This window comes from Prunus mume, linkage group LG7 (assembly GCF_029339155.1).
Source record: "Prunus mume cultivar Tortuosa linkage group LG7, ASM2933915v1, whole genome shotgun sequence".
Taxonomy (NCBI): Eukaryota; Viridiplantae; Streptophyta; class Magnoliopsida; order Rosales; family Rosaceae; genus Prunus; species Prunus mume.
The window spans coordinates 18096543-18166978 of record NC_142704.1 but is presented as its reverse complement, the minus strand read 5'-3'; the positions used below and the strand labels follow the sequence as shown (position 1 = coordinate 18166978).

At 36.8% G+C, this 70436-nt stretch overlaps 7 protein-coding genes, 1 long non-coding RNA gene and 2 other non-coding genes across 12 annotated transcripts; 3 read left to right on the top strand and 7 right to left on the bottom strand.

Annotated features, from left to right (window-relative positions):
- Positions 1–379: 379 nt before the first annotated feature.
- On the bottom strand, positions 380–8041 carry LOC103337149 (chaperone protein dnaJ 13-like). Its single transcript, XM_089055945.1, is given in 14 exon segments — positions 380–679; positions 790–897; positions 1366–1424; positions 1427–1595; positions 1866–1943; positions 2862–2942; positions 3289–3342; positions 4417–4501; positions 4983–5071; positions 5386–5472; positions 5914–6028; positions 6116–6313; positions 6820–7133; positions 7619–8041. Coding segments are annotated over 14 exon segments (1638 nt in total). The 5' UTR covers positions 7763–8041; the 3' UTR covers positions 380–622.
- A 5946-nt stretch (positions 8042–13987) lies between these two features.
- LOC103337148 (chaperone protein dnaJ 13) lies at positions 13988–22757 on the bottom strand. The gene is given in 14 exon segments (XM_008240300.3): positions 13988–14309; positions 14420–14527; positions 14825–15055; positions 15335–15412; positions 15764–15844; positions 16195–16248; positions 19295–19379; positions 19870–19958; positions 20265–20309; positions 20311–20352; positions 20770–20884; positions 20970–21167; positions 21660–21946; positions 22451–22757. Coding segments are annotated over 14 exon segments (1614 nt in total). The 5' UTR covers positions 22595–22757; the 3' UTR covers positions 13988–14252.
- A 15685-nt stretch (positions 22758–38442) lies between these two features.
- On the top strand, positions 38443–42397 carry PGSIP7 (Nucleotide-diphospho-sugar transferases superfamily protein). The gene is made up of 5 exons (XM_008240304.3): positions 38443–38874; positions 40296–40554; positions 40980–41181; positions 41271–41418; positions 41569–42397. Exons 1-5 carry the CDS (start codon positions 38585–38587, stop codon positions 42071–42073), a joined length of 1404 nt encoding a protein of 467 aa, XP_008238526.2. The 5' UTR covers positions 38443–38584; the 3' UTR covers positions 42074–42397.
- Positions 42398–42945: 548 nt separating this feature from the next.
- Positions 42946–44936, bottom strand: LOC103337152 (uncharacterized). The gene is made up of 3 exons (XR_514484.3): positions 43462–44936; positions 43285–43364; positions 42946–43199 (listed from the first exon to the last, which is right to left on the bottom strand). It is a non-coding gene; the product is annotated as an uncharacterized LOC103337152 (long non-coding RNA).
- LOC148915643 (small nucleolar RNA Z159/U59) lies at positions 44084–44167 on the bottom strand. The gene has a single exon (XR_016122413.1). It is a non-coding gene; the product is annotated as a small nucleolar RNA Z159/U59 (small nucleolar RNA).
- LOC148915642 (small nucleolar RNA Z159/U59) lies at positions 44430–44515 on the bottom strand. The gene has a single exon (XR_016122414.1). It is a non-coding gene; the product is annotated as a small nucleolar RNA Z159/U59 (small nucleolar RNA).
- A 2985-nt stretch (positions 44937–47921) lies between the features above and the next one.
- PME5 (Pectin lyase-like superfamily protein) lies at positions 47922–51215 on the top strand. Its single transcript, XM_008240305.2, has 5 exons — positions 47922–48415; positions 48587–48776; positions 48924–49130; positions 49535–49779; positions 50789–51215. Exons 1-5 carry the CDS (start codon positions 48078–48080, stop codon positions 50946–50948), a joined length of 1140 nt encoding a protein of 379 aa, XP_008238527.2. The 5' UTR covers positions 47922–48077; the 3' UTR covers positions 50949–51215.
- A 196-nt stretch (positions 51216–51411) lies between these two features.
- On the bottom strand, positions 51412–55796 carry LOC103337154 (peroxisome biogenesis protein 19-2-like). 2 transcript variants are annotated; one of them, XM_008240307.3, is made up of 5 exons: positions 55605–55796; positions 55462–55513; positions 54699–54975; positions 52165–52481; positions 51412–51567 (listed from the first exon to the last, which is right to left on the bottom strand). In XM_008240307.3, the coding sequence occupies exons 1-5, from the start codon at positions 55642–55644 to the stop codon at positions 51525–51527; spliced, it is 729 nt and encodes a 242-aa protein (XP_008238529.1). In that variant the 5' UTR covers positions 55645–55796; the 3' UTR covers positions 51412–51524. The 2 variants fall into 2 exon arrangements, with proteins under 2 accessions (XP_008238529.1, XP_008238528.1); XM_008240306.3 differs by having other exon boundaries at positions 54699–54978; positions 55605–55795.
- Positions 55797–57086: 1290 nt separating this feature from the next.
- LOC103337155 (uncharacterized) lies at positions 57087–60398 on the bottom strand. Its single transcript, XM_008240308.3, has 2 exons — positions 60021–60398; positions 57087–58553 (listed from the first exon to the last, which is right to left on the bottom strand). Exons 1-2 carry the CDS (start codon positions 60396–60398, stop codon positions 57615–57617), a joined length of 1317 nt encoding a protein of 438 aa, XP_008238530.2. The 3' UTR covers positions 57087–57614.
- Positions 60399–60532: 134 nt separating this feature from the next.
- LOC103337156 (N-acetylglucosaminylphosphatidylinositol de-N-acetylase family protein) lies at positions 60533–65612 on the top strand. Of its 2 annotated transcripts, XM_089041703.1 has the most exons (12): positions 60533–60672; positions 61141–61269; positions 61360–61420; positions 61494–61544; positions 61871–61941; positions 62779–62843; positions 63112–63156; positions 63233–63313; positions 63531–63598; positions 64605–64653; positions 64982–65142; positions 65326–65612. In XM_089041703.1, the coding sequence occupies exons 2-12, from the start codon at positions 61152–61154 to the stop codon at positions 65390–65392; spliced, it is 837 nt and encodes a 278-aa protein (XP_088897829.1). In that variant the 5' UTR covers positions 60533–60672; positions 61141–61151; the 3' UTR covers positions 65393–65612. The 2 variants fall into 2 exon arrangements, with proteins under 2 accessions (XP_088897829.1, XP_008238531.2); XM_008240309.3 differs by lacking the exon at positions 61494–61544.
- Positions 65613–70436: the final 4824 nt, after the last annotated feature.

Below are 70436 nucleotides of genomic sequence, written 5' to 3'. Positions count from 1 at the left end.
CCAGTAAACTAATTGGTTAAGACTTGAAATGAGTCGTGTCAGGCGCTTGGGTTTTTCTTTGTACATTTCTTTGCGGTAATAAATATGTTTCTTCTCGGGGAAAAAAAATGTTAAGCATGTATTTTTGGACGTAAGCACCAAGCAACACTAGAAACATCAGATGATGATTTTAACTAAGAAAATATGGTGAAACAAAAACAGTTCTATAGGAAGTAGCAGATTCAACTTGAGTTCAACATCTGATTGATCCATTGAGTACACTGGGAATTAGAAACACCGATGAAAATCGTTTTTCATAGTAGCTTTTCTGGGCAACCTAAAAAATAAAAATAAAAATAAAAGGAGAAATATGACATCACACGAAAATGGTGTGACACTGTTTCTGGTATAAAAATATGGCCTTTATTTCAATTTTTGTCAAAAAGAATAATACACAGGGAAACTTACTTTCAGGTTTCTAATTAAATACAATATTCAAGGAAAAAGATAAAAAGGATCGGTTTTAATGGGAGAAAAAGGTGGAAATCTAATACGATACCTTTTCATTTTGTCTCAAGGCTTGTAAAATCATTCAAAACTGTGATAGGTAAGCAAATGAGATTCAAACATGGTGAAATGAAAATCAAATTCTGTGCTCTTCCTGAGGTATTAGCAACTTGTCATAATCGTCAACGGTAACCTAGTATAAAAGTTTCAGATTAGCTAGACAACAACAATACTTCAGGATACTTGTGTTCTAAACAGCAGAAGATTCTGACCGGAAAACAAAAGAAAAGGGAACTGTAGTACCTCATATCTCCCATCACCGTAAGTGTATTCCACATACAACTGTTTAGGCTCTCCAGGACATGGATCACAGAAGCCCATAATGCCGGACTTCTTTACACCTTCATGAAGCTGCATGATTAAATTAAGCAACCAGAAGTCTTAGAAAAACTATGCATTTTTAGGGAACAATTGTTTCTAAACTTGAAATTTATTCTGGTTACAGTATGCTGCAAGACTGGCATGTCAAAGCAGTTGCAGTTTGGTTACTCAACAATGAATTTTAATTGTCTTCATGAGCTAGAACCTTACCCTCCCTTCCCCCTTAGGTTGAGAGAGAGCAGAGCGGCGAAAAACAAAGTCCATTACTTTAAGGTTTGTAAAATTCATTTTCACAGTTTGTTTTACTACTTGGTACATGTTAAAGCGTGCATTTCTTCTTTTTTCGGTTATAATAGTAAAGCATGCATTCTTGTAAATGCAAAATTATTCATTCTATTTTAGCCAGACTTATTGCTAGGCCAACAATAAGTAAGCACTTGATACTTAAGAGTCTCAAGATACTAAAAGCAGTAACATAATATTTATAAAAGAACAAACCTTCAGTTGCCCAGAATCACTGACAAGGAAATTTAGAGGCAATTTAACATCAATGACGGTGAATCATTCGATTCTACCAGTTCATCTCTTTTCTTCAAAGCTTTGAGACTCCCATACCATGCTTTTGTGATTACCAGGCCCCCGATTTCTAGCTGCCTATTTTGTTTCCTATTCGCTACATTCTGTAGTAACTTCTGAGCTTTGTCTGCTGCTGCTCTTGCCTCTAGAACCTGCAGATACAAGGTTTATAAATTCTTCCAAATTTTCACACAAGACAAAATGGAAAACAATAAAATAAAAAAACAGAAAGATATCATGTGCACAGACTGCATTGTATTAATTCAGGGAAAAATAATTGTAGAACACACTGAAACCCGCAATCATCCAACTTAAAACAAGGTGCAACAGGTATCTTCAGCATCTCACCAAGAATTACAATACAGCACAAAACTTGGTCCCATTAAATTGCACAGATATTTTGCACTTATGGATAGCCATACCGGTGTAGAAGTTTTCTCCATATTCTCTAAAGCCTTTTGCTTTTCCCTCTTAAGGTAATAAGGTTTCAAAACGAATTTCTGCAAGTATTCAAAAAGGACACATAATCAATAGACAATATATTGATTAAAAAAATGTGGGTTAATAAGATCAAATTGGAACTTCCAAGTATCAATACATTTCCCAATACCAAGATTTTCACACAATATAAAATGCCAAGTGAGTACATCGGAACTCTGCAGATAAACTAATATAAGTAAGCGACTAATGATGGACCATGGAAAACGACGTCAAATAATCAATAGATGGTGGAACAACGCATCTGCTCCATAACTAAACACTTGGCCACCTACTGGATGTACAAAATCCCTTTTCCTCGTTTGACATGGGATCCAGAGAGAATATATATATATATATATATATATATTAAGCATAGAAGATGCAAATCTCTGGTGAATTAAGTACACTGATAAGGTAGATTGCATCTTCAAGACACTAGCCCACGTACATCATTTCATAATTTGCTTCATGAATTTTACAAATGGGACCCACTTTAACAAGACAAAAATAGGTCAACAACATCAGCCACAAGTCTTTTCAATAACAGGAAGTACCATCGTTAATTCATGGCTATATTCTTTGCCTAAAATTCACATGACTACTTCCGTGTTGCAAGCACAAGACCAAATAGAAATACGTTCATTTTATGCATGCTCACTGATCAAAATATATCTCACAATCTAACAATTTACGAACAGAAGGGGAGCAAGAAACCACTTCCTGCTATACATTTTGATATTTCAAACTAAAGACAGTTTTCAACTAATATATATTAAATTTAGAAAGGCCTAATATAAAGGAGAAGAAAAAATGTATAAAAAAAAATTAATGAGAAAATTAGCAGTAAAAAATCTAGGCTTTGTTTGCAAAAGCAAAAGGTAAAGAAGAATAACATACTCAAAACAGAATGGCCGAAGTTAGGGAATATTTATAATAACCTTGAGTACGAAGTAAAGTGATGTTGGAATTATGACTGCTGCAGCTGCAAATACAGGATCCAAATCCCCGGAAAGCAAAATCTGCATGTAAAGCCATCAGCAACAGATCAAAGCTTGTGAGGCCTAAACCTAGGTGATACTAACAATATAGAGTTATATTTCGTTTTATTTCCAAAAAGATATTAAAAGAGAAATGTACACATGATGAGAAAGATTTCCAAAAATACATAACAGATATCAAAATGTAACCTCAGTTTTGTATTTTATAATCCCAATGGATCCTCAAACTCTACATAAGCCGCATTTCTAATCCCCAAGAACAACAATAAAAAGGCACACAAGCACATAAAACACCGTTGCTTAAATGTCAAATACAGATCAAATTCGTACTCATATAAAATACATACAGAGTAAAGACAATTCTTACAGGAATAACTAACTTTTGGCCCCCACGACGCAATTTGAATTTCCAAGAGATACCCTGTTATAGAATGGTAGTGTATAAGATATCAGTCACACTTTAAAAATATAAAGAAGTCAACCAAGTACTAACTGAACAAGTGAATTGCAGTGTAAAGTAGATTGAAAGTGTTTGATGAACTAAGGAAACTGACCAATGGTCGAACTTTGTTTCAATGTGAAAACAAAAGGTCACTATTCAGCAGGCAGTTCAAGGGTATTAAAAACCTGTTGAAACCGAATGAATGACCGAGCACATGTCAGCTGTCTAAATTTTCCTACATATAATGCACTGTGTTTTCTTTTTCCCTAATTCTCCTGTCCTTCTCTCTCCAATTCACCGGAACTTTAAACATGTTCTTTGATGCTTGTTCCCCCACTATCTATCCTTGACTGCCCCAAACATCCCAAGTTCTTTCCCTTGTTGGCTCCTTTTTCTTTTGATTTCTTCCTATATCTCTATTATGTCTTACTTTTATCTGGAAAATGGTGAAAATACCTGTGATTAATTTGCAAAAGACCCCTTGTTCTTCAAGTCCCATTAAAATGTTAACCAATAATTAAGAAACCAATCAACTGCACTGTCCAACCCCCTATTTTCATGTCAATTTATCGTGCTCGTTTGGTTGATTTCAAAGTCGACTTTCTGAACACAATAGATATGTTATGTTGCTCCAGTATGAAAATATTCCAATAACTGATCAATCCAGACGGATGAAAACCTCTCTTCCTGGCTGTATGGTTGGTTTGCTAACTTTTCCAAAAATTGTGGAAGATCTATTTTTCTATAAGCAGGAAATTCTCGGAAATCACTTCCAGGAACATATCCAGATATTTTTCCTAAACCATAAATGGAAATTTCTAGCCTTATTAATGTACCTTGTAGAATTTTATGTGTATAAGAATAGAAAGAAAGGTTTCTAAAAACTCAAAATATCAAGTTTAATTGGTTGTCTTCATTATTTCCTCTACAAACTATTCCCAGAAAACTCAAACAATTACCAAACATATTGAAAATTAAGAAAAGCAAAAAAAAAAAAAAAGTTACGTGGAAAATATTTTCCATGAAATAAATGCAGCCTAATGTCTGAATCACCTGAATCCCTATTGAATACAACATGCGAACGCTGCTTAAATTAGATAACTTTCTCCCAACGCCAACTTCAAGCTCAAGGGCATTGCTGCATCAATAATGTCTACAGTCAGAAAGCAATTGCAAAATGCATACATATGAGCACATATATTACCTAAATTGGTGTCCATATTTGGTTGACTACTGTGTCCTGCTTATATATCAATTAAGGTATCATAGGCATTACAGAAAAATGTTTAACATAGCATAATTGGACTAAAATCATAGACATTACATGGAGGAATCTTGTTCTGTTTGATTGAGTCCAGCAAGTGGTACTATAGAACTTCCTAACCAGAACAATATTTTTCTTTGTAGGTGATAAAAGTAAAAGAGAAGCTACAATAGGTATCATTGGTAACTAAAATCAAAGACATCACAGGTGAAAAGGTTTAAATGTTGGAACGAAATTAAGAAAAACTAACTTTGAGAGGATAAGTACCGATCAAGATAAATAGCATTTGCTGATAATATACTATCACCCCTAAAAAAATGTATAATTATCTATCCATTTAGATCTTAGAGCATACCTTCCAACTTTCCCCGCAATACAGCCATGAGACTTTGATGAAAACCGATGCTTATAATGAGCTGATGCCGCAAAAGAATCTATCCCACACTGTAGAAGTTGAAAATAAATGAAGTTAAAGTGAATTATGTACAACTTCAGTTTGATTTCATAAAAAGGCATTAAATTATGTACAACTAACAGTCACTGAGACGTTAGAAGCTTATAATAAATGACACAAAGTAAAAATGTCTTGCACTTACACAGAGCAATTGAATTTATAACAACTAACAGAATACTAATTATAAAATTAGAACAAGGCAGGCAAGGGTGCATAGCTATAATTATAAATTTGTAGACCGCCCTACAACTGATATGTCTCCATGGTATTCTACTCTAAAACTATGCCCCAAATATAGATGTACCTTCAGCTGTCCTGCAGCAGACAATTTCTCGTTTTTCTTTCGCCAGCCTACTGAAAGAGCTGAGTCTGAGCCTAAAGCAAGCTGGATCTGTTAAGGAGAAGGTGAACCCCCCGGGGCCAATGAAAGGTTAAAAATCTTAGCCATAAGAAGTTCATACAGATATACTAAACGGACATGTACTCTATTTTTTGCTTTTAAGAAGTTACATTTGACTAGATCAACTTATATTTTTAATCCTAACAAGCTTCACAACTTATTTGACTTTTCTTTCATCTTTTCCCTCTGCAAAAGCAGGTCCCAATATGTAAGATCTGGTGTGTCCCATGTTACTGATAGAACAAATTTGCATTACAAATACAGTGATTGTGACGCAGCTGACGCATTCATGAATTCAAGCATATTCCAGCTCTTCCATAATTTTTCATGCATATTATGATCCAGCTGATGTTACAAAATACGATGAAAACCTCAACAATACCCAAAAAGAATGAAATAAAATGAGTAAACTGGAACAAGAAATGCACATACATTTCCACTTGTAGATTCAGATAGTCGTCTCACCCAGGTATTGGAGAGATTCAGCGAACCATCTCTCAAAGACATTGAAAGTCCCATTGTTGCAGTTAAATGGGATGACAAGTTACTGGACAAAAGAGACAATGAATATGCAAAGAGGAATCAGAACGTACTGAAAATTCAAACTGACCCGAATGGAATGAGATAAACTCACCGAGATGTCTGCACCCCAATAAGTGGCCATAAACCAGCTGAACCTATGAATTCTATGGAAGAAACTGAAGAAATCTGATGCCCAAAGCCAATAGTAGCATCTCCATAGCCAGAGTCCCCATTAACTTCCAAATTTCCACCAATTGAAAGGATATTGTGCTTTGATATGTGAGACTGGACTGAACTTGTCATAGCCATCCTGACATTCTTTTAATAGCAAATCAGTGTCCAGATAAAACAATAGGAACTACAATGTAGAAAACTTAACCAAAGCATAAAACTATCATGCCTTTACGATATCAAGGACTAATGTGATTATGATAGGATTCTAGGAAGGTAACTGTATTGGAAGGAAAATGATATCTTAATAAGATGAGAAATGAAATTGCAAGCCTACAAAAAATGGTCAAGATATACAAGATGCAACTACAGACATAGTAATGGCAGGTGTTAAATGATTACTTTAAAGGAGCTAAAACCATCACCTGTTCATGTGATTGTGTATGAAATTTGCACAAAAAGAAAGGGGCAGACACTCAAAATTGAGCAATGTTACTATTACCTATGTCGTCATTGTAAAATGGCACACTTTGTTTCTAAATTTACACGTAAAAATTCTCCCAGGCGTCAAAAATAATAATTTGATTCAAGATGATCAATTACATGGAGGACAAAAAGATAATAAATAAACAAACTGAGCTGTACCCTCTCATGATGCCATGACCATGCAAAAGGTCCGGCAAAGACATATTGGCCCACATTGTACCAGAAGGTCGGAAATGTGCTGAGACCTCTTGTTCCTTCAGTTTCCGTAACCTCTCAAGTTCTTCCTTCAGTTTCCGTAACCTCTCAAGTTCTTCCTTTAACTCTTCAGCTTTATTCAGTTTTTTCCCAAGTTCCAAACCAGAAGTCAACCCTTCCATACCATAAATGTCATATATCTTCCTTTTATTCTCATCCAACAGTATCTCATAAGCACAGGATACCCGCTGAAAGTTTTCTGTAGCAGTATCTTTCATCTGAAAACAAATATTGAATGATAGTACTACTCAATTACCACCTTTCATGAAATTAAATTCAACAGCCAAACAAATCTAACATTATTGTTGCCCATGCCAAAGACACTTCCATGAAGTTCAAAATTCATAAGCAAATCTGCGCTGTATTTGATTACAGTACATTACTATAACAGACAAAACCCAGTAGGGTAGGTTTCAAGTTTTAACCTTAACCAATGAACACCAATGCCTTTGAGAGCACAAGACCCATCAAGTTTACAATCAAACAGCAAACTTTAAGAATCGTTCTAAGCTGACCCAATAGAACCAATGCAGCATTTCAATAACCAAAATCAATGCCACCAAAAAAAAACATATATTGGTACAACGGAGAAATTGGGTATCGACCCAATAATGGAAAGATTCAGACTTTTAACATTTTAAAAATTAAAATTTGGAAAAAAAAAACATAAAGGAATGGAATTGAGTTGCGGGTGAGAGTGTACATGAGGAGCTTGGCATTTATCAGGATGATAGATTTGGGCCCATTGCCTGTAAGCTTTTTTGATTTCTTCATCGGAGGCATCCGGTGAAATGTGAAGCAGTGCGTACAGCTCTCTATCGGGGGGTCCTTCTTCCTCTGCCTTCATCTTTTAACTCTCTCTCTCTCTCTCTCTCTCTCTCTCTCTCTCTCTCTCTCTCTCTGTAGTAGGTTAAGGGACGTGCTGAAAGTGGCAGTTTTTATTTAACCATGGCATTTGAATTTAGGGGTTTAGGGGTTTTTTGGCCAAAGCCTGGGTCTTCTTTGTTTGTTCCTTGATCTTATCAAACAGTACACTGTGCACGAGGGGCGCTGTTTCTGCGCTTTCCTTGACGCGTACGTAAATTTTCTTTCAGAATAAAAAAAGCTTATGAAAATTCTTCTCTTTCTGGGCAACCTTTCCCAAACATATAAAGTGAAATTTATATGATTTTTTCTATTTAAACCCCAAACTTCTCTTAGTTCACTCCAATACTTAAATCATTAAGCTGTAAATTTTATTATTGTGTAAAAAAATAAAAAAAGTCATCCAACTTAATACTTAACCCTAATATATTTATACACACACCCCACAACTCTTCAAATTAAGTTTTAAAAAAATACAAACTCTTCTACATCCTATGCCAGATTAATTTTCTCTTTTAAAGACGTAGAACATTGACGAGCCTACCTCTTTGAAATTTGCGCTGAAGCTGATGGAAAGACTTGTTGATTGTTTCGCTATAATGATCTTATTCTCTTCCCTTCGTTGATTGCTTTTTTTTTTTTTTTTGGTACTCTTGGTTGTTGATTGCTTGATTGTTTTGATTTTTGATTTAAAATTTATACCTGATGTTTTGGTAAAACTGTTCTCTTTCTCTAGAAAGTATGGGGTAACTTGAATTTTTGTACAACGCTTGTGCACCTCATTCTTAGATACCTGCAGTTCCAAAGATAAACTCTTTAGCAGTAAGCACTGTTGGAAAAACTGCAAATCTTTGGAAATGCTTTTAGAAAAACTTCAAAGAAATTGGGAGGCACACCGTAGTTGGAGTTCTTAGAGGAGTCATGCTGTCTTCTGATGTCTTGGAAGAACTAGCACCAACTCTTGAATTTTCAATCTTCCTAATGACTGTTGATTGACGACCACTCTTCGACCCCCTTTTCCTCTTCCTTTTCTACTTGTTCATTGACAACCACTTAGAGGTTGGAACCAATGCACTGCAAAACTCAAGGAAGAATAGGAAGCAACAACAATTTATATCAGTTTGAAACTTGAAGGGGTTTAAATAGAAAATCTCTTTTATTTCTTTTTTTTTTCAGTTTGGGGTGTATTTAAGGGTAGTTTGAGAAGATAGTGGGGTTTACTTAGAAATTGTGAAAATTTAAATTAAAAGTTGGGGTGAACTTAGAACATGGGGTGAACTAAGAGAAGTGTAGGGTTTAAATAGAAAACCTCATTTATATTTATTGTTTACAAGGCTAGTATTGTAATTGAAAAACAAAGAACATTAAAATAAAATAAAATAAAATAGGAGAAACCCGGGAGAACACCAGAAAAACTGTACATATATCTTTGGGAAGTGGGAAAATCATATATAATCGATTCATTACATCGAGCATGTGATTATGTAATTAAGTATATAATAAGATATCTTCTTAAGTTGTAATTATATGTGTTTACACCATAATCAACCGAACATATCCAGCCTCAAAACAACTAGCACCAAGGCAGACACGTGTCACCACTACTACGACTTGCGCAAAGTCCCACATCGGAAATCTACACAAACCTTCCACTTTCACCTCCCTATAAATAGGGAATAGTATCCATATGAAAAGGGGACTTCTTCTCTCCACTTAGAGGAGGATCCGGGTCTCAAAGCTAGACCCTAGGGTCTGGGACTCTCTTCTAGATCCCTGACCTAGGCATCTCACTTGTCATCTTTATATTCGGGTCCAACCCAATGTACAAATGTAATCATACATTATTATAATGAGAACACACTTCTCCGTGGACGTAGCCCATTCATTAAGGGTGAACCACGTATATCTTGTATTCTTTATATTTATCGCTTGCCCAAGTCTTTACATACATGCTTAAGGTCCTCACCTTCATCCATCATCCATCACACATCATCACTAAGTTGGACTCAATCTTGGCCCAACCATTTTGAGCATCAACAGTTTGGCGCCGTCTGTGGGAATTGATACAAAAGGCTTATGTCATTCTCCCTTCCTCAGTGCCCTTCGGCACCCATACAATCTTCATCATATAACATGCGATGCCTTCGACCATCAATCTGGCGCGAGCGATGCCTTAGGCACCCGACCATCAACCGGCCGCTGCTCATGCCTAGCCACAATGCCTTGTCACAATGCGAGCTTTGTGTTGCCTCCGGCACCATCATGTCTAGCCACATCGCTGCGACATGCAAACTTTGTGTTGCCTTCGAACCTTCGTGCCCAGCCACATCGCTGCGTGACACGCAAGTGTGTTATCTTGACACCTCGTGCCTAGCCACATTGCCTTGCGACATGCGAGCTTTGTGTTGCCTTCGGCACCCCTCGTGCCTAGCCACATCGCTGCGACATGCAAACTTTGTGTTACCTTCAGCACCTTCGTGCCCAGCCACATCGTCTTACGACGTGCAAGCTTTATGCCTTGGCACCTGCCTAGCCACATATTGTGTCGCCTCGGCGACCGGCAAACCTCTCGATATGAGCAATGCCCACGCACGTCCTCACCGCAAGATAAGATTTCTCTTCTTACATATAAATATTGCATACGAGCATGTAATATTTAAGTAATTCATTGCACAATCCTATTCAACAACATGGTTCATGAATATTGCATATGAATCAAGGCTGTCCGGGCCACTTTGAAGATGCTCCAATTTGGCAAGTGCCAAATATTCCAAGTCACCGACAGCATCACTTTGCAGGGCTAAGGAGGCCAACCACCATTTCAATCCAATGAGAAGCCCACATGACAACTAGCTGAAAGCTTGGAGCAATTTAGATGGCCGAGCCAAACGGCACCCAGCCACTAAACTTATCAAAACACCTGTGGTAACCAAATTAAATCAAAACCCTAGGTCAAATAATTCATTCCATTTGGGGATTATTTGACCTAATTGGGAATTAATCAACCTAATTGGGAGTTACTCAATTTAATTGGGGGTTACCCAATTAAATTGAAGACTACCTAATTGGGTTGAGAATTGATTCCTAATTCCTACCCCGATTCTCAATTAAATGAGGAGTTACCTAATTGAAATAGGATTTGATTTGATACCTACCACAATTAGGGATTTGATTTACCCTAATAAATCAAATCCCTAATTAATCAAATCAATTCCATAAAGGGGAGGAATAATTCCCTTCCATCTACGGAATTATTCCTCTGAAACCCTAGCCTCCAAGACCATTATAAAAGTATAGCCACACACAAAGGTGGAGGTACATCTAAATTCCTACTGAAACTCTGCAGAAATCATTTCTCACAAACCCTAGCCACCACTTTCTTTCTCTCCCTTAAACAAGGCTCCGGCCACCACACACGGCTCCGGCCACCCGGTTTTCCTTGAAATACTTTACCTAACTTAGGCATCGGAGGGCCTTTGGCCAACACCCCCCGGGTGTGGTCCTTTTACTCCGATCTGTTTTGCAGGGAGAAAGAGAAGCGGAGAAGACGAAGGAATCTTTGTGAATATTCTCGTGGGGAAAATCATTCCCTCCAACACCCAATGGAAGCGACTTCAAATTCAACGGCATTCAAGGGCGCACCCAAGGACACTTGGAAAATTTCTCAGGGCACCCAAAGACTTGCCAAGTCCCAGCCACAATGGCCCGGCCCCAAGGCTTGACTCAAGGCCAAGCTCTAAAGGCCCAGCTCAAGTGTCAAGGCCAAACTCCTTGCGAGCGGTGCTAACACCGTAAGGATGCTCACAGGCCCAGCAGCCTCCCTTGGAAGATTTGGCCTAGCCTCCCTTCAACGCAGCTCACCTTGCGCTAGTACTTCAAAGTCGCAGACACCTTGCAAACCCCTAGGATCTGCCCGAAACAAAAAGGGCCTAGCCCCTTGCCTCCGACACTCCTCCAAACTCAAGGCATGCTTGAGGACTAGCTTTCAAAAATCTTAGCTCACCCCAGGCCTCAAGCTATCCAAAAAAAAAAACGAAGGAGGAAGTTGAAGGGACCTTGCCGAACGGCAAGGCCCATGGAAATGCAACATGGGTGGCCTCACAATTCAATTTTGCCCAGCCTCAAATCACCAAGCCTTGCCAAATTGGCCCAACCTCAAATTGCCCGGTCCCAAGTCACAAAACAACCAAACCTCACGGAGCCCAGCTCCAAATCCTAGCTAACCCCTAGCCAAAACGGGACCAGCTCAATATTGGCCAAACCCTTTGGACACCTACCGAAGGTCCAGCTCTAGGCTCTCACTTCTTGCCAAAAAATCCAAGGTGGCCCAACTCCTCTACGAGCACAGTGAAACAAAACCAAAAATTTTGATCAAGGCACCCGACCTCCCGAGCCCAGCTCCACGAAATTTCATCTGCCCGGCTCAAGGTCACAACAAAACCATCAATACATATTCAGGGTCCTTGCGAAGCGGCAAGGACCACGAAACTCAAATGGGAGGCTCATCAACAAAACCAAACTTGCTAAGCCCAATGCACAGCTAAGCCCCAAAATTGCCTTGGCTACCTTCTTGAATAAAAAAACAAATAATTAAAATGCATGACTCCATGGCCTTGGTTCACCACTCTAAGACAGAAGAGTCTCGGACATGCAAAGACTCAGTCAGACTTAGGTCAGCCCCAAAACTTTTCCCAACTTACCCTTGCGAGCGGCAAGTCATCTTGACCCTTTTTGGACCCCCTCTCTTCACCTCCACTTCCTTGCCCACCATTTCCAAAGCTCATCTACGGTTCAGCCCAAGGCAGGACCTAGGTCCTCATAAACCCACACCCAGTCTTTTTGAACTGCGAAGGTCTAACTCCCAAAAAAAAAAAAAGTAAAGGGTGGGGTTGAGAATGTCTTGGCCTCCTTGCGAAACCCACCAAGGGCCTAGCCCTTGCAAATCGTTAAGCACTTGGGTCCCTTGCCAACACCCAGCTCAAGGGAATTTTGCAAATCTCTATTAAGGCCCAGCCTTTTATCTAAGGTCTTTGTCAGAACCTAAGTATACTTCAATGGCCCACTCCTTGCTCTTCAAAATTTTGCTCCCAAGGCCCCCTTGCCAAAACTTCAAGGCCACGGCCTCAAAGCTCAGCCCCACAGGCTCATCTGGCCTCCTTGCCAAAGTCCAGTACCCGGCTACCACATGGTCCAAGGCTCACACGGCTTTTATTATACCTTTCAAGTGTTAACGCAACTTCTAACTTGCCAACTTGGGGACTAGGGACTGCCCTACGGCTCCCACTTGAACTGGAATGCTCGGTCACGATTGCAAAAACCTAACAAGTTCTCAACCCAGTTACTTCTTGACCGCGAACTTGGGGACTCTGTTTACACCATAATCAACCGAACATATCCAGCCTCAAAACAACTAGCACCAAAGCGGACACGTGTCACCACTACTACGACTTGCGCAAAGTCCCACATCGGAAATCTACACAAACCTTCCACTTTCACCTCCCTATAAATAGGGAATAGTATCCATATGAAAAGGGGACTTCTTCTCTCCACTTAGAGGAGGATCCGGGTCTCAAAGCTAGACCCTAGGGTCTGCAGGACTCTCTTCTAGATCCCTGACCTAGGCATCTCACTTGTCATCTTTATATTCGGGTCCAACCCAATGTACAAATGTAATCATACATTATTATAATGAGAACACACTTCTCCGTGGACGTAGCCCATTCATTAAGGGTGAACCACGTATATCTTGTATTCTTTATATTTATCGCTTGCCCAAGTCTTTACATACATGCTTAAGGTCCTCACCTTCATCCATCATCCATCACACATCATCACTAAGTTGGACTCAATCTTGGCCCAACCATTTTGAGCATCAACAATATGTTTTGAGATAAAACTTCACACTTATCACTAGGTGATTAAATTAAGGACAATAGGAAAGCACGTCGTGAGAGGATGATACACACTCGGATACGTGTATTATTCAATGTAGAGCATAAACATGGTAAGGCTGAGACAATTTAATCATGTTTACCAGCTCTTAGACAACATCTTCAAATTAATTACAATTAGACCATCCTAATTAACTCTTGAGTGCTTTGATATCCATTGGGTATCAGGTAAGTAGAGATATCGATGAAAATTGGTTTTATAATAGCTCTTCGGGGGGAACTTAAAGAAAAGAAACAAATTGGACATCACAAGAAAATGGTATAACACTGTTTCTAGTATTAACACTAAAAAAAGGCGGCCTTTATTTCTATTCTTATCAAGGTTTAATACTAGAGGAAACAAAATTCGATGAAAAAGATAAAAAGGCGCGGTTGTAATGAAAAAAAAGAGGTGGAAATCCAATTAAGATGCCTTTCCATTGGGGACAAAATTTAGGTTTCAGAGGCTTGTAAATACATTCAAAACTGTGATAGGTAAAGGTAAGCGAATGTAGCCTAGATTTAGACATAATGAAATGGAAATCAAATTCTGTGCTCTTCCTGAGGTATTACCAACTTGTCATAATCGTCAACGGTAACCTGGTACAAAAGTTTCGAATTAGCCATACCGCAACAGTACTTCAGGATACTTGTGTTTTAAACAGTAGAGGATTCTGAGCTAAAAACAAAAGCAAAGGGAATCGTAGTACCTCATATCTCCCGTCACCATAAGTGTATTCCACGTACAACTGTTTAGGCTCTCCAGGACATGGATCACAGAAACCCATAATACCAGACTTCTTTACGCCTTCATGAAGCTGCCAGATTAAATTGAGCACCCATAAGTCTTAGGAAAACTAAGGAACAATTGTTTCTAGAGTTGAAACTAATTCTAATTACAGTAGGCTGCAAGAATGAGTTCTAATTCTCTTCATGAGCTAGAACCTGACCCTTGCATTTCTTTTTTCGGTTAAAATAGTAAAGCATGCATTCTTTTAAATGCAATATTATCCTAATTTAGCCAAACTTACTGCTTGTGAAATGCGTTCCTAGAATGAAGATCAAACAAGCACTCAAGAGTTAAACAGTAACATAATTTTATAAAAAGAACAAACCTGCAGTTGTCCAGAATCGCTGACAAGGAAATTTAGAGGCAATTTAACATCAATGACCGGTGAATCATTTGATTCTACTGGTTCATCTCTTTTCTTCAAAGCTTTGAGATTCCCATACAATGCTTTTGTGATTACCAGACCCCCTATTTCTAGCTGCTTATTTGTTTTCCTATTCGCTACATTCTGTAGTAACTTCTGAGCTTTGTCTGCTGCTGCTCTTGCCTCCAGAACCTGCAGATACAAAGTTTACAGATTCTTCCAAATATTCACACAAGGGAAAATGGAAAACAAAAAGTAAAACATTACAAATAAAAAATAGAAACATATCATGTGTAGACTGAATTGTATTAATTCAGGGAAGAATAATTATACAACACAATGAAGCCTGCAAATCCAACTGAAAACCAGGTGCAACATGTATCTCTCAGCATCTCACCAAGAATTGCAACAAAGCACAAAACTTGGTGCCCTAAAATTGCACAGATATTTTGCACTTATGGGTAGCCATACCTGTGCAGAAGTTTTTTCCTTATTCTCTAAAGCCTTCTGCTTTTCCCTCTTAAGGTAATAAGGTTTCAAAACAAATTTCTGCAAGCAAACAAAAAATACACATAATCAATAGACAATATATAGAACATGCAATTCTCTGGTCAACTGAGCATAGATGATAAATTGCATCTTCAAGACCCTTGCCCACATATTATTTCGTAAATCGCTTCATGAACTTTACAAATGGGACCAACTTTAACAGTCCAACAATAGCTCAACAACACCGGCACATGTAAAAAATAATGAGGAAATCCTGCCAGTTAAAAACCTAGGCTGTGTTTGCATAAGGTAAAGAAGAATAACATACGTGCTCTCTTGTTCTCTTCTTCCTTTACCGAAAAAAAGAAGAATAACGTACTCAAGGGCCAAAGTTAGTATATCTGTACTAACCTTGAGTACGAAGTAAACTGATGTTGGAATTATGAATGCTCCAGCTGCAAACACAGGATCCAAATGCCTAGAAAGCAAAATCTGCATGTAAAGCCATCAGCAACAGATCAAAACTTGTGAGGCCTAAACCCAGGTGATACTAACAATATAGAGTTGTGTTTCATTTTCTTTCCGAAAAGATATAAAAAGAGCAATCCACACATAACAAGAAGAAAAATTTCCAAAAATACACGTCAGATATCAAAATGCAACCTTGGGTTTTGTATTTTTAATCCAATGGCTCCTTAAACTCTACACAAGGAGCATTTCATATCCTCAAGTGCAAAAATAAAGAGGCACACATGCACATAAAAAACCTTTGATCAAATGTCAAATACAGATCAAATTTGCATTCACATCTAAAATACACACAGGCTAAAATTAATGCTTACAGGAATGATTAACTTTTGGCCCCCACGGTGCAATTCGAATTTCCAAAATATACCCTGTCATAGAAAGGTAGTGTGTAAGATTGCAGTCACACTTTGAACATATAAACAAGTTAACCAGGAACTAACTGAAAAAGTGAATTACTGTGTAAAAATAAATTTAAAGTGTCTGAACGAACTATAAACAATAGCCATTAACAAACAAAATTTAATCTTTGCAGATCATGCACGAAAAAATCCAACAAATTTTTTATAGTTTTAATTGAAACACTAATTGAAAAGTTATTCAATATTCTCTTAGACTAGGACGCCTAACAACCAAACATGTAACACAGCTAAATTGCTCTTAGTTAACTAAAATCCTCAAAAGACAAAATATAACATAGTAAGGGTAAAATAGTAAAACAATATAACTAAAAAATGTTTTTTAAAAAAGAGAAAAATATAATAATTATCACAAACTGCTAAGTTGAATTGCACAACAGGTTCAACGGTCTCCCTTTTTCTCTCATCGCACAAACGCCAGATTAACAGAGATAGCTGGGTCTCTTCACAAAAAAAAAATCTTAAAAATACTTCATTTTTTTTCCTGAACTTTGCTTGGAAGGCAAAGTGCATAGAAGATCAAAGCCTTGAAGACGTCCAGAGACTACCAAAGGATCAAAATCATCTGAATTTGGCCACAAGGTTATATTTTAGTTAGCAACTCTAAGGTTTTTTTTTTCTTTTTCTTTTTCTTGATGGATTAATCTAATTAAGTTATTTTTTACTTGTCTTTCAGTTGCTTCGTTCAAATCAGATATGAAGTTGAATTTTCTATGTGGACAAGGTTTGTCATGGGTTTTGCTGGAATTTTAGGCTGTGTGTGGAGTTATGTGGAGAGCTTTTGAAGATTGTGTGGTAACCTTTATTTTTCTTCAAACTAAAAGAAAACCTGATGTATCACTGCAGATATAATTACTTTAGATGTTTTCATAATAGGTGTTTGCTGTTTTTTTTTCTGGTAGATACTTTAGCTCCCTTCCCCTTTTTATGCCAATCTCACTATCACTATCTACTATACTGAACAATGAGATGCCTCTTAATTGGGATTTTGATTTCAGAAGGAATTTATCCGAGGCTGAAATAGCAGAAGTGGTAATACTTTTGGATATATTGGGGAAGGTGATATTAAATAGTTCTAGATCGGATCGGAGATCATGGGAAACTGAGGAGCAGGGTTCTTTTTCCTGCAAGTCTTTCAGGTGTTTTCTTCTCTCTACCACCAGGGATGTCTTCCCCCCTTTCATCTCAATCTGGAAGGCAAAGACACCTCCGAAAATTCAATTTTTCGTGTGGCTGGCGGCAAATGGCAAGATTAATAATTGCGATAGCATTCAAGGGAGGCAACCAAAGATGTGCTTATCGCCTTCTTGGTGTGTTCTTTGCAAAGAGAATGCAGAAAACATTGATCACTTGTTCATTCATTGTTCGTATTCCCTAAAATTATGGTGGAGGATGTTGGGTGCTCTCGGAGCGGAGTGGGTGATTCCTAAAGGGTGTTTTGAGCTCCTTAGTATCAATTTGAGGGTTTCGGGGAAGGGGAAGAGAGCTGGAATCCTTCGTGATTGTCTAGTTCATGCTATATTCTGGAATATCTGGATGGAGCGAAATCAAAGAATTTTGCAGGATCATAGAGGAGTAAGGGTTGAGGAATTATGGGATAGAATTAAATTTTGGGCATCTCTTTGGGCTTCGGTTTCGGGGCAGTTCAAGGACTATCACTACTCTACCATCATGAGAGACATGATGGCAGTCTTAAGATGATTTTACTGAAGTTTTGTGTTTTTTAATTACAGAATTATTTTCAATCTTAGTAGGTCAGACACCCTTTATTTTAGTTCTTGTTGTTTGATCGAGGAGTTTTTCCTCTTGATTATCAATACAATGTTTCTATTCAAACAAAAAAAATTGCAGTTATACTTTTGTGTTACATAACATTCTACAGAATCTTGGTATAGGGAGTTTTATTATTAGTCTTACTACTTAAACTATATTTTGTTGCAGAAGGAGCAAAGGAGTAAATTTACAAAAAAGTTCATATGGGAATTCGGTTTTCTCCACTTAAAGACTTTGGCCAACTGTTTACAAATTTGTGTTGTGCAAGTCTTTTTTCCTAACTTTATTTGCATCAAAGCATTTGATAATGAAATCTGCAAATAAGAAACAAGATCTACTGTGGAAAAGTAATGCCCATATATCCACAGTAGAAAGAATCTCTGTTCATTTCAACATTTGCATTTTCTGATACTGTTAACGCAATTTCGGTCACTGTGGTAAACTATCTTCTAATCTACAATATTAATAAATGATTAACTCTACCTCAACTTCTGTAATTTTTATTCATCACTTTTAGCATAACATTTTCAAATTTTATTCTCCATTATCTTTTATTCACATTCCTATTGAATCATTTCATGCTTCATTATTACTTTTTATCAATTTTTGTAACTTTAGTTACACCAATTGTACCTCATATTTCATACATGCTCTAATATTGATATGGCTAAATAAAGGATATGTTGCAATGTATACAGCATACGCAAAAAAAAAATGTTTTCATATGTTACAAACAAAAAATATCACACACAGAGAACACACAATAGGAAAAGTCTTTTGACAAATAGAGTTACATCAAATAAAACAAAAAAACACATAAGATGCAGGGCGCATATGATTAAAAAAAGGCCTCTTTCTTCAAAAGGATTGCTAATGCAATTTGTGGCACTTTAGTCAAAACTAAACAATAAATAAATTTAGGCCAGGCGTACCGTGAGATTAAAAGGGAAATCTTCTTGCACACGTGATTTTTTATTTAAAAAAACTATGGTTTAAGAAAGGTTTCTAAAAACTCAAAATATCAAGTTAAATTGGTTTTCTTCGTTATTTCCTCTGCAAAGTGTTCCTAGAAAACTTAAATAATCACCAAGCAAATTGAGAAATTAAAAAAATCAAAACAACAAAAACACAATCCAATGAAAGAAAATGTTATCTGAATAATATTTTCCACGAAATAAATACAGCATAAAGCTTTTAAAAATTTATAAATTTCTTTCTGAATCACCTGAATTCCAATTGAATACAACATGCGAACAGTGCTGAAATTTGATAGCTTTCTCCCCCCACCAACTTCAACCTCAAGGGCATTGCTGCATCAATAATGTCTACAGTTAGAAAGCAATTGCAAAACCGCATACGTATGAGCACTTAGATTACCTAAATTGGTGTCTATATTTGGTTGACGACTGTATCCTGCTTATATATCAAATTAATGTATCATAGACATTGCAGGAACATGTTAAGATATATATAACTGGTAACTAAAATCATAGCCATAACATAGAGGAATCTTGCTTTGTTTGGTTGAGTAGAAAAAGAGGAACTATTGAACTCCCTAAACACCCAGAACAAGATTTTTCTCTGTAGTATGGTAAAAGTAAAAGAGAAGCTAAAACATGTATAATTGGTAACTAATCATAGACACTACAGTTAAACATGTAGTTGGAACGAAATTGAGTATGGAAAAATAACTTTGAGACGATGATTAATGATTAAGATAAACAGCATTTGCTGATAATTTATTATCACCCACAAAAAAGGTTTAATTAAAAACTATCCATCGAGATACTTAGAGCACACCTTCCAATTTTCCCCACAATACGACCATGAGACTTTGACGAAAACCGATGATTATAATGAGCTGATGCCGCAAAGGAATCTATGCCACACTGTAGAAGTAAATAAATGAAGTTGAAGTGAATTATGTACAAATTAAGTTTGATTTCATAAAAGGCAGTAATCATGTTCAACTGAGGGTCACTGAGAAGTGAGAAGCTTATAACAAATGAAACGAAGTAAAAACGTATTGCATGCAGACAGATCAATTGAATTTATAACAACTAACAGAATGCTGAATATAAAATTAGAACAAGGCAGGGAGTGGTCCATAGCAATAGAAGATTTGTAGACCGTCCAACAAATGATATGTCTCCAAGGTATTCTACTTTTAAACTATGTCCCAAATATAGATGTACCTTCAGCTCCCCAGCAGCAGACAATTTCTGGTTTTTCTTTCGCCAATCCTACTGAAACAGCTGAGTCTGAACCTAAAGCAAGCTGTATCTGTTAAAGAGAAGGTGGCCCCACCCCAGGGCAAATGAAAAGATAAAAATGTTAGCCATCTCAAAAAATTTAATATGAATAGACTAATAGGATGTGTACTCTATTTTTTGTTGTTAACAAATTACATACGACTAGATCATTTACAATCCTGTTGGGCTTTACCACTCGGTAGACTTTTCATTCATCTTTTCCCTCCACAAAAACACGTCCTAATGTGTAAGATCTGGTGTGTTCCATGTTACAAATAGAGTATATTTGCACAAACATAGTGATTTTGACGTCCGATGCATTCATGACTTCAAGCATATTCCACTATTTCTATAATTATTCATGTACAATATGTTCTTTCTGATGTTACAAAATACGAACGATACCCACCAAAAAAATAGAGTCAACTGGAACAAGAAATGCACATACATTACCACTTGCAGTTTCAGATAGTTGTCGCACCCAGGTATTGGAGAGATTCAGTGAACCATCCCTCAAAGACATTGAAAGTCCCATTGTTGCAGTTAAATGCGATGATATGTTACTGGACAAAACAAACAATGAATATGTAAAGAGGAATTAACGTCCTGAAAATTCAAACCAACTTGTATCAAATGAGATAAGCTCACCGAGATGTCTGCACCCCAATAAGTGACCGTAAACCAGCAGAACCTATGAATTCTATTGAAGAAACTGAAGAAAGCCGATGCCCAAAAACTATGGTAGCAGCTCCACCGCCAGAATTCCCATTAACTGCCAAATTTCCACCAATTGAAAGGGTATTGTGCTTTGATATCTGAGACTGGACTGAACTTGTCATAGCCATCCTGACATTTTTTAATATCAAATCAGTGTCCAGATAAAACAAATGGAACTACGATGTAGAAGACTTAACCAAAGCATACAGCTGCACTGAATATCATGCATTTATGATATCAAGGATCAATGTGATTATAATAGGATTCCAGGAAGGTAACTGTATTGGAAGAACAATGATTCTTACTAAGACGAGAAATGGAATTACAAGCCTACAAAAATGGTCAAGAAATACGAGATGCAACTAGGTCCAATCATAAGAACACAGACATAGTGATGACAGGTGTGAAATAATTACTTTAAAAGAAGCTAAAAACATCACCTATGCATGTGATTTTGTATGGCATCAACTATTACCTATATTGTGATTATAAAATGGCACCCTTTGTTTGTAAATTTACATTTAAAAATTCTCCATAGGAGGCAAAAAATAATAATTTGATTCAAGATGATCAATTGCATGAAGGGACAAAAAGATAACACATAAACAAACCGAGCGGTACCCTCTCATGATGCCATGACCATGCAAAAGGTGTGGCAAAGACATATTGGCCAATATTGTACCAGAAGGTCGGAAATGTGCTGAGACCTTCTCTTGTTCCTTCAGTTTCCGCAACCTCTCAAGTTCTTCCTTCAACTCTTCTGCTTTATTCAGTTTTGTCCCAAGCTCCAAACCAGAAGTCAACCCTTCCATACCATAAATGTCATATATCTTCCTTTTATTCTCATCTGACAGTATCTCGTATGCTTGGCATATCCGTTGAAAGTTTTCTGTAGCAGTATCTTTCATCTGAAAACAAGTATTGAATGATAGTACTACTCAATTACCACCTTTCATGAAATTAAATTCAACTGCCAAAAAAGTCTAACATTTTTGTTGCCAATGCCAAAGACCCTTCCATGAAGTTCAAAATTCAAACAAATCCGCTCTAAATTAGTACGATACTATAACAAACACAGCCCAACAGGACAGGTTTCAACCTTAAACAATGAACACCAATGTGTTTGATTGAAAGCACAGGATCGATCATCAAATTTACAATTAAACAGCAACTTTATAATCGTTCTAAGCACCAACCCCTCTCTCTCTCTCTCTCTCTCTCTCTCTCTCTCTCTCTCCAATGCGCAGTTCAATAACTAAATCAATGCCACCAACAAAAAACATTTCTTGGCAAAATAGAGAAATTGGGTATCAACCCAACAAGGAAAATATTCAGAATTTTAACCTTTTTAAAATAAAAAGTTCAAAAATAAAATATGAAGGAACATAATGGAGTTGCGGATGAGAGTGTACATGAGGAGCTTGGTATTTATCAGGATGATAAACTTGGGCCCATTGCCTGTAAGCTTTTCTGATTTCCTCATCGGAAGCCTCCGGTGATATGTGAAGCAGTGCATACAGTTCTCTATTAGGGGGTCCTTCTTCCTCTTCCTTCATCTTTCTCTTTCTCTCTCTCCCTGTTTCTCTCTGTGTTGTCGGTTAAGGGTTGTGCTGAAAATGGCGGTTTATATTTTACGGTTTCTGGTATCAAACGATGGCAGTTGAATTTAGGGGTTTTTGCCAAAAGCCTGAGTCTTGTTCCTCAATCTTCTCAACCATGTGTGTGCGCGAGGACGCTGGTTTTTCGCTTTACTTGTCGGGTCCAAAATGTACTTGTTTTATGGGCCAAGTTTAAGTACTAATCCTATTCGGCTTTCTTCTACGAAAACAACCCATTGGGCTTTCACTTTGATGGCGACGTAAGTCCAAGGCCAGGCTCGGAAAAGTGGCATACCATATTGAACTTTCAGTAGACCAAACTGCTATTTTATAAATTAAGGTCCATTTCGGCATTGTTATGTTATGAAAATAATCACTGTTAGATTTGCTGTATGAAAATTAACTATGAAATAAAGCAATTTGGCGTTTGGTAAATTTTTTTATTAAAAATGATTTTGATACTATAATCAATTTTCAAGGATTTGGTAATTTTTGTGTAAAACTGTTGTGAGCTCTGTATAATGACGAAAAATAACATTATGTTGAAATGACTTTTTCATTCAAGTTTTAGGTAAAATAATAAACGCACTTTCACTGTCACTTGTATAATTCTTATGTTAAATATGTTTCTTACTTCCATCACACCCTAAAAATGATTTTTAATCGTAAAATAAATTAAGTTTCATGTTGAAAATTAAATATTTTTCTCCAAATCCTCTAAACTATTATTTAAAATTAAACCCAACATATTGCATTAATGATAAATATAGTTTCTTGATGAAATCAATTTTCTTTAACTTCTGTGAGGATGAAGATTGAACTAAAAAAATGACAATAAAATCAAACCCTAAAAGCTAATGAGAAAGAGGAAGAATAAAAAATTTAAAATTATAAGAAACGAAGCCTAGACTAAATTACATGGTCATGGAAGAAGCACGCCAACCGACAATGAAAGAAACCCACCAATTGGAAGAAGAAGAAGAGAAGGACGTGCACGCATAAAAAGGGAAGGACATACCAAAAAACAAAAAAAAAAAAAAGGAAGGACATTTTGTGGAAATTGTCAAAAGAAATGAGGGCATGTTGGGTAGTTTGTAAAAATTCAGTAATGCCCAAATCGGTCCCCAACTGATTCTCAAGGAAGTGGAAATAAAAAGCATCTTCCACCATGATTCTCCAAACTGAGGTCTTCGGCAGCGATTTTCACAAAGAATCACTTATCCATCCTTTTACCAAACAGACAGACACGCTTCGCTATCAAACAAAGTGATTTTTATCAAAATAACCAATGTCAAACGGGCATTAACTTTGGAACCTCAAACTCAATAACGAATTCAGGAATCTTACCTCATAGGGTTATAGTGTTAAAGTTCCCAAAAAAATTTAAGATGAAAAAAATATTGAAAATGAAACGATAATAATTTCATTCATAATTCATGTCAAAAACTATATTACAAGCTACAATTGTCCACGACTAGGTTTATTATTTTGAAAACATAGAATTATTGCTTCATTTTCAATACAAGCAAAAACATTCCTCTTAATGTAACCAAACAAGCTATCACTCAATCATTGATCCCTCATTTTGTTCCGAAGTGGACTCTTAATAATATTTATAACAGAAAATGTCCTCTCGACTGAAGCAGTTGCAACTGGTAAAACTAACGTCAATGTAATAAGCAAATACACATAATTGAATGATCGATGTATCCTTATCTCCACTATTTTTTTCGCAAGACCACCAATCCCTTGTAATTAAGAGAAATCATTACTCGCACATGATGATAACGATTTGTCTTTATTGAAGCATTACGTCTTGACCTCCCTGGAAGTATGAATCTCTCATCCATGTTAGAAACATCAATATGATGTTTGTCACAAAAGAAAGATACCTCATCAACCAATACATCAAACTCATTATTCATCATCTAATGTAACTTTTTCTTGCATGATTTCACTAAAGCCATTGCATTCACAATTTCTTGATATTTCGTTTGCAATGCTTGTGACACATCATTTGTGAGTCCATATATAGCTCTCATTAAGAATAAATGAAACACAAACTCAAAAGTATGCATTTATCTCATTAACTTATTTGTTTCATTGGCACTATCATTGGGATTGTTATCAATAATCATTTGAAGCACATGAATTATGAATGAAAACATAGAAATGATGCTAATCAAGGTATCATGATATGAGTTACATCGTGTGTCACCGGCACGTTTGAGACTTGTTTCTTGATGATGTAGGGGCTTTTTTCTTCCGGCAACTACAAATGGGATGGGCTGCCGTAAAGGGCGATAGATGAAATTGCCCCTTGAGCCTGAGTTCGAAGATCAAGCCCCAAAAATGCTTCGAAAGGACAGAGATGCATTAGAAAACACCTTGGTTACCTTCACCAATGAAAATAACAACAACTTACAGATGATTTCTTGATGCTTACAGATAAATTTTCTAGCTTGGCATGAGAGGCTTGTGGCATGGAAGCAAAATCAGCATGAGTTTAGCACCAAATAGGAAAATATGGCTTCCTAAAGAGAAAGGGGAGCGTTTAAGGTGAGGAAGAAGAGGTTTGCAGGCTGATTTGACTGAGAAGAGAGAAAGAAAGAACAATGTTCTTCCGGCAGCTTGACGAAGCTTCTAACATATGTGAAAGTGGTCTGCCAGAAGAGGAAAATGGAGAAGAATGGTGAATAATGCACGAAATTGCTGCAGGTAAGAGAGAAAACTTGCTCTCTGAATTTGAGTTGAATTTTGTTGGGTAGAAGAGGCCTCATTTTATAGCTTACTGGAAACTATCATTTCCTAAGAAACCCTAATGGTTTCTTCCCAACTTGGCCAAGATTTTTCTTCCTTTCTCCTCTCCTTCCTTGACTTTTCTATTTTGGTGAAATTTCCTCTATCTATTTGCACAAAATCAAGAATTTTGGGAGCTCAAGGCCCCTTTTCCTGCAGCTGTTTCAATGGGAGACTTCCATTCCCAGCCATCTCATTCCTTTCTTTCTTTCCTTTTTCCATGGCTAAGTTTGATGGTGGAAGGAATTGGGGTATGTATGCTGGTTTGAAGAGTGCTTCTCTTCCTGGCAGCTTGCACGTTAATATCCATTGGTTCTTCGGGTGTTTTGTTCTTAGAACTTGTTCCTTTTCAGCAATTCTGCATATGTGGACATCTCCTTCGTGGCTTCTGTTTTTTCCATCAATGAGTTGAGGCTTTGGCTTCTTCTCTTTTCTAATTGTATGGGCCATTCTAAGATAATGGGTTGGTTTGTCAAAATAAATGGGCTAACCTTAACAAGTGTTGGACTATTTTTGTTTAGGTGTTGGGCTAATTTGGTTAAGCTAATGGGTTATTTCCTCTTTTGTGCTCACCCATATATTTGGGCATAAAACATGAGTTTGAGTCCCGAGGCTCCCAAGCAACCTGAGACTTCCATTTCTCGGCCCATCAATGGGCCTCATATTGATTTATTATCATTCATACCACAACTCACTCAAGCAAACCCCAGGTATTTGAGTGGCTTGGGGCCCACTTAAGATTGTGGCGTGATTAGGTGCGGAATAATAATTTTTTGCTTGGCGTGGCGTGTCGCTTAGCTTGGCATGTGTGCAAGCACATATGATGAACTTTCGCGTGCCCAAATCGGGTTTCTTCTCGGTAAGGTATCACATTAGGCAGAGAATTTATTTGAGCCGAAGTGTGGATTTTATTTTTTTTTGGCCTCAACAGATGCAATCCTCCCCCAATTATAAGACAATCATTTTCAAAAGCTATCACAAGTTTTTCTTAGAATTGAGCTCTAAATGCATCACGCCACTTACAAAATGCTCAATAACATGGTTAACCACACTATTAGCCATTGTGAAAAAATAGGCAATGTCAATATTTTTCTTTTGCCATAACAACAAGTGCTAGTTAAAGTTGATGAGCAAATCAATGAACATAATATGCAGTAGGTTATTCTCTCAAAATCTTTATTTTAATGTCATTCAACTCATCTCTCATATTTTTAGCTCCATCATAACATTGTCCCTGTAACTTGGAAAGGTTCAAACCATTGGAAGAAAAGAATGTATTAATGGCATCCTTTAGTGAACTTAAAGTGGTGTCGATAACATGTTAGACCCTACACATCTTTTCATTACATGCCCTTTGTCGTCCATATAACACAACACCATAGCCATTTGCTCTTTTACTGAAACATCACATACTTCATCCACCAATATAGAAAAGAATCCATCTTTTAAACCACTCATAATAACATCAAGTGTTTCAAGGGCACATGAATTGACAATATCTTTTTGAATGCAATGAGCTACTAACTTGAGATTCCCCGGAGTATTTTCTAACACAACTTCTTTAACTTTCTCATTATTGTCTGCAAGGAATTGCAATAACTCCAAGTAATTTCTCCTATTAATTGAAGTAACACTTTTATCATTGCCATGAAAAGAAAGACCATTGTCACAATAAAAATGCATTGCCATGAACTATTGTTTTTTTTTGTTCGGTATGCCAATTCTACTGGGCTTTTTTTTTTTTTTTTTATACAAAAATTAAGAGGAATGAAAAGCCCTAGATCGCTAAGTTAATTAATTCCAAATTGTTGTCTAAGAAATTGAGGAATAAAAAACACCAATTCATTACTAATTAAGACCAAAACAAACCAAATTTCGTGATACATGTCATAATTGGACGCATTTATTTTCTAAATTATCATTTAAGGATCAAATTTGCAAAAAATAAAATAAAATTTAAGATTGTTTAGACATCCATATGTATAAACTAAATAGGCAGTTCATCATAAGGATCTTAATTGTACTAAAAGCGTCTTTTTTATATACAAAAGGATTACTAAATGACATCCAATTTAATTGACTTTTTGCATAAATATTCTTTAAATTGTAATTTAGAAAATAAATTATTCCGATTATGATACTTGTACCGAGAAAGGTTCGCCTAAATGTGGCCTCATACAATAATTTCTCTTTCGCTACATTAAAGACAAAGTTCATGGGCTTATTCGGTGATTTTGTATACGATTCCCTCTAGATCTAGTTTTAACATCTTCCATTTTTTTTCTTCTGTTTTTTGTATAAGCTTGTGAGCCACATCTATGATGCTTGGTCCATATATTTTCAGTGATGAAATCAGAAACTCAAAGGAGATAAGAAGATTGAACGAGCTGAATGTACATAGATTTTCCATTTATTGCATTGCTGCCAAAGAATTGAATCAACTAAAGACAAGGCCAAGCATGACATGAGAAACTTCTTGGAAATTTCCAATACCAAACCAATAGGCCCTACACTTGGTATAATATGGTTGCGATTCTGCATGCAAATCATGTAAAAAAAGTAGCTCCTCACAATGTCATGATGTTTTTTTTTATTGTTAATTACTACGTGTTTATATTTAGGGAGACTTTGTAAAAAGACAAAGAAGAAACAAATTTTTGAAAAGAAGCCAAAATGGATAAAATTGCCCTTATTTATTTTTGGATTCCTTCACTTTTCTTTTATCCATCAGGAAAAGAGGGATATTCGAGTCGAGAATCTCTTCCAATATTAAAAAGAGAAATTCTACTTGATTAATAAATAATTGATTCGCTTTTAAATTATTATTAAGTCATATGTACAATACCAAAAAAACACCCAAGTTAAAATAGGAAAAAATGCTTCCATTATTAGAAAAGATGGAAAATTATTGTTGGAGGTGGGGATACTCAAATTCATGATAGGAATGGAAAATTTTTGTCGTGGGGGTATGGAATAAATGAAGAAGAAATTATAATAATATTGGACTCCTTCGGTATCCTCGACAATTGTTATAGAGCTGGTACTTTGATTGGGACACACGGCGGATACATATTCATCATCATGAGACAGAGACAACTCTTCATCGTTTTTACCAGTTTTACTCATATCAAGTAAAAAATCAACACATTAGTGCAATATCAGTTGGTAACTAAAAAGTAAAAATAGAAATTACTAATGAGTGTTGCTATTTATATCATATTTACTTATCGTACTGCTAATCATTATCATATTATAAATAGGTCTCACATATATTAGTGAAGTCCACTTCTATTACATAAATGCTAATCATCGTCGTACACTTCTATACGAAATGATTAATAAATGTGGTATAAATAATTATCAGATTATTTTATGACCAAACACATGCTCTAGTTACTAACAGGGAAAATGAAAATTGAAAGCTTGGGAATGTGACACATGTATTCTATATATACTGATGTCAAAACCAAAACCCATCATATTTCATTTCATTTTCCCAGCTTTAATCTGCTGAAGCTTAGCTCCCATGGGTTTTCACACGGCAATTGTAGCAACCACATTGAAACTCAGAGCCCTCTCCACCTCTCACAGCACCGTAATGACCCCACTGCTCACTGGCTTGATCTGCCCTTTTGTGCTCAAGCTCTCTTTCAGCTTCGGCCTTGTTCATCAAACCTACTCTGACTTGATCCATCAGTCGAGGCTCTTCTTCTTCCAAGCTCAACGAGATTGCAGCAGCTGACAATTTTGATGATGATCTTCAACAGCAGCAGCCAGCTGCTACTAGATTGCAGCGAGCTCTGATGCTACTGCAACAGGCTGTGACCCATCAAAGAAACTCACAGGCGTCGGAATTGGATGAGCAGAGCATCCATGACCTCTCCATGGTTGCTCTTTGAGCTCTTCTGCATCTGCATGTACATCTACCTTACTGGGTGAGAATCTATAAATAAATATGTGCCTGGCTTTTTTCTTTCTTGTTTCTTTTTCTTTTCTGGGTTTTGGTTGTTTTTTTTTTCTTCTTTTTATGGATGTAAAACTGGATCGAGTGGGAATTAAGATGCTTAATTACTAGTTTTATGCTCTGTGTGAATTAAGCATTAAATTAATTAGTAATTAAGAGGCATATCTGGTGAGTAATGTTTTGCTTTGTACCACATTATTACATTTAGCTGACCAGTTTATGTAAATTAAATTTAAGAAGCTTAATTATATCCAAAGAAACAAAAACAGAAAAAACTAAATAAATAAAAAAATTCCTGAAAGATCAGAGAGATTACATTTGGCTGACATGAGTTTCTATCAAACATCAGAAAGATCCGTAGAATTCCTGAAATCTAAAGAAGGGGGATGAGAAAGGCGGTGCGGTGGCACCGAAAAGATATAAAGTTGGGAAGGTGAAGACTGAAAATTATTATAGATAAGAGTCAAGCTCAAGACTGATTTGATTTAATTTAATTTATAATAAAATAATAAAAACTTCAGTCGACATGCCTACAGGTGTCACAAGTAACATACAAGTTGTCACGCCATGGTCATAGGACATTAATAAGAGGTTGTGCATGAATAACACCTAAGTTGTTAGGTCATTCGATCAGTTATATGCGGTCATAAGTTACTATGCCACCTCAAATAAGAGGTCACACTTGAATAACATGTAAGAGGTCACACTTGAATAACATGTAAGTTGTTACGTCATTTGATTAGTTATATACGGTCATAAGTTGTCACGTCATGTCATTTGACGACAAATTTTTGTCTCCTCCCCGTCCTAAAAAGCTCCCCCATCAACTTCTAAATATTTGCGTTTGGTTAAATCATGTTCTTCATTTGGTAGCTCTTCGGATGTTGGAAGATAATAGATCTTTTGGGATTTCTAGAGGATCCTGTTTCTACTTAGAATAAGAAGCCAAGAACAACTGATTTCCCAATAAGAAGCCAAGAACAACTGATTTCGAGGGAACTTGCTTATTAGCATGAGACACAAAACTCTCTACCCACCCATTGAATTTGTGTTATCAACTTTCTTCAGGGGGTTCTATATGGAGGGCGGCCCGGCCCAAAATATTCCATAAAAAATGAAAAGGAGTTAAATATCTTCAGTCCAGCTCAAAATTTAAAATCAATCAATCAAATAAAAAGCTGCCCCACCTAGATTCTCCCATATTATCTACGATTAACTACATTTTACATTTTACTCCTTTCTCGTTCAGTTCATAGAATAGATTTGGGGGAAAATTACTTCTTATGTCATTTTCTAAACGATGAGAAATAGAAGATTCATTTTTTATGTTTGGTAACGTTGAGAAAGTAACTGGGAGTAATCACTTTATTTTTTTCACATGTTTGTTTTGAGCAAGGTCTAAAATATCGATGATTTCAGAAATATCGGTGGTTCGAAAACACAGAATCTCAATAGAAATATCAGGAAATTATCAACATCAATAAAAATTGAATAAAAATCATGGAAATTGTAAAAAAAAAACTTGGAAATTTTTCATGAAACTTTGGAGGATGTTTATTTGATCAATTATAAAAATGTTGTAAGGAAATGCATTGTATGATGAGTTTAACTAATTTAAGTTGATATATAGCGAGCTGACAAACACTATGAGTGTAGAAAATATGTAGTAATTAATGAAAGAAGATTAAACACATAATAATAATTTATTTATAATATTTTACTATAATATTTTACACTTTAAACATTGCATGGTAAGATACATAAGTGACTTAGTACCACATAGAGTTCATATATAAGGTTCAAATTTAAGTTATTTACACCAACACTCTTTGAGGTTTTCGATTTTTTCACAAAACTCCTTGTGGTTTTAGAAATTATAAGACTACCCCATGAGGTTTTAAATTGTTTTTACAAAACTCCTTTTCATTTATTTTTCATCCAAAGATTAATGGTTTTATACACACAAAAATTCTCTAAATGACAAAGCTGGCCTTTGAGATTAGATTACATATACTTCATTGCGGTTAATTTTGTCAGTTGTATAAGTTTTTTATTTAATGAAATCATCAATTTTTGGACAAACAATTAACGAAAAGGAGTTTTGTGAAACTAAACTGAAATCTCAAGGGGTGTTCGTGTAATTTTTGAGACATAAGGGGTTTTGTGAAAACACGAGAAATCTAAAAGGGTGTTAATGTAAATAACTCTTTAAATTTTTCATTGTCTTCATCATCTTGATATTATTGATATTATAAACTAGGTAATGCCCAAGGACATGTGGCAGCCACACAGGCCATACCCATAAGTCTCACATCGAAATATCACCCAAAGGTCTCCCATACGTTCCCCTATAATTAGGGTGCTTACTCTAATACATAGGTAATGACAATTTGAATACCATAATGATACTTGTTTTCTCCCTCCTTATCTGACACAAGTATCGAAGAGCATTCGACTGGGTACCAAACCGGTGCCAAGGTCTTCACCTTTGTCTCCTCTTGTTTGAAGGTCACACCCTGCTAGCCGAAGGTACAATAGGTATCAAAGACATCTCATCTCTAAGTTAGGCTCAATCTTGACTGTCCATTTGTTAGCATCAACAACTATTAATATTGTAGTTTTGACAGTCTAAGTAGTCCATATTTTCAATTAACGAAAATTGGATTGATTCATATATTGGCCTCATAACACTTCTTTCTCTTTTTAAACATAATTATTTATTAATATTTTTGTAATGGAAAGGGTCGATGAACTTGATCCCCAATGAAGGCGGGGACATGGAATCCCCGATTTGATTAATGCGGGTAGGAAGACGAGGATGAAGGTAAATAGTTAACAGGGATGAGGTTGGAAATGTCATACACAACCCAACCTCGATTCACCCCATTGTCATCCAACTTCATCTGTGACATTAATGACATACAAAGGACGAAGTCCAAAAGGGCAACAAAACTAACAAGCTAAAAAAACAAAACTAAAATGGACAAAAGTTACACAAACAACTATTAACCCACATCACTACAATTAAGAATGATCCAAAGCAAAGTCCACAAAACCCAAAATACTAAAACAACTCATAAGCCTAAATTAATGTCACCATCATCAATCCCACAACATCTAGACTTTAAGGGCTCGTTTGTTACACCTTCTAAGCTTGGATTAGACTAGAATTTTTTATATATTTAGTATCCCATGTTTGTTTTCACTTAGTTCTAGTTTTAAGTGAGACTGTTAAAACTGGCCCCACCAAAAATAGCTCTTTAGGTGTTCTTAGTGAGACCCGCATGGAAAGGGGGGACAAGCCAGTCCTAACCTAAGCGCCTGCAACAACCAAGCGCCTGCCACAACCACCGACCACCCAAGCGCCATCCACAACCACTGACCACCCAAGCACCTGCAATTGATCCAAACCCCCACCGTCATAGCCATACGCAATAACCCAATCCAGCTTTGCAGTCAATTCCGGTCGGTTTTGGCGAGCACCGATTGGAGACGATGACTTCGTAGGTTGTAGATAACGGCGATTGTGAGGACGATGTAAACAGAGGGAGAAGTAGAAGACGGAGTAGATTGAAAAAAATCAAAGAGAAAAATTTTTGGGGAAAAAAAAAAGCAAAGAGAAAAATATATTGAGAAGAAGAGGCAAATGAGAGAGGATGGAGAAGAAGAAGTAAGCTGCGGGAGGAAGAAGAAAAGAATGGAATGCAGAGAGAGAAGAAAAGTAAAAAAATTAATAATAAATTCACTTTAATATGTTTTTAAAAATTAAAAAAATCAAAAAATATAGTCTTAGTCTAAGTATACACCAAGCGCAGGACAAGTGTTATCCAGCTTAGGCTAAGCCAAGCCAATCCAAGACAGTCCCTTATCATAGTTCATGCCAAGATAGCCCTTCATACCAAACGAGCTCTAAGCGAATGCAAAAACATGAGACGAATCTAAGGAAAACCTGATTTCTAGTAATTTAACTGTTGCGCCTAATAGTGAGCCAATTGAACAATCATAACATAAAACAACTAGGTAGATTGCAGTAAACTCCTTCAAATGCGAGGTATAACTATATTTAAAGAAGATGATAAGTTTTAGAGAGAGGGTTTCAGGAGAATTATTTGATTGAAGAAGGGAAACTTCAATATGAGCATGTTTCCAAAGAAATCACCACAATTGGCTTCTTATTTAAAACTCCCCAAGAGATTTATTTACTAACCCAAAAAATAAACAATAAAAGAGATGAAAAGGAAGGATGTGCATTGATGCTTTTTACTCTTCCCCACTTAATTAAGTTTTTTCTTTGGAACTGAGAGAGAGAGAGAGAGAGAGAGAGAGAGAGTAGGGTTTTTGGTTTATTTCATATGTAGCACACTTAAAAAAAGCTTTTATCAACCGAAAGTAGAAAGCATAGGATTATTATACTCGCAACAGTATTATGGCACTGTAATTACTAGTAGGGTAATATAAAATAAAAAGGGCGGAGTGGGTGGAAAACCAATTCCTCATTGAATGCAAGGATGGGGAATTCCCAATTTGAATTTTACAATTATGGGGGCGGGGAAGCGGGAAAATGCTTAACGGGGATTAGAATGGGAATGACATACCTAATTCGTCTCGTTGGCATCCTTAAGTTCAATTGAGGGATTCTTGTCAAATAAGCTTATTTGAGGGACATATATTTGAAAAATAAATTGTTCATACCATTCAAATACAATATGAAGTTGGCTCACAAAGTGTCGTTTAAATGATTTGTTTTATATACAAGGGATAGTCTTAATTACTCTAAATTAATCTAATTTACTAGGAGGGGGACTCGAACTTGGGTGCAAGGGGTGGGCTCACTGCCCTGACCAACTAGTCTAACCCATTGTTGACCAAAAAATCCACATATTGGCCTAAATACATTATCGACCCAATGCGATATTTTACCGAGAAGAAACCCGATTTGGGTTAGCGAAAGTTCGTCATATGCACTTGCACACATGCCACGCCAAACAAATAAGCAACATGCCACGCTACAAGCTTAAGTGGGCCCAAGCCATGCGAATGCCTGAAGCTTGCTTGAGTGGGTTGTGGTATGGATGGTAATAAATTGTCATGAGGCCTATTGATGGGCCGAGAAATAGATGTCTTGAGTTGCTTGGGAGCCTCGAGACTCAAGCCCATTTCATAGGCCTAAACATGTGGGTGAGCAGAAGAGAGAAAAGAATAGCCCATCACTCCAAACAAAAATAGCCCAACCAAAATAGCCTATTGATCCAACCAAAAAGCCCAAACGTTTGATAAAGAAAGCTCACTTACTTAATGAATCACATTTCCCCATACAATTACCATAATGAGTTACAAAAGCCCCAGCACTTGGCAGGAAAAACAAAAGCCACGAAGAGGAAGTCTGAAGGTTTATTATACAAAGCTGCTGGGAGGTTTAAGCACATGGGAATGGAGCAAGTTTCAAGCAAAAGACATCCAAGGGATCAAGGAATATTGGAACACAGATCATCCTTTGAACCAACATGCATACTCATTCTCTTTCCCTCATCAGACCTGGCCATAAAAAAAGGAAGAAATGAAAGGAAGGAGATGGCTGAAAATGGGAGTTCTGAGGCAGCTGCGAGAAAGGGCCTTGAGCTCCCAAAAATCCCTGATTTTGTGCAAATGGGCAGAATAGATTTTACCAAATTAGGATAAGGGAAGGGATAAGGGAAGAAAGGAAGGGAAAGACTTGGCCAAATTGGGTAGAAGCCATTAGGGTTTCTTGGAAAAATGTAGCTTCCAGCGCTTATAAAAAGAGGTATTTCCTACCCACCATCAACAACACACATCTAGAGAGCAAGTTCCATCTCTCACTCTAAAATCTTTGCAATTTCGTGCCCTACTCCTTCATCTCCTCCCATTTTCTTGTGGCATGCAATTCCAAAGTCTGACATAGCTTTTGTCAGGCTACTTGAAAGTTACCCAAAACAACCCACATTTCAGAGAGCAAGCTTCCTTTCTCACCTGCAACACCCAGCAAATTCGTGCTCTGTTCAACCTCCTCCCCATTTTTCCTTCTTCAGTTGCTCTAGCATTTGACAGAGTCACTGTCAAGCTGCTAGAAGTAATACTTAAGCCACCCATTCCTCTTTTTTTCCTTATTCTCAGCCAAATCTCTCTGCAAGCTCTTCATCTCCTACCTTAATACCCTTTTCCCCCCAGGAACACTTAGTTTTCTCTTTAGTGCCAAACTCATGACAATTTTGCTCCCATGCCACAAGCTTCTCATGCCAAACTAGAAAATTTATCTGTAAGCTGTTGTTATTTTTGTTGGTGAAGGTAACCAAGGTGTTTTCTAAGGCCCTACTGTCTTTTCGAAGCATTCTTGGGGATTGATCTTCGAACTCAGGCTCAATGGGCAATTTCATCCATTTTGCCATTTACGGCAGCCTATGCCCGTAGTAGCTGCCGGAACAAAAAAGCTCATACACCCATGTTTGCTAAATAGAAAATTTATTATGGGGTATTCAAGCACAAAAAGATTGTAATGAAGGGGTTATAACAAGGGGATCCTTAATAATCATTCAATCAAATGCTTAGTTATTATTGGGCGGTTGAATTGAACCCTCAACACACACCCCCCCTCATTATAAACCCTACTAGAATATGGTCATATAATATAACCAATTCATATATTATAAATGGGTGAACGACAAATTTATAATTTCTCTATTTTTAAATTATAAAATTAAAATATATACATATTATACGACGTAGATTGATTATATCTTGTGACCGTATTTCAATAAAACACAATAATTTTATCACTTAAATAAATAAGGCTTATCAAAACCTCCGTATGGTAGAGTATGAATTGAATTCCTTCTGTCCACATCACCCCTTCCATAATCTATCCCAAGAAAAATATAAGTCAATAAGAAAAGGAGGCAGAACAACCACACCATTCGGTCCAAATCATTCGGTCTTATACCGTATAATATTACAATACCATTAACCCTAAAAAAGTCTTAAGCCTACCCAAATCAGCAGAGGATTATTCGGGGACATATTCGGGCTAGTTGAGCAAGGCTTGCATAAACCTTCACTAGGTTTACTGCAATCCCAATAAAATTCGTGATTGAAATCATGACCATCCATTTTTGTTTGTTTTAATATAAGCAACCTTGCACAATGTATGCATGCCATCCCGCCACCTATCCGGGCTTCTAGGGTTAATGTATTCAATCCTCCAACTTTAAAATTCATGTTTATCCACTTGCCTAACATATATGCATGTTTGGGTCGGTTAATGCTGATAATAATTATTTTCTAATAAAAGCAATTATAATAAGAATGAATGTATGAGCAACATATATATATAATTATTTTATAATATATATCTATGATTACTTAAAATTAAATGGTTCGGATCATAAGATTATATTGTTGAATGAGTCCAAACGAGTAGTAAATGTCGTATTTTTTATTAACCGATTATATATATTTAATCTTCCTCCGCAACAGAAAGATGGATTTTTCACACACACATTATCAAGATATTATGGAAATTCAAACTTGAAATTATTAATCTCCAAGTTAAAATTTTTTTTCACTAGACTAGATCCGTAGCCGCATCTTTGTTTTAAAACAAATGGTAGCTAGCTATATGGAATCATGGATTGTCCTCGGACTTGAGAGAGAGAGAGAGAGAGGTGTCACCTTTGTTATCATCGGCTTTATAATTAATTAAACTCGTTATTATATATTATAATTTATCAAACTCGTTATTATATATAAGTAATGATATCCATGTTTGCAAGCTAATCATCTATATATGAGTATCCGCTTTGGACAGATCAGAGAGAAGTACGTCAGAGGCCAACCCCACCAATCCAAAAAAATCCATCATCAATTCGTGAATTAATAAATTTTTTCGATGCCCTATCTACATAGAAACACACACACCGTCCCAAAGCTTAAACAATTATTTTCTTTTTGGCCTGGAGATGTAAATAAAGTGGTCCCGGCAACCTTAATCTGTCTCTCCGATTTTTTCCCTAATATGGTAAAATTTCTTAGGTTTATTTTTAATAAATGGGCAGGTGCTTCGAGCTTAAGACGCTTTAAGTTAGCTCTCATTAAATCATAACAAGCTCAAAATTAAAACCATATATGAATGGACTTTAGAAATACACCAAAAGCCCATTTACAACATAACAAAAAGACTTTTAACTTCTTTTAAATTATAAAACTGCCATTGATTTCTTAAAAGAAACTCAACCCAAAAACCTAATAAAAAAGCCCAAAACACTCAATAGGGTATCAAAGTAATTTAATAATCGAAATTAAATTCAATATGGCCAGTTGTCATTTTTTGAGTTTGTTTATAGAAATTAAATAGTGTAGGGTTTATTTATAGTTTTAGTGCTAAGAATAGGTATATGACTAAATATCTCTATTAAAAAATATAGTAAATTTAGGGTTCATTAACTTTGCGTCAATAACCATTTGATTTGGTTGCATTCAATCGTTACTTTGTTAAAATGGATTCAAATATCGTGGACGAACTTTTATTAATTGTAAATAAAAAAAGATTATCAATATTTTGCACACCAAATAACAAGGTTTAGATTTTTCAAACTTATGATGGAGTAATTGTTTGAAGTGGCGGTCACTCCTCAGAATTTCTGTACAAGAAAGACCACATAATAAATCGCATTATATAACAATGAAATGTATGAAATTTCCTTCATAAGATCTGCTTTGACATAAGGCTGCTTTGGACGCAAGAAGGAGATGGGATTTTTCCCCTCTAAAATCCGTGTCCAACACCACGTGGCAGATCCTCATTGCTTGCGTTTCCGAAAAAAGGTGAGCCCACTATTAAATAACAAAAACGACGTAGTAAGAGCGAGCCGTACTACTTCACCGGCCTAGTTTGCCCCCAGACCCCAAACCGATAAGCGTTAAATTATTCCCTTTGCAATATAATAATACGGCCTGATTCTGGACCGTTGGATGCGGAGACTGAACAGCCCAGATCTCGCAAAGAGCCTCTCTATAAAAAAGCCTTCCCTCGTTGTTTCCTACCTATCGAGAAATATTTAAAACTCTCTCTTTCTCTTTGTCTCTCTCTGTCCGTCTTCGGTATTAAATAAAGTCCTTCACTTGCAATGGTGATCGAGGCTTAGAGAGAGAGAGAGAGAGGGAGAGCGAGCTCAATGGCCAAGGGCAGCATTGGAATTTCTAAAATCCTCCTGCTACCGCTCCTTCTTCTTGTTCTCGAAACGACGGCGTTCAGCGAGAACCACCAGCTGAAGCAGCAGCAGCGGCGGCCGCGGCAGTACTACAGAAATGCGTACGCGACGATGATGTACATGGGGACGCCCAGGGACTACGAGTTCTACGTTGCGACACGTGTCATGATCAGATCGCTCTCCAGGCTCCACGTTGCCGCCGATCTCGTCGTCATTGCCTCCCCGGACGTCCCCCTCCGTTGGGTTCAGACTCTGTAAGTCCTCTTTCGCTTATTTGTCTTTTTCCTCCGTTTCGTTTTTCCTTTTTGGCCGTAACGTGCACGCAGGGCCGTCCCGGCGCACGTTAGAAAAAACATGGGGTTTTGGCGCACGTTACGCTGTGTAGAGCTACCAAGTAGCGAAAGGGTTAGTCAACTAAAAATTGAGCCAATTAGGTCGGTCGTTGTTGGTAGTTGGTCAAAATGGTCAACGGCTTTTTATTTTTATTTTTACGGATGGATCGGGACCGTCTATTTTGGGTGGTCTTAGATGCAGCTTAGAATATGCCCTCTTGATTTTTTTTTTCCTTTTTCGGATAAGAATGCGTGGGGGGTGCCTTTTCGAGTCACAGCGCAACAGCAATGTATTTACCTAAGGGTCTTAATGGGTAGACTGGCCAGTTATATCTTGTTGGGCGTTGCTTACCATTTGCGTGACGTGGCGTGGTTTGATTGGCGGGGGGGTCGAAATCAGTGGATGGAATCCAAAGACATGGCACCGTTGGTTTTGGTGAACCTCGTCCGTTGGTCTTAGGTGGTCGTGTTTTCAACATTTGCCTCTTTTTTTTCTTCATGGTTAGTCTTTAAGAAGAAAGTAAGAGGAGAGTCGGCAAAGATTCCGGAATCATTGATAAAAGTCAAAAAAACTCGATTACATGTTTAATTTGCGCGTATTTAGTTTTATAATTTTATTTGTTTAAATTGTGCTTACTTGAATTCCATTAATGTCTAAGTTCTCATCAGTCATCATTTTTTTCCATATTAATTGCTCTCTATAGATTCTAAATGTAGATAATTCTATATAAGGAAAAAAAAAAATCAAAATAGGGGTTTTGTTTATTTTTATTTTCTGCCCTGCACATGACTTGCTTAGATAATGATGACAAGAAAGTCATGGATGGCAATCTATGATTTGTCTGATCCCCCTTTCCTTTGTTTACATCATCACAACTTGACATCCTAGGAGGATCAAGCCCATTCTCACACTGAGCCAAGGCCTTGGGTCCTACAAGCTAGAAAAAAAAAAGGAAGAAGTTGGAAATCTCATACATTTTTTATTTAAAATAAGATTTTGTAACATATTATAGATTTTAATAGTGCAATGCCTGTGTCGACAGAGTTAGTCGACGAGAAAAGGGCCTTAATTTGCATACTAGTGGATCTCAGGTTCGAACTCCCTATGGCATAGCGTGTGTGTGAGAAACCCCTCCCCTTGTATTTTATACCATCACTTGTATTAAAGTAAAGGTGTGGTGCTGTTAACTCAACCTGTCACGTTGGAGAGTCCAATAAATTTGTCTCTCTCTTAGTTTGATATGGTGATCTGAACTGTGACACCACTAATTTGACTTACAAGAACTTGATGTCATGACTGGCATATTGATATATTAACACAAGTTTTTGTTTTTGTTTGACAGAGAACAGGAAGATGGGGCCAAGGTGGTGAGAGTGGAAAATTTGAATAATCCATATAGTAACCAGAACAATTTTGACAAAAGATTCAAGTTAACACTCAACAAACTCTATGCGTGGAGCCTAGTGGACTATGACAGGGTGGTCATGCTTGATGCTGACAACCTCTTCCTCCGAAATGCTGATGAACTATTCCAATGTGGACAATTCTGTGCAGCTTTCATCAACCCTTGCATCTTCCATACTGGCCTCTTTGTGTTGCAGGTAAACCCTAAACCTTCAAGCATAAATGTTTGAAATGTTTATGAAACCATTTTAAGCCATTTAGTTTTGACTTCTTATTTCAAAGTTTCACATTGAACTCTTGAATGAGATTATCAAGATTTTATGTTATGATTTGAGTAGAATTAACTAACACAGAAGAACACTCACAGTAAGACGGCTAGATGCTATTATTTGAAGACGAAAGAATGATGTTCAATTTTTTCAAAATCATAATCTGCCTTATATCTTAAGAAATAATTGGGTTTTATAGAAAGGTAATATTAATCCTTTGGTTCCTTGCTGATTTTCCTTCTAAGATTTTAAACTAGAGTCAATGTTAAGGCATTCATCCAAGAAAACTTTATGGTTGAATTTTTACCTGAAAAGGAACCACTTTGGGCTTCATTTGTTCATGATATTTGCAGCCATCAATGGAAGTATTCAAGGACATGCTTCATGAGTTGAAAATTGGAAGAGATAATCCAGATGGTGCAGACCAGGGTTTTATAGGCGGTTACTTCCCGGACTTGCTTGATCAGCCCTTGTTCCGTGCACCTCCTAATGGCTCCAAACTTAATGGAACCTACAGACTACCTTTGGGCTATCAAATGGATGCTTCTTATTATTGTAAGTGAAACAATAAGCATTTCTAATTTTTATCCTATAGGGAAACCAAAGATTATATCTTAGCCACCCTCTACTTTTGCTTGTTATAGATCTCAGATTGCATTGGAGTGTACCCTGTGGACCCAACAGCGTGATCACCTTCCCCGGTGCACCATGGTTGAAGCCATGGTATTGGTGGTCATGGCCTGTTCTGCCGTTGGGCATTTCGTGGCATGCGCAACGCCAACAAACTCTTGGGTAAGACCACAAACCGTTTCTGCATTAACTGATCGCATCATCTGCCGCATTGTGTAGCCCGTCAATGTGGTGAAATATATGCTTAGGATTTTTCTTTGTGATCACCTTTCAAGCTGGCAAACCTAACTGTCTTCCTCTGTGATCATACAGGTATGGTGCAGAGATGCCAGTGGTGCTAATCCAGTCGCTAATTTATCTGGGAATAATAGCAATGACACGTATGGCACGACCAAATATATCCAAGTTGTGCTACAGGCGCTCAGACAAGAGCATTACCTTAATACACACCGTCCTCAAGATGATAGCAGCGTGGTCGATTGTAGCTGCGTACGTTGTACCTTTCGTGCTCATTCCTCACACGATTCATCCGCTGCTAGGCTGGGGTTTGTACTTTCTTGGCACTTTTGCACTTTGCTTCATAGCAATCAATGCTCTGTTGCTGCCAATGCTGCCAGTTCTATCTCTGTGGCTTGGATTTCTCGGCGTCCTCTTTGTCATGGCATTTCCTTGGTATCCAGATGGTGTTATAAGAGCTCTCTCTGTATTTGCCTACGCATTTTGTGCTGCACCATTCGCTTGGCTGTCAGTGGTTAAGGTCATGTCATCTATTCAAGCCGCAGTTGAAAGGGAAGCTTATTTTCCGAAAATTGGGTGAGTCCTCTCCACGTCTGAGCTTTGAACTTTGAAAGCACATTGCCAACTCCCCAGGATGAAGTGATGACAAGGACTGAGAGACGGTTTACTTCGACAAAATTCGGGCAGAAATGAGGCTGTGCTTTTTAATTCAAATTTTTGGGGAGAGGGGGAAAAGGGGAAAAGGGTCAGATGGAAGCTTGGTTTTGCATGAGCTTCCATTGTTTTTGTACCATAAACTTCATTGTTAAAAACTAACAGGTGTAGCACATGCCCTGTTCGCATGGAAAACTGTCTGTAATTATATAAGATCGCTTTTATCAGATTTCTTGCATGTTTTGGCTCCGACAGTTGAGTGTAACAATGACGTTACGTTTACTAATTTTGCCTGTGGAAGGTGACACCCAAATATTCTCTTACTATATGGAAATCTTTTGTTTGTTTTCTTATTGTTTTTACAAGGTTTCCCGCCAAGGAGTCAGAGATGTCTCCTTTCTATGTGATGACCTATTGTTAACAGTGAAATTGTTTGGAATAAAGCAAAGTTGAAGAAGCCATATGCGATAAAAAGAGAAGAAGGATGAGAGGCATATTTTGGCGACGAGATAAGATTGATGCGGCTATAATTAAAACCGAAGCAAGTTCACTCAAAGAAAATACCAGTAGATGATCCGGATCCTTTCGCCCACCAATGAAATGTATCAAATGCCCAAGTCCCGTATTACTTACCATTCTAGCTATCGGTGTTAGTGGTACTTCTCTTCCACAAAATGCTAGGTGAGGTCCCAAATGAAAGACTACCACCCAAAAAAAAGAGACAGAACACGATACAATAATTACAGAGAGAGGAAATCACAACAACAGTGCGTTAAATTGTCTCAAAACTAATCCTTCTGATAGAACAGAGTCGCAAAAGCGGCCATTCCAATTCAAACTGACTTTGTTTTTTTTGGTCAGAGGGGATGTACAAAGTATACCACCGGAAAGTTGTTCTAAAAAGGGTGGTTAAATTCCCAACCAAGCACTACGATTTTAAGCATCGATTTCTGCATATCTTCATAGCGGCCAATGCCACCATACATCTTACTAATGAATCTATCTTTGTTAACTGGTTGAGCCTTTTTCTTGCCTTTTCCAGTTTTTGCTACCTGCATAGATCAACGACTACAGATGTAGCCTTGATGAAGACATGAAATATAAATAATCAAAATAAAAAACAATGACAGAAAATACCTCAGTCCACATCTCCCTGCCATTTTTCGAGAACCATGTTGCAATGTCTATCAAGTGCTCTCACATGGCCAAGGAGCTTCCTGTTTTGATGAGAACCATTTTGAATTAGAATTATTGCCCTCGACATGTAAAGCCTTAATGAACACAAAGAACTATAAAAGTGTAACAAAGGATTACCTCAGTGAGTATGATCTTTGATACTCATTATAAGAACAGACTAATCAGCTCGGATATCCAGATTTTCAGCACTAAGAAGCTCAGGAAAATGAAAGTTTCATCAGAAATATCATTAGAAGCAAAAGAAGATCTTTTATGCAACTTGCTGCTGTCGATATAAAGGTTAAGTCCACAAATTCAGGTTTCCAAAAGTTGAAGTCTGACTATGAGGGTGTAAGACAATAATTTCAATGTAGCAAATACTATTGCAAAAAAGTCTATAAAGTAATCTACCTTGCACTAATGAGAAGAGAACTCTTCACTGTGAACTTTACTGGATATTATTTGTCAATCGAACCCTAACACTCAAAGTAACAAATGGTGGACACAAGCTTGTGACCCCATGCTAAAACTTTAACAAACCAAATTGACATCCGATCAGTTTAACTACACTACTTTTGAAGTTGTTAATTAAAAATATCGAATATTCCATTAAAAATATAAAATACCTCTAAAGAACCTCAATAGTCTAAACAACATACGCAAAAAGGACACGAAATATGTTCAAGTACAGTATGTATTCAAAGACATAATTGTATATACATATATATAGTGTAAATACACAACAACAGCCAAAAAAAAATCCTCTTCAGTTCAGGTCTCCAAATTTTTTCCGCATGGAGCATCTCGGAAGAACGAAAGTTATTTATTGATCATCATCAGAGGCAAAATAAAGTCATTTAATATACAAATGATAAAGCAGAGAGACAAAGAACAGGACACTGCTAGCCCAAGATGGATAGATTTAGCACCATCCATGAGCAGATATGAAACTTGTTATAATTTAAAAAGAGCTACATCCCCTGATTGTTAGTTGATTCTTACTTGAAAATAACAAGCAAAAAAAACTTAAACCCACCAAAAAAGATAAAATATTTTCAATTATAGACAAAGTTTATAGTACATGTATGCTGTAAACACAAAAACAAGCCTCTTCAGTTCAGGTCTCCAAATTTTTCCGCATGGTGCATCTCGGAAGAACGAAAGTTATTTTTCAATCATCATCATTAGAGGCAATATGAAGTCATCTAATATATATAAACAGAGAGAGAGAGAGAGAGAGAGAGAGAGGACACCACATTATAGACTCAGCACCATATAAAAGCAGACATGAGACTACGTATAAGGATCCGCGTCTCCTGATTTTTAGATGATGCGTATTTGACAATAATAAGCAAAAAAAATCAAAACTTCATAAAGAATGCATATGACATTCTCTAAAACCAACTATATTTGCATGAAATTTATGCATAAAATAGTACCAATGGCAATGTGAAAAAAGGAATAAACAAAATCATAGATCAAGGAAGGTTAATAAACAACTTAAAAGTACAGATGCTCAGACCTGACCGAGAGGTGACTAGGGTTTATACGAGGGAGGCTGGAGAGAGAGAGAGAGATTGAGACGAAGAAACAGACGACAGGATTGATGGGCTGCCTGGACTATAAAATATAATGTTATATGGGTAGCATATGGGCTGTGGCTTTTATGGATCTGGGAGGTAGTCCGGCTTTGAGCCTAAACTTCTCACCCTCTCTAATTATAAATTTTGGCAGATGCTGGGCTTTGAAAGAGTATCATAAGCAATAACAACAGTTACCTTCGTGAGGGCCTTATATACCGAACAACTGCATATACCCACCCTCTCGATATTGTCTCCAACTTAACCACCTAAATCGAATAGATGGTCAAGTCCAATAGACCATTATTATAGGTGGGTTTTATCTTATACAAATTTATAAATAAACCCAATCCTAGACATGTATTTATAAAAAAACCCAAGCACTATTTAAACATAAAAACACACCCAAAATTAACCCCAAAGTCAACTTTTTGGGTGTGTTTATAAATGGGTTTTGAGTGTGTGTAATGATGGGTTTTGGGTGTGTTTATATGTTTCAATAGTGCTTGGGTTTTTTTATAATTTCAACCCCCATTTTGGGTGTTTTAGTGAAACTCCCTATCTCTTAAAGGCCTTGGTGCTATTATCAATGATAGTTAAGGTATAAATTACTATTAAGCTCCCTTGATGCAGGACTCTATAAAAAGGAATTTGACATGAGATATGAGAAAAGAAATTTGTATAGAGTTTTGGTGTGGGAAGTGTATAATATGGCTAGGTATTTATAGAAAAAAAATTCTGAATTTTTTGGTTTTTATATATATTTAAATTGGTTGATGATGTCACCAATGTGACGTGAGCATAAGATCAATAAACTCATATGACTTAGGCAATTCTTGCCTTTGGGCTTGCATAGATAAATGAAGCCCATTTTTGCCCAGGCTACCTTTCATTGATAGGCATAGCCTGAATTTCTTTTTGCCCTGACAAAAGTGAGCCGCTGAAAGTGCTCTTATATTTATACACCACAAATACGTTATTAGGCTAAATTTATTTAAATACACCATAAATAGATATTAGTGTGTGTTTGCATATCTTTTATTGTTTTCTTGCCCATGATTAACAAGTAAGATGATGATACCTACGTATTCCTTTGCCATTGGCTTCATGGGTCCCAATCTTGTCATTGATTATATACATTCTGGTGGACTATAAATTAAAATGCACAGAAAAAAATCAGTTGGATTTAAAATGTATAACAATAAAGGGTATCACTTGGTGGTTTCAAGGAGTACCAAAAAAAATAAAAAAAAGTTACATAGTATTGGTAACAAGAAATAGAGAGGCAAAGTTTGTTGACATGGGTTTGGATTCCCCTGTTCAGCTATATTATTGTAATTTTGTGGCCTACTCCTTGTTCAAAGATGATGCAAATGCCAAGGACTGTAAACCCACAAGAACTTACCAAAGAAAAATCGCTTGAATCTTTCTTTGCATGTCTCCCCGGTCAAATTGTCCTCTTTCGAACGACAATTTCTAATTATCATTGAAAAGTGAACACTACATACACTAAATGTTTGAAATTGCTTGTGCACAAAATTCATGTATTATATATCATTAGTCATTGTTAGAAATCATTTACGTGCACATTTGCTCTCGAACTATTCATTCACATATTATATAATAACTCAGTTAAATACAAAAATGAGAATGAAATAGAACTACAGGTGAAAATAACAGCACTCTTGCATAATAACTCAGTCCAAATTATCATGGCTATTTCGTCTGACAAAGGCAATCGGTGTATGGGGTTTCGGTTAATTTGGCTCCATGTCCAGACTGAGGAACTGGGGTTGGGTACAGGCTCCAACATTCAAAAATTTTGGTTTTCCGAAAGGGTAGGGCCCAACATGGTCCAAAAATTCATGAATGTTAGAGCTACAATACAAAATGGTATTTAACCATGCCCTGGGCCATCATTTTGTCATCCGCACCACCACCACCACCACCGCTGCCCCAACCAACAACACCAGCACCACAGGATGTTGGACAAAGAAGATAAAGATGACCGTTTGAAGGAAGCAAGTATTAGAAGAATAATAATGGTACTAAAAATTTAAATAAATAAATACATTAAAGTCAATAAATTCTTCTTTTTTGTCTCAACTTTAAGTTAAATAAACTTCACAACTTCACATGGCCAAGTTTCCTCCAGCTGGGGACCATTTTTGGGTGCTCTTAAATTCTTGAACCCTAGCAAAATAAATAAATAAATAAATTATTACCAGACATTTGCCAGTTTGGTAAACAAGAATTTTGCCCTATGTAATTATGCAATAAATAAATAATTAATCCAACAATTGCACGCCATAATCTACAGCGACAGTGTATGCTTTGTTATTTTAAGTTTGTCGGGAGAAGATAATCATTCTATCATTACAAAAGTGAAGTCATGATCAGTTAATTAATCTGCCTATGCACTTTCCCTAATCTTCATTATTGAAAACAATTGTTACCCATACCACTGCATTGGATCAGCTTAAACAAAAATTAATTGCAACTTAATTAGAGTAACCCATCACGTAAGACTCCTCCATTGTCGTTTCGGACTGTTTTTTTATCAGACATGCTTCCGATCATAAACCCTTTTGTTAATTAGAAGCAGTTTTCTTATAAGAACGTACAAGTTTCTAACTTCCTGAAAAATTACTTGAAAACATACTTCTTAAATAAGTGCTTCTTCAGAAAGCGTTTTAGATTTTTCAAAATCTATGTAAATGTGTGATATATTTAATTAAACCACTAAAATCACCGAAATCATTCGCACAGTGAGGTAGATTCCGAGGTGGGAAGACTTTAGAGTACATATAATTAGGATGTATCTTTATCTCTCTCATCACTGCTGAGTTGTGCATGCAAATTAAGCCAAAAACATATTTGACCCCACTTACTTATCCAAAGGCCAATTCGTAGCATAACGAGACCAACCCAAGCGAGGGAAGCCCCAAAAAAAAAAATGACCGTTGGAAAGGACTGAAATTTGTTTCCATATATATATATAGTACTTGCATTCCATCATATACATGTTCCTTGATATCTCTTCGATAGCTCTTGGCTCTTGCAATCGAATCTCATAACCTCAGAGAGAGAGGGAGCAATCTATCTATCCACCATTTTCGTTATTATTATTATTATTATTAAATTTAATGCTGTTTTAATTAATTCAAACAATTAATGGCTTCTTCTCTTTTGTCTTCATCATCATCTTCTTCTTCCTTCTTCTTGGTGTGCACCACACTCACTGTGTTTTCCTTCTGGTTGTTTCATGCAGCTCCAGCGGTGACAGCGGTGAGAAGCTCTCGCGTAATGCTAGTCCACACTACTAACAACAATGGTTCAACATCAAACTCTACCAAGAACCACCACAAGTGGGTGGGGCCCACTGGTCACCGCCAGATCGCTGTCGACATAAACGGCTCCGGGGATTTCCTGTCCGTCCAAGCCGCCGTCAATGCTGTACCGGCAAACAACACGGTCAATGTTCTCATCCTAATCAGCCCCGGATACTACAGGTCATTATTAATCATTATTGTCACTAGTCAACAATGTAATCAGTAAACATGTACAAATAGTACTATAATTCAATATTGTAATATTAACAGACTTCTATAATTCATATCGTCAAAAAAATTATAATATTAATTACTGCGGAGATAAATATGATATCGATAATGGGTATGCAGAGAAAAAGTGGTTGTGCCGGCGACAAAGCCGTACATCACGTTTCAAGGAGCTGGGAAAGATGTGACCGTGATCGAATGGCATGACCGAGCCAGTGACCCTGGGCCCAACGGCCAGCAGCTGAGGACTTACAGGACAGCTTCTGTTACTGTTTTCGCCAACTATTTCTCCGCAAGAAACATTAGCTTCAAGGTACATTTACGAGTAATGCTAGAGAAATCACGTTTTTCACGATATATTACAACTAATGTGTGTTTATTAGAGCTAACCATATAAATATAGTTGGATTTTTGCATGCATGAATGAGCATTATATGGATTTATTTATTTATTATCACAGAATACGGCGCCGGCTCCGATGCCGGGGATGCAAGGGTGGCAAGCGGTAGCGTTTAGGATATCAGGTGACAAGGCATACTTCTCAGGGTGTGGCTTCTATGGTGCCCAAGACACACTTTGTGACGATGTGGGGCGCCATTACTTCAAGGATTGTTACATCGAGGGTTCCATAGACTTCATCTTTGGGAATGGTCGGTCCATGTACAAAGTAAGTAACTACCTAATTAATATTAATGTTGATTTAATTTTGTTTAATTAGCATCAATTTTAACATGTATTTCGCATGCTATAACTATTTTTGTCTAAATTGCCATTGTCTTGCTGAGCTCTAAGCAAAAAATTTAGTGCTTTTGTCTATGAACACCCGTGACTCTTCCATTTTGAAAAAGAAAAGGATGCTTGCCTTTTTCTGCTGCATCTTTGTGACAGAGTGATGTCACTTTAGCGCACATAAAGTCAAGAAAAGTGAGGAAGCTTTTTCCCTTCACCAGTTTTATCTGTTGGTGGGAAAAATGCTATTTACATTGTTAGTGCTTTACGGTGACGTTTCGTTTGCAATGAGTGGTTTGACTTTTTGACTGATCTACTATTGGCTGGTTCTGGTTGGCACAGGACTGTGAGCTGCACTCGATAGCAACCAAGTTCGGGTCAATTGCGGCCCACTACAGAAACTCAGCGGATGATAAATCAGGCTTCGCTTTCGTGAACTGCCGAGTTACGGGTACGGGTCCTTTGTATGTGGGTCGGGCCATGGGCAAGTACTCCCGGATCGTATACTCCTACACCTACTTTGATGACGTGGTCGCTCATGGTGCCTGGGATGACTGGGGCAACACAACCGCCAGCACTACAACAAAGTAATTAACTACCTTCAGCTTTTAATTACTTTTTTTATTTTATGACAAGTGCAATATTCTAAATCCTTCATATAAACTGATTTTGGGAAGAGGAGATTCAAACTTCAAATTAAGAGTGCCTTAATTATTTGAGTTAAGAGTTCTTTTTATAATGTACTCGGATGCAAAGGAGTATATAGACACACTGTTTTGGTCAACTAATCTTACCAACATTTGCTCTAATTACTTGATTACTTCTAATCATTCTTTAGTGGGCCCACCCTCTCTGTTTCCCTTTTGACAAACACGTCTGTGGGGCCCATTTTAATTTTGTGGAATTATAGGTGTTTGAACTCCTAATCATTGTCATTGGATCAAACCGGAGTCAAGGCCATAGAAAGCTTTAAAAAAAGTGATGGAAAAGCAAAATATTTCAAAGATTTCTTGTCTCGTGATAATTAAAAACATAAAGATTTCTTGTCTCGAGATAATTAAAAACCCAACTTTTTCTTCTACTCTTTTTATATACTAATTTCCTCACATGAAATGAGAAATTCATGTAAAAAAAGATAGGAATTCAAAAAGAGAAATACCGTTAGACCAATATATAATAAATATCATAAATTTTTTGAATCTCAACTAACATATTAAAAAATTTAAGGGGGTTTCACTAAAACACCAAAAATAGGGGCTGAAATTATAAAAAAAATCCAACACTCAAAACATTTTATAAACACACCCAAAACTCATCATTACACACACTCAAAACCCATTTATAAACACACCCAAAAAATATATAATTGTTGATTTTGAAGTTGATTTTGGGTGTGTTTATATGTTTAAATAGTGTTTGAGTTTTTTTATAAATACATGTCTAGAATTGGATTTATTTATAAATTTGTAAAAATTTAATTTATTTTTAACAAGTAAGATATTTTAATGTCATGTCACTCGTGACTAAAATTTGGAAATAATAAGTGGGCCAACCTGGCTTTTAATGGGTTTTTGGTTTTTTGGGTGGCAACTGCAGGAGGAGTGTGTTTCTGGGTGTCTACAAGTGCTGGGGGCCAGGAGAAGAAGCCCTGCGTGGGGTGTCATGTGCCCCGGAGCTTGATTATGAATTGGCCCATCCCTTTCTGGTCAAGAGTTTCGTCAATGGAAGGCACTGGATTGCACCCTCTGATGCTTAGCCTTTGCTAACATCTCATACTTGTTCCAAATCCCATTCTTTAATTCATTCTTTAATTCAATTATTGTAAAATATATCTACTCCATCAACATACTATATCAAGGGTTGCTGTTCATTCTAATCGCTTTATGCGGGAGAAAGGTAGGCTACTTAAAATAGTCCAACAATCAAACTCTTATGCGTGTAGATTTGCTCATCTAATCCTGACAAGTGTCCGACATTTTGTACCGTGTACCTTTTCTTCAATAATATGATATTGTTTTGTTCAGGGCTTTTTCATTAAGATTTGAGTTTGCGTGCCACTAGACCAAACGATCATTGGCTCGCCAACAAACAAATCTATGAAATTTTCCTTACCATATAACCCCCAAATTTTATACAAGCTTTACGTGTATCAAAACCTTGCTCTGAAACTGGGCAGCAAAAGCAATCATAAGAATCTGAAATAATAGAACTGCATGCAATTCAGGCAATAACCAATTTATTTTCACAAATTTTGATAAACAAACATCTGTGTGCGCCCAGGGGATAACAGCTATGGGGATATGAAATTAGCACGGAGGAAAGACGGTTGCTCTCACATTATACAACAATTTGTCGACTCTAGCATCTCTGGAGACCTGCAAAGGAAAGCATCGTGGGTCAGTTGATAGAGCTGACCAAAGTTCTAAACGATTTCTGCAAATTGATGGTGCCACAGGGAAAGCATGTTATACTGAGTTTGTATTTCTCAGCCAAGAAGAAATCTATCTGATTTTCTTGTGGTAACACAAGTCATGTTCAACTTTGACGTGATAAATAGCATAAATTATCGTCGCTCCAAACTGAATGTTCTATTTAAATGGGAGTCTCAGCGTCTCTGCTGTAGTACAGATTCAAGTTCTCACAGCTTTAAGGAAGAGCCTACCTTCTAGACTTGGTACATAAATTTCCTTTAATAGATAGTATAAAACTCTCAATCTGAATAACACTGAAGAACAATTGATTCCTTAGCTCCAATACTTAACATAAATGGGTTCATAGACCATTTTCCTGATGAGATGCCCTCAGCAGTTGTCCTCCCAAATAAATAACATCTAAGAACAACAGTATTCATATACAGAAAATATTAAAGTGGCAAATGTGATCATCAGCGAACTTAAGATGCGTGAGCGCTTTAAAAGTTGCAGACAAACTAACCATTCAGATTTTCATAATTAACACAGTAGAAGACTTACAGTTGTCCAAGACTAGCTAGGTCAAAATCAGGAGCTAGCTCCTGCACAATATCATTAGGTGGTTGGCCGCATTCTTGCATTTTCTGCATGAGCTCAAAAATCCGGGTGAAGTTTCCAGAATCCTTTTCGTAGACTTCATTAAGATCTTTTATGAGTTCGTACTGGTGAAAATAACGTTCATGTTCTTCTTTACTCAAACTCGCTTCATGCTCTTTCAACCACTTTGGATATCTTTCTCCAATTTCCTTCATCGGTTCATGAAGAATATCCTTAGACAAAAGCTGCTGCATCATGGTCTCAACAATAGATTCCATGTCCTACACAAAAATAGGGGGGAAATTAACAATAACAAGATATTACTGCTTTTATTGACAGGTTGTACACCAATTTGGCAAAGCATCAAGTAGGAACATGAAGGTAGTGCATATTTACGAAAGAAGCAGAACATGTAGTAGCTAAAGCATGCCATTATGGCCAAATCCTAACACCACCAAAAGGATGTATACAAAGAAGTAGGAGTTTATTCATCTTATTAACATGAGACGGGTTTTTAAACCCAAACTGGCACAAATTTTGCAGAATTCAAAAGACAAAACATTGTACACTCAAATACAAGTTACGTGAACTAAAATTTTTGGAGGAAAGGAAGGAAAGTACAAGAAAGAAAAATATATGAAGACATTGAATGTAGGTCTACTACGCTATTATATAAAGAAAATGAAACAGTCTAAAAAGCACAAGGCATATGCATTCCAGAAACATACTTATCCACATTCAATTTTAGTTTGGTGTCTCATTCAGTAGATAAATCTTGAAGTTAGCTATTGTTTTGTTGAAATGATGACCAAAACTTCTAAATATACTTCCTCCAAATAAACTGTAGAAGCCACTGACCGAGTGCCTAAGCAATTAGTAGATTACCAAGCAATGCATGTGATGAAACAGCAAATGAAAGATTTTGTATATGGAGAACATATGGCACAAGTAAATGAAATATCTATTACCACCACTCTTTGTTGCCTACCATGTAAAGTATGATATGTCAATACTAGGACCCACAAGCAACCAAGCGTACAGCCAACCAATAGATCCTGCTTTGTCTCATCCTTCTCACAATGGTACCAAAAACTTAAGATAAAGGTTAAACTTCTGCTACAGTAAGCAAGCCTCATAGTTATTTTGATGGTTAGCACCTCGAATACTAAACATGAATTAGACGATATTTTTTTTCACGACATGCAGAAAACAATTAAATTTCATATCAGGGAAAGCTATTCAGAAATTACACACCAATACCTCCTCTCTTCATCCCAACCCTAAAAAGAAGCAAACACACCAGTAGGTCCTAGACATAGCTTCCAAAAAGGGTATTTATTTTCTAATCAAGTTTCTGAATTGATCATTTTTCTCCCTCTGAAAGGAGCTTGACCCGATCAAGTTAGGAGCTAGACTAAGAAGGGATTCATCACCTTCAATGCGTTTTAGGAAAGTGCTAGCTGTTTTCTTGAGTTTTATGGACAGAGAAAATTTAGTAGGTACAATATTTAGCTCATAGTCCCCATGTTCAAAGGTAATATGTGTTGTTGCTCTAGGCAGGGATTATCAGTGGGTCCTTGAAACATGGGGACTATTGAAGGTGATGGACACATAAAAGAGATTAAAAAAAAAAAGGGTTATCAGTGGGTCCTTGGTTTCACTTAATCTGAACATGAATTCCTCAAACTTATCAATGTATTCAACGACCAACATATTCCCTTACAAAGAGACTAGCAGTAGTCCAAAAGCACTCGGAAAATGGTTAACATTACATTTCTATTTCAACCTTTCTTATCAACTCACTTCAATGGAGATTGGTTCTGTGCTATATCAATTTGTTTTTCAAGGTTATACTCCCAAAGAGTTTAGTTTGGCACACCAACTTCGTCTTGGAAAATCCAACTTTTTGACTCTTAGATATTTGATACCGCTCAAACTATGGGTCCAGGTCCCAACCAAAAAGCTTAGGATTTAGTTTATCATTAAAACTATGAGCATCAATATGATTGCTATTACCGTATCAAACATAAAGCTAAAGTTTTAGTATGTGCTTTGTCAGAAAATTGATCCAATATGATTTACCATTAGCCTATATCAACCCAGAATTCCAATTCTTAGTAAACAATATTGTCAGAACGAGTGATACTCAGCAAGCAATAGATAGTTATTCTCAATAGCAATATACTTGAAATCAGAACACAGGGATCATATTAGACACAAGCATTGCAATGAAAATTTCAGTTAGTAGAACAAATTTCAGGTACAGAGGAGGATAAGTTCCATGTTCTAAATTCTATCAAACACCAACCTTAATCTAAATACCCATGTATCGAATTCACAACTATAAAATTGTGTCGATTACAATTCACTAACTAATTCAAATTGCATAAAACTCAACCAAACAACTAGAAGAAAAGCTTGACATTGATCAAATCCCAAAAAAAACAAAAAACAAAAAAAAGAAATTCAAAGAAAAAAGTAAATGAAAAGAAAATTACCTGAGACCCAGCAAGTTCCTCGAACTGCTTGACCCAATCTTCCACATCCTTACCCAAATCCTCTCCGCCAGGTTTCGTACTTGTCACAGATTCCAGTCCCTTAACAGCCTCTCTAGTCTGCTCTCTGAGCTTATCAAGAGCCTCAGTAACATGAGATTCCTCTGAAACCTTTTGTTTTCCCTTTTTCTTTGTTCTTATTTCAGGTAATCCCATGCCAAGTCCTTGAACCCCAGCAGGCAAGGAAGGTGGTTCTTGCTTGTTCTCTGTAGATTCTTTACTTCTATGACAAGAAAAAGAATGTAAATACTCAACTTGGCGCAGAAGTTTCACATAGTTCCATTAAGCATACTGATATTTACTACAAATACATAATTCATTATACACGCCTAACGCTTTATTTCACCATTTTCTTCATGGGTTATACTTATAACAATAATTTCATTCAGTTGAAAATGCTGTTGAGCAACTTGGGCAAAAGCAAGATACAAACACCCATGATGTGATTCCTTTCCTTTCTATATTGAAAACCAAATGTTGAATGAAAAATTGTCCTTGGTTACTTTCATAAACAATTCTAGACAAACAATTTTGAAGAATTACAAACTACTTTCGGAACGAAGAAAATAACGTTTTGAACACAAATACAAACTCAGAATTTTGAAGAAACAAACACCCGCATGAGAATTTACAAAGTAAAGCTTGACGCTTTTGAGAGAGAGAGAGAGAGAGAGAGAGAGAGAGAGAGAGAGAGAGGGAGAGAAACCTCTGAAGGGAGGGTTTGTTGAGGTTGAGATTCTGGAAGTCATCTAAGGCACCTGAAAATCAATTCAAAGACAAAATTACAAAATTTAGAGAGAGAGAAAGAGAGAGGGAGAGAAAGCAAAGCTTCTTGTATCTAATACGTACTATCGAGGAGTTCGTCTAAATCATCAGAGTGGTCAGCCATGGATGAAACTTGAAGCTCTCTCTCTCTCTCTCTCTCTCAACTCTGTGTAAAGTCTCAACTGCTTAGCGTCTGGGTGGGATTGGAAAGGAATTATGGAAGAAGTACGGAATTGATGCAGGGATTGAGAAAAAGCAAGCTGCAAAAATGACGAATGGGGCGGTCAATCTATATGGACTGGATTTGGGCCCAAGGTCTTGAGCTTTCAACTCCAAAGATATTTTTCTTTCTTCTCTTTTTTGCCAATTCTTTCTCTCTTTTTTTACTAGATAAATTGCACACCTATCTTTTTTTTTATTATTATTATTTTTAGTACAAGTCATAGTCTAAAGTTACGGAAGATGGGTATTTCTCTCACGCACAATTATAATGCCGTGGGATTCAAACTTGAGATCTCTGATATGCAACACTAGACTAGACTCGTTGGCTTGCACACCCAATTTTAGTAGATAAATTGCACTCCCTATGTGCGTGTGAGAGAAGAAAGTGGGATAACAAGGGCCCAACTGTAACATCCCACATCAACCAACGGAGAGGGGGTGATGTGCCTTATATGTACATGTCCGCCTCCATCTAGCACGAGGCCTTTTGAGAGCTTACTGGCTTCAGAGTCATGGGAACTCCGAAGTTAAGTGAGTTGGAGTTAGAGCAATTCCAGGATGGGTGACCCACTAGGAAGTTGCTCGTGAGTTCCCAAAAACAAAACCTTGAGGATAGAGAAGGGGGCCCAAAGAGGACAATATCGTGCTACGGCGGAACAGATTTCGGGATGTGACACCAACTGCTTGAGCTCTATAACCTTACTCAATTGAATGCACAAGAAATATTGATAAAATGTTTAATGGACAATACTACCAATGATATATATCATATTTGACCCAAACATTATTTAAGGGACATCCTTATAGGGCACACCCCATATGTTATTTTTTTAATTCGAACATTCTATTTGATAGATATTCATTCAAAGATAATCTCTGCAAAAAATCACTTGAATCCGAGTCAGCCACACACGCGTGCGTGCGCGCACACACATACACATATATATTCTTGACTATTCACCTAGATGAGTCACATTCTTTCTTACCTGTGAGTTATAGTTTGACACGTATATAAAAGTAACTTATTGAAAACACAAAAAGTAAAGCTTTCATTCATTTGTCAAATTCTAATTTGGAGGTATAGATGACTGATTCCTTTCATGTAACAAGCCAATTATTTCCCTTATATGTATGTATAGTGGTTTGGATTTTGTTGTTGTATAATTCACATCTGAGAGCGCTAGTATCTTAGAGCCAGCATTGTTTGTTGAGTCCAATATCAACTAATTCCTTATAAAGTAAAATTATTTAGTTTTAAGATTCAAAATTTAAGGGTAATAGAGAAACTATAACCTCTTATCTGCTCACCTAGGTAGGGCTTAGAATAGATGTACCAGCAAATACTTTCAAAGAAAATCTCATTGTAAATTTCATTTCCTCAATGACTGTATTCATGACAGATGGTTCCTTCTTTTATACAAACAATGCCTCTGGCTTTCCAGCCAGTTTAAAAAACTTAACTTCCTAACTGGAGACTGCTGAGCTGCTTACTGAAAAGCAAAGAATGCTGATAGACATTTAGATTTAAGCTAAACTTAACTTCCATAGGAGAAAATTTTCAATGGGGTAAAATTCAAAAGAAATTCCACGTACATGGCAAGTAGTACTGCTATTTAGGCTATATTGCTTCATTCGTTTACAAAGTTGGACTAGAGTCAGCTTCTAAAATTGTCATGTGATAGAGGATTTGGCCCCTGATCTTTAGTCTCTGAAACACCAGTCACACAATTAGCCTCGACAGTAGCTGCTTGCTTGATGTTCGGTTCTTCTGTGACAGACTTCTCTGTGGTTTCCATAGCCATTGTAACAGTATTATTGTTTCCACAATTCAGGCAAGGCTTCTGACCCTCCGATTGCAGAATTTTCTTGAAATTAGGGAGTTGAACTTGTTTCCACCGGTAGTTCTTGGTACACATGGGGAGGCATGTATTTCCCTTCTTGGGGATGGAAAATAGTCTGAGCAATTGGGTTAGGGGGGTAAAGAGCTTGAAGCCCGACTGGCCCACATATAGCTTGGCTACTTTTAAATCGTTTGAAGTTAGCAACATGCTTCTTTCCAGAAAGATGGTGGTAAAAAATCCCCTGCCTATCACACTTGACATTGCATATATCACAGATTAGCGGAATAACAATCTTCTTAGTTTCAGTTTCAGAAGTAATCTTGTGCTTCTTCTTGCGCTTTGGACCATGCTGCTGCCCCGGGATATTATTATGCTGTTCAGTTTCCGCAGAATTTACATGGATAACAGCTTCAGTGGGTAAATTTTCTGTTGGTTTGTTCTGTTCACCATCCTGTGCACACTGAGTCAAATGAGACACTTCCAGATTTGAATTAGATGTGCGATTCTGTTGGCCCTGTAATTCATTCCCTGATCTGATAGCATTTTTCATCTTTTCCATCTTTTCCATCTTCTTCATGTTCTTCTTATGTCGCTTTCCATTCTTGTGATTCTCAAGAATTTCCAAACTATTGCACGCGGCCTTACAAATTTCACACCAAGCAACCTGGGAACTTTGGTTGTTCCGAACTTTAGTTTTGTTTGGAACTTCTGTTTTAAGTGCTGACGCTGATTCTGATTTCTCAGGTGGAAGTGTTGCTGGAGCAACTGAAGATTCTGGATGCGAAGATGTTGAAGGGAAACCATGTTGTGAGAAATGCTTAGGGCCACCACTACCACAACCATGTGGTCTTCCAATGAAAGATGGGCCAGCTCCACTGGGTCTCAGGTGGTTGTAGCCAAAATTTCCTTGGTGTCCCTTGAATGGCTCACCACCCCTTTCACCACCACTACTGTATGGAGGCTGACCAACCTGAAAAATTAAATCTTGAAAGAATAAGAAGGTAGAAAGCTGGATACAAGCCAAATGAAAAAGAGCAATGATGTTTGCAATCTTAAAAAACCCTATGTAACTTAGAATATCAATATTTCAAACTGACCCACAGGGTTTGCAATCAGAAAGGAACTTTTGTGACTTAGAGCACCAAATACATTAGCCAATACATCGCTCCAAACCCTTCAGAAAAGAGCAAGATACATAGCAAAAACAGCCTCAACTTCAAAAGAAGTCAGATGACATCAAAACCATAAATTTGCTTCTACCTTCTGCTCATAATACATATACCCAAAACCAACATAAGGGATTTCAGAAAAAGTACAGTGAGACAAAAAGGATAATTTGGCAACATTGAGTAGTAGATACCCACCAGAGAATTTTACAAAACATCTAGATGAACTTAAAAACTTAATCAACAGGAACCAGACAAACAAAATTCAGGAAGCCAATCGAACATATAGTCTAAAACAAACCAACAAATCTGCCATGTTCTCTTTGCACAAAAGTTTCCTACATATCATTATGTGAATTGAATGGCGAAATTCTTCACTCTGCATACAAAGTTGCAGGTCATTTAAATTAATAGGGGTAGCACCTGCACCATCTCCAGTGGCTTAATTTTGCATATTTGAGCAAGAAAAGAAGTGTTCAAATCACCCAAACATCAAACAAATCCTCCTTTGGTTCATGTATGTGCACCTATTTTCAGTTTATAAAGATTCTCTACAAGACTTACAAGTATTTAATTGTTTCAACCATAGAACTCGAAAGAGATTTGGAAGAGGATGGTGATAGGAGTAAATAATACATCATTGAGTTTGCAGAAGCAACTACATTATGGTCATCTTGCGTCACATAGTTCATTAGTGTCTTATCATCCGAGCTCCCAAACCAAACACAATGAGCTGTGTTTCACAGCAAGTAAACAAAAATATTGAAAACACATCTCAAAATTTTGAAAAGTATAACCCCTAGTGTTTGATTCCAGAACATGTTGTTAATGTAATGATGTCCTGAAAATTACAACTCCCTTTCCTCAAGTAATGATAGGAGTTTCTTTAATATTGAATATGTAAAATTTGAACCTATAAGGAAAGGGTATTTTACTTAACCAGAAAGTCCAAAAGATATCCTTCCCTTGCTACTTATTTCCAAGTCTCCATGATCACAAAATCTTTGTCCTTCCTGGTTTAAACCACCAGAGAAATAGAAGGACAGAAGAACCAACCATTTCATGCAAAGAATTGTCCTTCCTGGTTTGTACCTTATATATGTATATATATGTTTATGTATATAATGGGGTTCCAAATACAAAAATGGATCAGATAAGTGAAGCAGAAAAAACCCAACTCATTTTTGTCAAGCATATGCATAAAACAAACAATCAAAAGCAATTCGATGACAAAGCCACCAGTCCAATCAATCAAAAGCAAAACATTGTACCGGTTGATACAAAGGCCTCTCTGCCACTGCTCCCACTCTGGACCCTGAAAATTGCGCCAGTCGAGACAGCACAGCCGCGGTCGGGTCCAGCCCCGGAAGTACCGGAATCCCAAGTGGCTGGACTAGTCGTGATTGAGAAAGTTGGACAGGTTGTGGTGGATAAGGTTGTTGTTGCTGCAGCAGCACATTGGTATAGTTCGATTGGTAATAACCTTGTTGCTGGTGGTGGTATTGTTGTTGTTGTGGGTGTTGAAAACGAAAGCAGAAAGATTGGCTTGATTGGTATGCAATAGAACCTTCTTGTTGTTGAAGAGCTTGGAACTGTTGATAAAGCAGCTGTTGTTGTTGAGCAAGGAGCAGTTGATGTCGTTGGTCCATGGTTTAATTCTGTGGTCTTGCCTGTAGGGAATGGTTGACTGTTTAGGGTTTTTGGTGTTTTGTCTGTTACTGTCAAGGCAGAAGGGTCTGAGGAGACGATGATGCTCCGGGCATGTGGGTTTTCGACACGTGGTGTCCGGTTTTTTGTTTTTATTTTTCTTTGCCAAGTCTATTATATATATTGGCTTATTTTTTTCATGTTAAGAAGAGTCGTCAAGCTTAAAACTTTCTGGGAATTTTTTTCCGGCAAAACAGGAAGAGATTACTAATCCAGGTAAGGGCTCCTCCACTTAACTCCTCCGTTTCTTGTCTCCTTCTTTATCGTTTTCTTTTATTCGCATTCAACTGTTGAGGAGCAGTCAGTGGTTTGGGCAAAAGTTTTGCCTAGATGATGTTTGATGAAAGGTTTGAGTGAGATTCAATGCAAACCAAATATGCTTTCATAGTCTTTTAAACTTCGGAAACAATGTTCAGATACAGTTAAAAAAAAAAAAATCAGATTGTTCAAAACGTAAGAATACAAAGTTTTTGAATAGGAAAAGTTGTAAGTGAATGTTTAATTTTTACTTAAAAAGTATATGACGCAGAGCATTGTGAGTGTCTACCAAATATGTTGCAGGAACAATGAATTGTGTCCAAGTTTTTCTTTTCTTTTCCTTTTGGTTTACTGGGTTTGTTCCATTCTTGAGTTTGGAGGTTGTTTGACTTGATGAATTGATTATCAATTTATCATTGTCTGCAGGTGCATGCCATATGGCATGGTTCTTGATTATTTCTTCTGTGATTGTACTATGGGTAGCTTCTTTATGCAAAATTCTGCATGGCTCATATTCACCTCCGAAGGGTACTTTCTTGAATAATTTGAAAAATGGTGGGTAGTCTGCCACTCTGCCCTAGCTTGCTTATTTTGCCGCCTTCTTTTTGTGCATACTGGTTAAATACACTGTATTTATTGAATCAGGTGGCAGTGTCAACAAGAGAAATGTTTTGCTGGTTATTGCCCACCCAGATGATGAGTCCATGTAAGCATAACTGTAAAAAATTGATTATCATTTCTTTGGCTCTAATAATGGCTTCAGTTGTAGCCGATTTCAGACGAGTTTTTGAGCTGTTAGTTTGCGTTGGTGCTTCTCAAATGTTGGATGGGTATGAGGCAGAATTTATCCTGGTTGCATAAATATCAGCTCCCCTCTGAGCCCTTCTATGTTGATGTTTGAATTTACTTCAATATTGTTCCATGATAATTAACAAGACTAAGTGGCCCAAAAAGGAAATGTGGGTGTTGGAATCTAGAACTACTTACTGATTGTCTCATGGCATACTTTCATTTGTTTGAATTGTTGTCCCCCTGTGTGACTGTTGAGTTTTATGTTTGATGACGAGGTCTGTTTCTTTTTGGCCAAATTGTATAATATGATACATCGAGGTTCTGTATTTATGTTGTGTTCAAACCGTCCATTGCATTTCTGCAGGTTCTTTACTCCAACCATAAACTATCTCACCATGAGAGGGCATAATATTCACATTCTTTGCTTGTCAATTGGTAACACACTCTCATCTATATACAACTTTGTCTCTGCCTTTTTTAAATTGGTATGTACTGGTTTGTTAATCTTTTCCCTTTTTTCGTTTATTAATCTCCATGTAGCTTATACCATAAAATTGTTCACAAATTTGGAATGTGGTGGACAGACTGTTTCTCTTAACATTCCCTTGAAGTAGGATGGATCATTTTACGTAAGCACAACACTAAACTATAAATAGAGGTCTTTTAGATATATGACAACAGACAAACTTGTAGATATATACAGTAAGGCTGAGGTCCTCATTTATTATGAAAACTATATTGACTCCATTAAATTGGTTTTGACAATTGTCTTATTTTAATAATTTTTTTGTTAACTGCTTTGAAATGTGTTAGGGATAATGAAGCCTGATGAAAAAAAAAAAAAGATATTAATAACTGATACATGGGTTGTGTTTACCTAAAAATGGATGTATAAATTTTTTAATAAAGGTTACTAATAAACTAAGTGAACATATAATAAGTATGTGTATTATAGACTTATGGTCACCCTTACACTTAGAATGCAGTCGAGTACCAATTTATACAAGGGTTGTTTCTCCATCCATTAATGTATCTAGAATAACATGCTTGGGATGGGATAAGAATTTCCCTCCAGATCTTTCTGTTGGTTTCACATCCAACTGTGTCACAGTAGTTTCAGCCTTTACACTACTTATTGTAACTTATACAATATAACTTCCTTAAGAGTAGTGTTGGTGTTACAGATTGAATTATGTCTCGTAAATTGTTAATCCTTGCCCTTATAACTTCCTAGTATTTTTTTTAATGAATTCAGTTTTGTCTGTTGTGCAGGTGATGCAGATGGTAAAGGAATTACCAGAAAAGAAGAGCTCTACCAGGCTTCTGCAATCCTCAAGGTGATATGCAATCTGGAACAAAAGAGTTGAGGCTTTAAAATTCACTTTGTTTAATGTTGTGACCCAAAATTTAAGCATCTACACATGCGTGGGGGTCCAGTACTAAAGTGATTTTAGTGTTGTTAACTTTATTTTATCCAATTCTGAAAATCCTATTAAGTGTTGTTGCTTGCAGAACTTATGTTCTTTTGTTATCTATGACACATTGTGATGTATTTTCACCAGAACATTCATTTAGACTTCATAGCATGTGAAATTGGATATGCAGGTTCCACAACAACAAGTGAAGGTTCTGGACCATCCAGATCTCCAGGTTCTACTCAACTATTGAATTAGTATCATTCCTGATAGTATCTTGAGGCATTTATAACACATTCCTCAATCTTTAGGATGGTTTTGGAAAAGTTTGGAACCATAACATATTGGCGATGATTATTGAAGAGGAAATTAACAGTTATGGTATTGATTTGGTAAGATAATCCTTCAGACCTAATAGTTTGCTTTATACCTTCACCTGCTATTGTAGTTTCTGGACTACTGAAATTTATTACTACTTGTGTTGTCTTTTTTGTGGTGATGTGATAAGCATCATTTGATGGATTACTGGTTTTGTATAAAGTAATGCCTGCTCTTATGGTTCAATCTTATCTCCCACTTCTAACATCAATTTCACATGGGCTTTATCAGATAATTACTTTTGACAATTATGGAGTTTCGGGCCATTGTAACCACCGTGACGTGCATTATGGGGTAATGTAAGTTGAGCTCCATTTTTCAATCACATTTTATCAATATTTTTAAAATTGGAAGGAAATTCCTGTTATATAAATGCCTACATATGTTAGATATTTATGGCATGGAAATAAATGTTACAAAATAAAATAAAAGATAATAATACTTTTGACGACTCTTCATGTCACATGAATATATTCTCTTGCCGGTCAGTTTTTCTACCCTTTATCTTTTAAACCTTAGATATTTGCCAGTTAATTTTGACTTCTTACATGCCTAGAAAGAAAGTAGGAGAGTTGGAAGTAGCTGTTTTGATTCTTTTAAACATGGTACCATTATTTGGTTGGTAGAAACTATGAGTAAATTTTCCATATTTTATTAACTTGGTTTAATTAAGATTTGGAGGTTTATCTATGATATTCAGTTGGCTATTATGTTTTCATATTACTGTTGACCTTTATTTACTACCAATATATTGGACTTATTTGGTTTAATGCTAGCTGTTAAGGTTGCAAAAAAAAAGAAAAAAAGGAGGAAACGATCAGGTTATCTAGTAATTATGAATACATAGAATATGAGAACTAGTTGAAGCATCTTAAACTCACTCTGAATTTTAATCATATTTTCTGTTTTTTGTATTTCCAAAGGTAATTAATTGAAAGGATTAAGCCTCTTCTTTTGGCTGTGAGATATTATTTAGCCTGGTTTGGTGCATATACAATAAGCCCAAACTGAAGTTTCTCAATAAAAAAGGTTTTCCACCTAGGTCTGTTGTGCAACATTTAAGAGAGTAGTCCAGTGATGAGACTTATCCTGCAAATTCGCACACTACTGTGACTGCATAGAATAAGATACTGATCTGCCTGCCTTGAATGAATTTGAAAGTACCTATTGTCTTTCCCATTTTGGTGCATGTACATTTTCAGGATGGCCAAATTGTGGTTTTATCTGTTTACTATGGCATTGGCACGCTAAAGTTTGGCAAAGTCTATTTATATTTAATGTTTATTTGTGTTGTACTGTAAGCAGGAAGCTCTTACATGCATCATCACAAAGGAAAATTGAAGCTTGGGAACTTGTATGTTCTCTCTTCATTAGATTTCTTATTTCTTTCATTTGAAATCTATGGCATCAATTTGATTCTGCCCAATTCTAATGATTGACAAGTTCTTTATACTGTCTATAATCAGCAAGTATCTTGAAATTCTGATTTGTTCTCATATGTCACCTAAGTTTTTATACAATAATGTCTAGTTTTGGTTATATGTTTTATTGGATGGGATGATAACTTTACATATTGCATCCTTTACTCTAATGCTAGTTAATACTGTAGCACCTATCAAGCATATTTGCTGTTAAACCAGTGATTTTAACTTTTCTTTTGCTGCCCTATTTATTTTTCTCAGGTTAGTACTAACATGTTCCGCAAGTATAGCGGTCCAGTGGATATATGGCTGTCCAGTTTATATCCCATGCAATGCTCACATGAAGTGCTGCATTGCTTGTTGAATGAGCAGCCTAGAAAGAGCTTCCGGGCGATGGCACAACATTCAAGCCAATGGGTTTGGTATGCTTTCTACTTTTTATCGATTGAAAATAGTTGTGAACCATTTTTGCTGTGACATCTCAACCTACGTTTTCCTATTTTCTTCCTTTATTTTACTTGTGAATCTTCTTCAGCTTTCATCAACCAAATGCAATCCAAGTAATAAGATAGTCAAATGAATAGATTTGCGTTTTATATCTGCAGGTTCCGCAAACTGTTTGTAGGATTTTCCAGTTACACCTACGTGAACACACTTAGAAAGATGAAGTAGCTTGTGGGATCGGTTTGGATACTTGCTTCTTTGGTAGATCTGCTGCTTAGCTGGACATATGTTTTTTGTTCTTGTATATGCCTCTGTTAGTGTCTCTTTATGAGATGTTTCAATCGTAAATTGAATAGAATCCTTGCACTCGTGCAAAAATTTTCATTGCATTTCAGACTGACAACCTTTCTTTGTTTTGATTCAATAATAAAATAGCAATATTATGGAATAGCATAGCTCTATTTTGTTCTGCCCCTTCACTACTATCCACGACAAAACGGTGTCGATTTTACCTGCCATTTGGGATCTTTTTTCTTCTTTGATAAAACCTTAATAGCAGAATGGGAACAGCTGAAAATTATTTGGACTTGTGCATTCCAAATAAGTTCAAGCCGGCAGAGCACAGGAACAAAGTTGGCATGGAAGCCTGATGCATTCTTCTGTCTTTCTTTTACCTTTTGTTGTAATGTACTTGGCTTGATTTGTTCACATTAATTAAATGTTTGAGAAACAAATGTTTCAGGCCTAAAAAACCTCTACAATGTCATCAATCAACAAATCTCCCAAACCAGCCTTAAAGAAGCAACAAAGAAGTGTTTTTAGAAAGAAAAAAATAATTATTATATAAGATAAAACCAAGAAAACGTAACGAATTATGAAAGAAAAGAAGAAATGCCCTGTGCAAATATTATTATTTCATAGAATTTCAATGGAAATAAAAAGGAAAGTAAAGAGAGACCTCATGAAATCTAAAGAGAAACTTGAAAACGGCAAAATGATCAAAATTTCGAAAACAACATATCACAATTTCCATGAGAGGAAAGTGTACAAAATATGTGATTAAAAAAAGAAGAAAACATTTAAAACTGGTTAAAAATACCTATAACTGATCGTATGGCTAACTGGAGCTTTAACTTGGATTTTGGGGTTAACTATTTGGATGAGGCCCCTGCTTGGGTTAGCTCTTTTTTGGAGGATGATTTTTTAGGAGTTGTTAGGCCTCGCTTGATTTGTACTAGTTAGTTGTTGTTTCTTTTTGGGGTTTATCCCCCCTATTTCATCAAAAAAAAAAAAAAAACCTCTAACTCTAAGTTGCACATAAAAGACAATGTACTTTGCGCATCGTTTTAGAAATAGCGGTGGCCGAAACTATTACCTGTCCCACATCGAAGATTAACATTATTTTGGATATAGAGTTAGCTTCCAACAATTCTCATTCCTCGGGGACGTCGGATAAAGGTGGAATGAGTCTTCACTTTTCATTTTCCTTCTGCTTTGATGAAATGTGTTTGGTTGTTTCTATTTGTTGTCTTCTTCTCATCCTTATTGCAACTGATTGATTTGTGAGTAATTTGATAATTGTTGGGGTCTTTTTCCGTTGGAAGGCTCATTCGGGCTTGTTGATTCTTGGACCGCTATAGAGTGGTGAATCAAGTCTTCGTTGCCCTTTTTTCTGAGTTAGCGAGAACTAGGCCCAAAGTATCCTGAGAAAAAAGCAAGTGCTAGGGGAGTACTTTGTTCTTCTTCTAGTGGCTGCATGTTTTGTGTAGATCTTTTCGGCAGCTTGACGTTGATATGAGATTATATGAGCTTGGCATGAGAGCTTGGAGTGTGGGAGCTGTTTGGGCCAACAAATTATGTGCCTAGCCCAACGCTGGAGGCCTAGAAGGATGAGGGAAAACAGGACCTAGGCAGTTTGGACTAGAAATGGAATCAAGGGCCCAAAGTCAAAAGCACAGACCTAAGTCAGATCTTTTACCAAAACCCAAAAATTGGAAGGAAGCCCAGTACATGCGAATTGCTCAGTCCACAATCCCCAAAAAATCAAAACTGGGCTTGGGATGATTAAATAAGAAGGAAAAGCCCAAAAAGATGCAAACCCACGTGACTACCTAAAACTTTGAAAAGTCAGCAATCTCAACTGAGTCTATGGGAATTAATGTAAACATGTCTTAAAACAGGCAAAAGTCTCCAGCCTTTTCAGTTAAAAGAAGATCAAAATCCCTTTTCAATATTCAGAAAAATTCTGCTCCAAAGCAGGTACCATTTCCAAGGGATAAGCAGACTATATTTTCTAAAGAGATAAGTAGGAAGCAGGGAGTTGTTCATTTGGAAGATCAAACTAACCATCACAGTTTGAGCTCTTACAAAGAGCAGTTAAATTTGAAGAAGGGTTAGGTTTTTTTCAAGAAAAATAGGGAAGTGATTGCCTTAGAACTGACTATTGACGGTTTACCTGCCAGAACAGATAACTTCCCTTTTTCTTTGCATTTAAAATAAAAGATCTTTTTGAAAATATTGCCGTCCATTATTAAAAGATTAAAAGCCCCACTCCAAGCATTTCTTATAAATATGAGAGAGGGTGAATAGAGCAAAGGACAACAAAAAAAAAAAAAAAAAAAAATCAATCAAAGACAAAACTCAAAATGATCACTTGATCACAAAAGCCTTCAAACAAATTGAAGTAACCAAAAGCTTATTGAGCCACAAGAAAGAAAACAGCTACAAATCAAAACCTCCAGTGTTAGTTTAGACTTAGAGAAATAAGTCATTCAAAACGAGATTTCTCTCGTTACAAATTTGGTTCAGCAAAAGCCAAATCAAGTAGAGTTTGAGTTTTTACAAATATGAAAACCTCAACAAATTTATGGAGAGCCCTGATCAAAGTAACAGGTACCACAGTGCATTCCAACTCGGTAATCCTCAAGTCTAGTCACTTCGCCTTTCAGATTGAAGAGGCCGCAATTCTACCCTTCAAAAGCCTTTCAGGCTTGAAATAGATTAAAGCTCTGCCAAACTCGAACGTTGGTATCGATTTATAGTTGAAACTTAGCAATTGAAGTTGTTGACATCCAGTCCAGCACAGGCATACCGAGTCTAGCCCGGATCAAAAGCATCTATCTAGGCAGAAATGGAAGTTCAGCCTTATTTTTGTCTTTCTAGAGTTGGTTTTTCCCTTTTGAGTTTTGTAAAAGGCGTTCACTGAAAACAGTTCACTTTCTTACCATTTATTCGGCCGAACTACCAATCTCGATCTTGTGAAAAATTGTGAAGTTCTCAGCAGTCTGAGACATGAAAAGAATTTACTTGGGAGATATTCCTCACCCAAATTCACAATAGCTTGTTTAGAAATCAGTAACTTGGGGTGCAAGTTATATATTTTTAAGAAGCCTAATAGGATTCTTCATCGCTAGCAGTGGCACGCTCGCACACCAAAGAAAGTTGACTTGTTGACAAATCAATGGTTCTCAAGGCAATAAGGAACTTTGCCCTACCATCACAGGAACAAATATAAAATGGGTGAACAGGAGCTAAAGACCCACAAGTTTAGCAAATGAGAATGCTTGTGCTTGGATTGGTGTTTGATATGCTTGAGTTTGGGTGTAGAGAATTTATTGTTTGAAGCTATGGCTATGGTGGTTTGATTGTTTGGCTGTGATGGTTGTTGTGATGCTTATAATAGTCAAATGAATAGGGTTTCAAAGAGCATGGCTAAGGAAAGAAAGGCTTAAGACTTTGAAGGGTATGATGTTTGTGACAATGATTCTAGAGAAATTTATGAGTTCTAGAGATGGGAGGATAAAAGGAAAAGCTTGAGGCTTGAAAGCTATAGTGTTTATAGCCTGGAATGGTATGAGAAGGAAGGAAAAGCTTGGAGTTATGGTTTGTGAGGTTTTATAGGGAAAATGGAGGATTTCAATGATAGGAAAATAGAAGAAATGGTTGTGATAGCTAAGGAATGGCTGGGATGGCTGCTGGAATGCTTGCAGGAGCTGAATGGAGGAAGGAAAGTGGTCTGGTGGTTGCTGAATGAGGTTGATGGCTGCTGGGATGCTTGCAGCAGCCGAGTGAGGGAGTGTTGGCTGAAGAAAAATTGGTGCCCTTTGCTTGAGCCATAAATGCCAATTTATAGAGGGTGTGGGTTTTCCTTTATTTCCAATAGGTAAAGGGAGGTGCTGGAACCAACCTATTTCCAGTGGTTAAAAGGAAGCATTGAGGCATGCTATTTTCCAGCAGGTGACGCTAGGTACCATAAACTGATTATTTCCTATGGATAAAAGGAAGCGTTGGAGACTGCTTGCTTCCAGTGGGTAATAGGAAGTGCTAGAAAATGCTTGTTTCCAACGGGTAAAGTTAGGCATTTGGAAAATGACTATTTCCTATGGGTAAAAAGAGGTGCTTGAAAAATATCTCATTTGCTCACTCACATTGGAGAACTCTAAGTAATCGGCTTGGACTTTGGTGCTCCCAAGTAGCAAGCCCAAAGTCTCCATTATCCAAAAACTTCCGTGGGTCTTGTGGACCTCCGTAACTTTCCACACCACAATCCCTCATACAAGCCCCGTAAACCACATGACTTGGGTTCATGTGAGCTTAATAAGTGATTGACATGGGAAAAATGTATTATTAGTTTGGCATGACATGTGCACTATTTCTATATTTATTTAATGAATTAAATTCCAAAATACAGCTTGGATTAATGCATGACCGACATTATATGTTATATTGGGCTTTAAAAGTCTTTGAGCTTCTCGTGATTTTTTGGGCCTCAACAATAATCAGACCATGTTTATAGTTTTCTTGATTTTGAAGTTAAATAAGCTATCTCTTGCTTAGGCAAGTGTTGTTTCATCAGCCTTTCATTTGTTTCAAGGGCTAAGAACTTGGATCAACTTGTGCATGAGAAAGGTGAACCCTACAAATACAGGTAGAATGATCATCTTGTAGAATGTTCTTGCTTTCCATCTTATTTTGAGGACCTTTTCTCTTATTGTCTATTTTTCAAATGCCATATAAATGTAGAGTGCTACTATATGAACCCTAAAATTAATTAAGTATATATTATGATTTAAGTACACCATAATATTTTAATCAAAATGTAAAATTAACTAAGTACACCCAAATATCAATCCTCATGTTTCTCTTTTTAAATGAATTCGTGCCCCAAGTTCAGATCATTAATTCTTGAAGGGCTAAGAATTGGGATCAACTTGTGCATGACAAAGGCGAACTCTAATTTTTTTTATTTTTTTGATCAAATAGAAACTTAATT

Excerpts from the sequence above, each read along its gene's own strand:
- PGSIP7 (XM_008240304.3), top strand. The coding sequence starts at position 38,585 with ATGGCCAAGGGCAGCATTGGAATTTCTAAAATCCTCCTGCTACCGCTC. Across the intron at positions 41,182-41,270 it reads AATGGATGCTTCTTATTATT|ATCTCAGATTGCATTGGAGT; the intron begins GTAAGTGAAACA and ends TGCTTGTTATAG. Across the intron at positions 41,419-41,568 it reads CAACGCCAACAAACTCTTGG|GTATGGTGCAGAGATGCCAG; the intron begins GTAAGACCACAA and ends GTGATCATACAG.
- PME5 (XM_008240305.2), top strand. The coding sequence starts at position 48,078 with ATGGCTTCTTCTCTTTTGTCTTCATCATCATCTTCTTCTTCCTTCTTC. Across the intron at positions 48,777-48,923 it reads CAAGAAACATTAGCTTCAAG|AATACGGCGCCGGCTCCGAT; the intron begins GTACATTTACGA and ends TTATTATCACAG. Across the intron at positions 49,131-49,534 it reads ATGGTCGGTCCATGTACAAA|GACTGTGAGCTGCACTCGAT; the intron begins GTAAGTAACTAC and ends TGGTTGGCACAG.
- LOC103337154 (XM_008240306.3), bottom strand. The coding sequence starts at position 55,644 with ATGGCTGACCACTCTGATGATTTAGACGAACTCCTCGATA. Across the intron at positions 52,482-54,698 it reads AGGAACTTGCTGGGTCTCAG|GACATGGAATCTATTGTTGA; the intron begins GTAATTTTCTTT and ends ATTTTTGTGTAG. Across the intron at positions 51,568-52,164 it reads CTAGCTAGTCTTGGACAACT|GTCTCCAGAGATGCTAGAGT; the intron begins GTAAGTCTTCTA and ends TTTCCTTTGCAG.
- LOC103337155 (XM_008240308.3), bottom strand. The coding sequence starts at position 60,398 with ATGGACCAACGACATCAACTGCTCCTTGCTCAACAACAACAGCTGCTT. Across the intron at positions 58,554-60,020 it reads AGAGGCCTTTGTATCAACCG|GTTGGTCAGCCTCCATACAG; the intron begins GTACAATGTTTT and ends TTAATTTTTCAG.
- LOC103337156 (XM_089041703.1), top strand. The coding sequence starts at position 61,152 with ATGGCATGGTTCTTGATTATTTCTTCTGTGATTGTACTATGGGTAGCT. Across the intron at positions 61,270-61,359 it reads CTTGAATAATTTGAAAAATG|GTGGCAGTGTCAACAAGAGA; the intron begins GTGGGTAGTCTG and ends TTATTGAATCAG. Across the intron at positions 61,942-62,778 it reads CATTCTTTGCTTGTCAATTG|GTGATGCAGATGGTAAAGGA; the intron begins GTAACACACTCT and ends TCTGTTGTGCAG.